General features: G+C 35.4%; 3 protein-coding genes, 1 long non-coding RNA gene and 1 pseudogene across 7 annotated transcripts in view; 3 read left to right on the top strand and 2 right to left on the bottom strand.

The window, feature by feature from the left end:
* The window catches only part of LOC113732445 (uncharacterized), a 4310-nt gene extending 83 nt beyond the window's left edge, over positions 1 to 4227 (bottom strand). Inside the window, exons 1-6 of one of the 2 annotated variants that reach the window (XR_011814011.1) lie at positions 3972 to 4227; positions 3719 to 3806; positions 1017 to 3205; positions 671 to 944; positions 418 to 542; positions 1 to 328 (exon numbers count right to left, since the gene is read on the bottom strand). The exon at positions 1 to 328 is cut by the window's left edge and continues 83 nt beyond it. This is a non-coding gene — a long non-coding RNA (uncharacterized lncRNA). The remainder of the gene's footprint in view (positions 329 to 417; positions 543 to 670; positions 945 to 1016; positions 3206 to 3718; positions 3807 to 3971) is intronic. The other variant, XR_011814012.1, reaches the window with a different exon arrangement.
* A 2510-nt stretch (positions 4228 to 6737) lies between these two features.
* LOC140006360 (uncharacterized) lies at positions 6738 to 10466 on the top strand. The gene is made up of 9 exons (XM_072048173.1): positions 6738 to 6797; positions 7082 to 7170; positions 7224 to 7370; positions 7598 to 7781; positions 8006 to 8919; positions 8996 to 9617; positions 9875 to 9976; positions 10032 to 10195; positions 10280 to 10466. Exons 1-9 carry the CDS (start codon positions 6738 to 6740, stop codon positions 10464 to 10466), a joined length of 2469 nt encoding a protein of 822 aa, XP_071904274.1.
* A 4670-nt stretch (positions 10467 to 15136) lies between these two features.
* Positions 15137 to 26208, top strand: LOC113722723 (uncharacterized). Its single transcript, XM_072048247.1, has 12 exons — positions 15137 to 15270; positions 15560 to 15661; positions 18400 to 18482; positions 18673 to 18748; positions 18904 to 18971; positions 19836 to 19920; positions 21613 to 21719; positions 21791 to 21874; positions 22197 to 22343; positions 24569 to 24677; positions 24826 to 24945; positions 25862 to 26208. The coding sequence occupies exons 2-12, from the start codon at positions 15574 to 15576 to the stop codon at positions 25930 to 25932; spliced, it is 1038 nt and encodes a 345-aa protein (XP_071904348.1). The 5' UTR covers positions 15137 to 15270; positions 15560 to 15573; the 3' UTR covers positions 25933 to 26208.
* Positions 26209 to 27335: 1127 nt separating this feature from the next.
* LOC113722630 (uncharacterized) lies at positions 27336 to 35366 on the bottom strand. 3 transcript variants are annotated; one of them, XR_011814009.1, is made up of 9 exons: positions 34319 to 34973; positions 32730 to 33176; positions 32469 to 32643; positions 31681 to 31978; positions 30790 to 30862; positions 30077 to 30167; positions 28447 to 28526; positions 27978 to 28247; positions 27336 to 27533 (listed from the first exon to the last, which is right to left on the bottom strand). XR_011814009.1 is itself a non-coding variant. In XM_072048246.1 (9 exons), exons 2-9 carry the CDS (start codon positions 34430 to 34432, stop codon positions 28071 to 28073), a joined length of 1455 nt encoding a protein of 484 aa, XP_071904347.1. In that variant the 5' UTR covers positions 34433 to 34513; positions 35164 to 35366; the 3' UTR covers positions 27797 to 28070. The 3 variants fall into 3 exon arrangements, 1 of the variants encoding a protein (XP_071904347.1); XR_011814008.1 differs by lacking the exon at positions 27336 to 27533 and adding an exon at positions 27797 to 27907; XM_072048246.1 differs by lacking the exon at positions 27336 to 27533 and adding an exon at positions 35164 to 35366 and having other exon boundaries at positions 27797 to 28247; positions 34319 to 34513.
* Positions 35367 to 41788: 6422 nt separating this feature from the next.
* Positions 41789 to 46562, top strand: LOC113722700 (ABC transporter B family member 11-like; annotated as a pseudogene).
* The last annotated feature ends 25223 nt before the right edge of the window (positions 46563 to 71785 follow it).

Genomic DNA, 71785 nt, shown 5'->3' with positions numbered 1-71785 from the left:
AACATAAATACAACAAATGCCGTGCATTGCATTGAAGTAGAATCAGCGTAAACCAGATGTGCCATCAAATGGAAAATGCAAACTGCCATGGAAACAACTTCTCTATTCCTTTGCGGTCAAACACCAGCACAACAAAGGAAGTCTTGGATTGTGGAATAAAAAACAATATCTGGCCAGTTTTTAGATCATGATCAATAACAAAACGGTTCCAGTTTTGATCAAAACATCTTCCGGTCATACCAACATGATAATATTTATGACCATTTGTAAGAGTTATAGTCGGCGTACTATCTTCATTTAGCCTTAGATCCACAAATTCTGGCAGATCCTATAAATGTATGAAAAAAAGTTGTGATAAGTAAATACACATGTACAAAAGAAAGAGAGTTAATAAGGTCAGAGAATGCAAAACTATACCAGCTTGTACTTGTACTTTGATAGATAAAATTGATAGGAGCAATTGAATGCAGTCCAGTCATGTTTTAGGAATGGATTAATAGATGAGACAATACGATGGAGAACTGATTCTGAGATTTCATGATCTGTTTATAAAGTAACAAAAGAAACCATATCAGCCATAATAAATACTGTCTAAGAAGAAAAAAAATTATGTATATATACATATAGATACAGTATCCGTAACAAAAAGATTAAGGAAATAAGTGGTTGCCTTTGTTTGAGAGCATTGGTAATGGAAGAGTCCAAGGCATTAAAATGTGAGCCTGTGTCTCAGAGAAAGCTAAAACATCATTGATAATATTTCCTTTTGTGCGCAAGAAAATCATATTATTTTCGTCAATAAGATTGTCTTTGCAGAAGGAATGCCATCCTTGCTCAAAACATCGATCTTTGATGTTGATTTGCCAATGCTGTATACCATGGTAGATTGTAATAGTATAGCCGTTTTGAAGACCAAGTGAATGAAAAATAATAGCAGAGATTTCCTACAAGAGGAAAAAGCTAGTGTGAAATTATCTGTTTTAAAAGAATATATAATAGGGATCTGAACACTTAACCTGCTTTTCTCTGTTTGAGCAAAAGAAAACGTGACACCATGGTCTTCCTTCTGGTATTTGGGGAACCTCTTGATCAGCTATTTCTTTAATGTTTATAGTTAGAAATAAAGGGAAAAAATTAGTTTCATCATAAGCGGAAAAAATTGGAACATGTAATAATGAAAAGCGGCAAAACAGAATCGCATATCTGTGTTTGCAAAAGCCTCTGAACTGATATCAATGATGTTTTGCATCCACCGAGTGACGGAAGTGAAAGAGTGTAGAGATGGTTCACCTGTGTACTACATCACCATTGGATAATCTTCAATGAATTTTCTGCTGATATAGTATATAGCTGTTCCTTCATCTGATGTCTTATCAGTTGCAGCATGAACCTGTTTCTTATCAAATGTGCAAAGGAAAAACTTTATGTTATCTGTTCCAACTGCTTTCCATTTTTTGAAAGGATTTCTAGGCTTATCCATTGGAAAAGTGGTGGTTTATGCTACAAGTGTTAGAAAGAAATGGAAGCATGATTTCATGAATGTTTGAGTTTCATTTATAAGACCATGTTGTTTAATGCATGATGTAAATGAAAAGAAAGCTATCAGAGAGAGTAGTTGAATGAGTTAAATGAGTAATGAACAAAAAGCTTGATATTGCAATAAAGATACAGACCACAAAATGATCTGATACAGAGAGACTGCAATAAACGAGCTTTTTAACAACAACAAAAAAAAAAACAGAATCCAATAAAGTAACTCAGACCATGATAGCTAAAAGGGCAAAAGAAAAGCAGACTTCCCTCCAATTCATCAATTAAACCAAAAACCCAAAAAAAGACAAAAACTTTATCCAACAACTAAAGACACCAAAATTTCTCCGAAAAAAAAAACAGAAATCTAGAGACAGGGAAAAAAAATCCAGAAAAGTAGGACAGTCCATGATAGCAAAAGGGCCAAAAGAAAAGCACGTTCCCTTCCAATGCATGAAGCAAACAAAATCCAAAAAGACAGAAGCTTTATCAAACAGCAACTAAGAACAGCAATAGGGCAAAAAAGAATCAAATTATTATCACAAAGCATGATAGCAAAGAAAAGAAAAGAACAACAAAACTTCTGTAAATACAAAGGGAAAAAAAATTTAATGCACGAGGTAAAAAGTCTCTAAAGGAACAGATCCTTAGATGTAAGAACTGGAACAGGAAAAAGACATGCAAATATCCGGAACAGTCGGAAAAAAACAGAATCCAATAAAGGATCTGATACCATGATAGCTAAAGGGGCAAAAGAAAAGCAGACTTCCCTCCAATTCATCAATTAAACCAAAAACTAAAAAAAGACAGAAACTTTATCAAACAACAACTAAAGACACCAAAATTTCCCCGAAAAAAAAAACAGAAATCTAGAGACAGGGAAAAAAAATCCAGTAAAGTAGGACAGTCCATGATAGCAAAAGGGCCAAAAGAAAAGCACATTCCCCTCCAATGCATGAAGCAAACAAAATCCAAAAAGACAGAAGCTTTATCAAACAGCAACTAAGAACAGCAATAGGGTAAAAAAGAAACAAATTATTATCACAGAGCACGGTAGCAAAAAAAAGAAAAGAACAACAAAACTTCTGCAAATACAAAGGAAAAAAAAATCAAATTTTGTAGAGGAAGGGAAAAAAAATTTAATGCACGAGGTAAACAGTCTCTAAAGGAACAGATCCTTAGGTGTAAGAACTGGAACAGAAAAAAGGCAAACAAACTAATTCGGTCAATCAAGTTAATCAACCAAGAACAATTGAAATATCATAGCAAAAGGACCAAAAGAAAAGCACATTCCCCTCCAATGCATGAAGCAAACAAAATCCAAAAAGATAGAAGCTTTATCAAACAGCAACTAAGAACAGCAATAGGGCAAAAAAGAAACAAATTATTATCACAGAGCATGGTAGCAAAGAAAAGAAAAGAACAACAAAACTTCTCATATTCTCGAGTTTGTAAGGAGGAACAACTGGAGGTTTCATGAGAGCAGAGCAGCATCAAATCCATGTAGAGCAGATAGTGGAATGACCTTGGAACATCCAAAGGGGAGGGGGGAACCGTGAAACGTGGACAGGGGAAAAAAAAAACTAAGAAGGGCGAGATCGCACCTGACTCAAGAGAAAAAACAGAAGGCCTGCGTCCAGAGAGGGAAAAAGGGCAAAGATGGCACCTCCCTGGCCTGTCAGAAAACAGTTCAAGAATCACTTCACAAATCAGTAAAAGAAAAGAGAAAAGCATTGAAAAAGCAAGAGAAGATGGTGGGTTTCAGTGGCAAACATAAGCTATATAATAGACAGCTGCAGTTAATTTGCCAAAATCACTAAGACACAAGGGAAGAGGATGATTCAAAATACCCACAACTGTACAAAACGGAACCCAAGCCTTCTAAAAACACAAAACGGAACATATCTTGCAAGAAGATATTCTAAAACCAAGTAAGATAAGATAAGATACGATAAGACAAAAAATGAAGGAGGAAAAAAACTCAAACCACATAACTGAAAGAGCAAAACAGTGGATCTAGTAGAGGATCTAAAGAACCACATCACCGACAGAGGAACCACATCACCAAAAAGAGCAAGCTCGCAACCTTCCGGAGGGCAAAATAGTAGATGTAGAGGACCTAAATGACCCAAAGCCTAAAAAGAACCCAAAAAAAAAAAAACCTTAAAGGAAGAACAAGAAGACTTACAGCGGAGTAGGAGGAACGGACGGCAGCTGATCTGGACCACCGAAACTCAGAGAACGCGAGAGGCAGAGGCTCGATGGGGCTTGTGTGGCTGAAACGCAGAGAACGCGTGAGGTAGAGGTTCGATGGGGCTTATGCGGCTCGAGAAAGGAAAGAAACAAACAGCAAAGAAAAAAACATCAGTTTCAGGCTAAGGACCAAGCAGAAGGCTAATGAAAAAGTCTGGATCTCACCGGAAAGGAAAAAAAAAACTCACACGGAGGAAGAGCGAACCCCAAAGCCACAGCTTAAGCTCAGTTAAGCTAACTAACGAGCGGCGACCATAACAGCGGTGGGTGCCGCACCTGGGAGGAGTGAAGACTAAACAACAACGAATGGAGAGAAGCCGATAGCGCAGCAGGCTGGTGAACCTGGGCTCAGAATAGGCGGATAAGCAAAAGAGCAGCATTGTCCGACGCATGTGAGAGAGCAGGCAAAAGAAGAAGGAGAGAGAGAAGGCAGCGATAAGAAGAAGCATGTGATAGTACCAGATTGAGAAAATGCGACAGACAACGCAGCAGGAGGCACATGGGATACTGACAGAAAATGAGGCACGCAATGCGCGAAAAACACAACATTGCAACCCACATGCGCGGCACGTGAGAGAACGACGAAAACCTCCAGGTCATCACAGCTCTTCGCACGTTATCTACTTATGTTGATAAGAAGTATAGATAGATAGAGATAGATTAATAGGCCACAAATACTTCCAACTTTATTACACTGCCATTAAAACCAACTTCTGACCGGGTGCAACTTCATCTTTCGATTGGATTATAGTCCACTCCTCTCTCTTGTAGGGGCACTTTCTCTCTCTAAAACAGAGAGCAACTCTTCCCTTTGTGGGAGCTCTCAAAAGTCCCGAAAGTCCCAAAAGTTTCAATCCTTTTTAACTTTCAGACAATCTTCAAGCATTAAACACCCAATTCTAAGTGTATTACTATCGGGTTCCTTTTATAGTAAGTAGGAGCTGAGGAGTCATTACTAAGAGCAGAATTTCGTTGCTTCAGAGGTTGTTGAACAGTACCCAGGAAACTCTATTTGAGATCTTGATGACTCATTCAAGCTATATTACAAGGAGGTACCAGATCTACAGGCTAAGACGAAGTTCCAAGGGAGTGGTTTTATAATAGACAGGTAAACTCATTGCCATTCTCCAATCTTATCTTGTCTGGTAAAGTAGGTGCATTAGTGTTAGGTGCATCTTGTTCTATTTCTTTGTTGCCTACCAATCTAACATTTACCTAAAGATAAGCATATTTTTTCTTTTCCCTTTGTGGGTTCATCGGGTTTTCTTTGAGGTCGGTGTGGGTGTGAGACCTATACTAGCACTACCTCGTTTAAGTCCAATGGCTGAAGACATTGCGGATACTCTGCAAAGTTTTACTCTCTCGAACAAGGAGCTGCAGATCATAGAGATGGGGAGCGAGGAGCTAACTTTAGATATCAAGGAGTGTCAAAGCAGTCTGTTAGAGAAAATAGTGGGAGAGAAGATAGCTAACTGCATGGGTGTAAAGAACTTTGTTACAATAGCATGGGGGTATCCAAGGGATTTGATTGTGGCTGAGTTGGGTCCAAATTTGTTCCAATTTATTTTACCTAAAGAAGATGATAGGGATAGAATAGCTCAGGGAGGTCCGTGTATTTTGGATAACCAATTACTGGTCCTGAACAGATGGTATGAGGGGATTGAAGATGATGAAAAGGCCTTTAATTTAGCACCACTTTGGGTGCAAGTCTGGAATCTTCCAGTTCACTATATCTCAAAGGAAGTGGGTAAGAAGATAGGATCTGTTTTCCATCTGGTAAGAGATGTCATTATACCACAAACGGGGGGAAAGGAGGGAAGGCATCTCAAGCTAGCTGCATTAGTGGATATTACTCAACCTCTGCTGCAAGGGACAACAATCAAAGTGGCAGGGGTAGCAAAATGGGTTCAGTTTAAATATGAGAGATGCCCGGATTTTTGCTATAGGTGTAGCAGAATAGGCCACAGTGAGAGATCTTGTGGAATGGTTGTGTGTGGGAGGGAAGGTAAAAAGGATAATCAATATGGGAATTGGATGAAGGCAGGACATGGAAATGGGATGATGTCTACTCTGAAAAAACATACAGGGGTTTTATTTAATCCCCAAAGGCACCACTGGAGTTATCAGAATGGGGATTGGATAGAGAAGGAATGTGCGGAGACACAAGTTCATGATGGTTCTAGAGGGGTGGAAGAGGAGTTTGAGAGGGAGACAGTCCAAGAATTGGGAGGAAACCAGCAGGATGATCAACCAACTGATCAGAGGAAGGTATTGGTGGCAACAACTTCCAATACAGTATCTGTTTCAAGCATGGAGGGAGTTGAGGAATCTGAAGCTCTAAAATCCAATCCAGGAGGGGAACTAACCTATGCAGGGGCGGTGAAGGGTGGCAACGAACAGGATGGGGGGACTTCGATGATGGTGGATAGCAATCTAGAGCATATACTGAGTGAGAAAGGGGTTCAGCAATTTCAACAGCCAGCTTTGGAGGCGGCAAACAATGCTTTGCTACTTACGCAGGTTGATCATGAAAGTACGACTAGAAAGCAAGAGGGAATACCGAAGCAACTCAAAAGGGCTCAGCAGCCTTTAAGGTCACCTAGCAAAATAAGACAGGCTCTGAAAGGAATAAGTATCAACTTGGGGAATCTTAAAAACCAAGGCAAGAGGAAAATTACAGAAGTGGATGTGGCTATGGAGAACGTTGAGGATGAAGTACATGAGACGAAAAGGAATAAACAAGGGGCTGAGGGGGAAAGGTCCATCCCTAATAGGACCCCAGGACCCAAATGAGAGTGCAGGTGTGGAATTATCAAGGAGTGGGGAACCCCTTGACAATTCCCCAGTTGAGAGAGGTTAATAACCTCTTCTCTCCAAGTTTGGTGTTTTTAAGTGAGACCAAAAATAGAACAAAATACATGGAAAAAGTGAAAAATATTTTAAGATTTGATGAAATGGTTGTAGTGGAAGCAATGAATAAGGCAGGAGGAATGGCTCTACTTTGGAAAGATGAGGTGAAATTATAGAGGTTTTGATGACTGCTTTTACCATAGAAGCTCATGTGGAGGACTCGGAAGTTAACTCTGATTGGTGGTTTGTAGGCATCTATGCGAGTAGTGAGGATCAGATCAGAAAATAACAGTGGAAAGTCATAGAACGTAGAAAGAGATTGTGGGGAGAAAGATTAATGATAGCTGGAGACTTTAATGATATTGTCTCCAATGAAGAAAAATAGGGAGGAAATAGTCGACAGGAAAGCAGCTTTCAAGACTTTAAGCAATTCATTAATGGGAATCAGTTGATGGATATTGGTGTAACAATTGGGAACATGAAGGAGAAATCAAACAAAGACTGGATAGAGGTTTATGTAGCTACTCCTGGTCACAGGTTTATGAGAAAGTTCTGTGTACACATATAGACTCTTACGCGTCTGATCACAGCATTCTTTTGTTTGATACTATGAGGAACCTTGGTAAGAGGAAGAAGAGATTCTACTTTGATAAGAGGTGGTTAAAAAGAGAGGATATAGGGGAGGTAATCAGGACGGCTTGGGAGCAGGAAATTGATGGATCTAGGATGTTCAAATGGTTAGGAAGATCAAGAACTGCCTAGTAGCTCTCCTAAAATGGAGGAATAACTTCCAAGCAAACGCAAGAGCGAAAATTGAGCAGATTAAGAACCAGTTGAGTGACCTGAAGCCATCTATAGGTAGCACCAGAAAGGGAAGCATGGTTTCTCTAAAAAAATAGTTAAATGATACCTACAAAGAGGAAGAGCTTCACTGGCTTCAAAAATCGCGGATACAATGGCTTAGGGAGGGCGACAAGAACACGAAATTTTTCCATGCCTCTGTACAAGGTAGGAGAAGGAGAAATAGACTAAACAAACTTCAGCGAGAGGATGGTACGTGGACTGAGAGTGAGCACGCAGTGAGTAAGGAAATTGCAGAATACTATAGGAATCTGTTGAACAGTAATGACGTTGGGGACTTAACTGAGGTACTGGATGGTATACCCCATACTATCACTGATGAACTCAATGGAAACCTGATGAAACCAGTGTTGAAGAAGAAATAAAATCTGTAATTTTCTCTATGAACCCAGATAAAGCTCCTAGGGTTGATGGTATGTCACCACTTTTTTTCCAAAAATTCTGGACTACTATCAAGAAAGAAGTGGTAAATGCAATCCAAACTTTTTTTCATTCTGGCCATCTCTTGAAGAGTGTTAATCACACCGTGATTACTCTCATCCCCAAAGTGCTTAATCCCACATCTTTGAAGCAGTTTAGACCCATTAGTCTTTGCACTACCATGTACAAAGTCATTGCTAAAATCCTAACAAATAGGCTCAAAGGTGTTTTACATTGCTGCATTTGCAAAAACCAATCTGCATTCATCCCCAGTAGGCAAATTTTAGACAACATCATGGTCTCTCATGAGTATTTGCATTATCTAAATAACAAGAGACAAGGTAAGGATGGGTTCATGGCAGTGAAGTTGGACATGTCTAAAGCCTACAACCGTGTGGAATGGAGTTTTCTTGAGGCCATTATGCAAAAGATGGGTTTTCATTACAGATGGAGAAACTGGATTATGGAGTGTGTAAGATCTGTATCTTACTCTTTCAATATTAATGGGGAAGTTAAAGAGTATGTGATCCCCACAAGCGGTATTAGACAAGGGGACCATCTATCCCCTTATCTGTTTCTTCTTTGCTCTGAGGGATTTTCCAACCTCAATCAGCAGGCTGCAGAAACTAGAAAGATTTCTGGGATGAAAATAAGTAGACATGGTCCTAGTATAACACATCTCTTTTTTGCAGACGACTCTTTGATCTTTTGCAAAGAAAATAAGGGTCAGGCAACTGAATTAATGAGGGTGCTGCAGGTGTATGCTTCGGGGTCTGGTCAATTGATAAATCTGAATAAGTCTTCCATACTATTCAGTAAGAATGTGAGGCTACATCTGAAGCATGAGATTTATCAAGTTGTGGAATATGCAAAGTGTTACTCAAGGCAAGTATCTCGGCTTACCAATGGTGGTATCAAGATCAAAGCAGCAGATTTTTGGTTTTGTCAAATCAAATATACAACAGAGAATGAACAAGTGGAAAAACAGGTTCTCAAGTACAGCAGGTAAGGAAATTATGCTTAAATCAGTAGCCTTAGCCATGCCTATGTGCACCATGTTCTGTTTTAAGCTCCCATCCAGATTATGTAAGGAACTCAATTCATTAATGTCAAACTACTGGTGGGGAGAGGCCAATGGAAAGAATAAGGTACACTGGTGCTCTTGGAGGAAGCTCACTCAGAGTAAGAACATGGGAGGATTAGGCTTCAAAGATTTGATGGCATTTAATGCAGCACTTCTAGGCAAGCAGGTCTGGAGACTGATAACTCAACCTAATCTCCTAGTCAGTCAAGTTATGAAGGCAAAATACTTCCCAAGGACTTCCATATTTAGGTGCAAAGTTCCCAATACTGCATCTTGGATATGGAGAAGCCTTATAGGAGCTAGAGAGTTGATGGAACAAGGAACGAGAAGAAGGATTGGCAATGGAAACAACACCAATATCTGGGAAGATAGCTGGATTCTGAGTAATATAAATGGAAAAGTCACTACCAGGAGACATATGGACAATGGACTTCAGAAAGTTCACGAGCTGATCTGCCAGAAGACATGGAATACGAATTCGGTTTTCAAAAACTTCAATCGACAAGATGCTGAAAGGATCCTCGCTATACCTATAAGCTTATCAGGGAAGGAAGATAGTCATTTCTGGATATACGGGACTGATGGAAACTATTCCGTTAATTCAGGGTATAAGCTACAGGTTAGGCACGATGGAAGCAAGCACAACAGAATCCAGATGGAGGGCTCCACTAGTTAGGAGGATCAAACCCAAAAGCTATGGAAGGACTTGTGGAAATTGAAGGTGAAGCACAAATAGAAAATATTCCTATGGAAATGTCTCAATGATGCACTTCCAGTGAGAGACCTTATATATGGCAGAATCAAAGTTGGGGACCCCATTTGCAACAAATGTGGAGAGGAAAGGGAAACGATAGATCATACTCTTTTGAACTGCAGGGAAGCAAAACTGATATGGAAGTTAGCCCCTATTCAATGGAAAGGAATGATGGAGCAACATGGGAGTTTTTGCAGCTGGTGGACATCAATTTCGGATGCCAGGTATAGACCAGAAGGTTGGCAACATATTTCGTTGTCTGTCCATATTCTATGGTAGATATGGAAAGCTAGGAATGAGATGGAATTTAATGGTAAAAAAAAGCAGCCTTGGAAGACAATCCAGAAGGCGCAACAGGAACGGTTAGAAATGGTGGAATTAGATACAAAGGAATCTTGGATGAGCACAAAGGAAACAGCAGCTCTACATCACACATCCCGCAGGTAGGCTCAGAACATGGGATACTGGAAGTGAGGGTTGGAGTAACATCAGATATGACCAATCACGGCTTAGGGTATTGGAATTAGCTTGACTCAAGGAGATCAAGGACCACACCAAGGATGGGCGCTACGAGCAAGAAGTTCAGGATCAACTCTGGTGGATGAAGCAAATGCACTTAAGCTAGCAATGTGTAAGACAGCCACAACGCAATCCAGGGAAGTGCAATTCCAAGTGCAAAACCCACAAATCCTCAACCATATTCGCACAAACTGAGTAAGTGAGATTAGATTAGCTACTGTTGTGGATGACATTCTTCAACTAAGAGATTTGTTTCATATGTGCTCCTTTTGCCTAGTTAGAAAAAATAAGACTCAACTAAGCTCCAAACTTAGCATTCATGCCTTGGGCATTATTTTTGATGAGGAACATTGGTCTCCTTAGTGGTAAAAGTGCCGCTTGTAAAGTTCAATCGAGCCTTTGCTCGCACTTGTAGATCTTTTGTCAAGCAATATAATCAATTATCGTTTTGGAAAAAAAAAAAAAACAGGGCTCATCTTAGTATTGTCTATGCTTACTTATTCAAAGGTACACAATTTCAAATACATTACAAAAAAATAAAATAAAATAAACTCTAAACTTCTTTCTCCTTCCACATAACACCACCCCCACCACTGCTGGCTGCAACCCACATTTCCCATTTTTCCCCTCTCTCTCTTCCTCCCTCCCACTCTCTCCTTCTTACTCTTTCCCTTCCTCCTTTTCTCTCCTCTCCCTCTCCTCCTCCTTCTTTTTTTCCCACCATCTCCTCTCCTCTCTTTCCTCCTTCTCCTTCCCTGACAACCTTTGGTCAAGCAACTAGAGGCTGCCAGTGAAGGGGGAAGAGGAAGAGGGTTGGATAGGGTGAAAGATTTTTTACATTGACGATGTAGGTAGAAAAACTAGTGTATATGTATCTATACACACACATATGTATATTTATCTCTTCTAGAAGAAAACGTCAAAGACTTCTGGAGGACATTAAAGACTTGACCAATTTGAAAATCTATGAGTAGGGTTTTATTTCAAAACAACCTACATATGGTGGTTTACAATCCATTTGGGTTTTTCTCTAAAACTATTATAGATTTACCCAAAATTTACTAAAAGTGGTCAAATAGGCAGTGAGCAATAATGAATAGGAAAAGGGTTGAGCGATTTGTGTGGTTTTGGAGGGAAGTTGAGTAGGAAGAAGGGTTTAGTAGAGAGAGAAAGGTGACAGGGATGGAGTTGCCACACAGATAAAAAGGCAAATGGTAACAAAAATAGATGGTGATTTGGTCATAAAAGAGGGAGGGGGCGGTTAAAAAAAGAAATAAATTACAGTTGGAGAAGATCTAGTTGCAAAAGAGAAAAAGGAGAGAAAGAGAGAAGAAAAATAGAGGGATTTAGGAGAGGGCGAAATTGGTGAGGAAGGGTATCTAGCCATGAGGAAGGGAAGTGCAGACGGAGAAAGAGTACTAGAAAGAGGAGGATTAGGTTAGGAGATAGAAAGAAGTGGAGAAAGGGGATAAAAGAGCTGGATGTATTGTGAGGTGGCAACATACAATAAGGTTATGGTTGGTGACAGGGAATGGAGAAAACTAAAAAGGACAAAGAAAGAGGTACAAGAAGAGAAATGATGATGGGAACGGAGTAAAGAGGTGTGTAAATAATGGTGGAGCGGGTGTCGATATTTCCATAATACTATGTCATTTTAAGTGTTTCTGTGACTTTTTATTTTATTTTCATTTTTTTTGTGCTCTTTGGGTATTTTTGGTATTTTTTTGGTGTTTTTATATTGCTATTGCTATATATGTATGCTTTGGAACAATCTTTTTAAGAATACTCAAAATTCCAACAATGCCCTAATCCTTGGAAAGGTACATTTATAGACGTGATAAAATTTAAATGTTACATTTGCTTGCTACCTCTAATCTATACTACAATAGAAGACAAGGGGCTTAATACTATCAAATATTGTGACTCTCTAATATTGAAAAGATGCAAAGACAAGAGGGTTAATAATATCAAACAATCTAACTCTCTAACATGGAAAAGATGCAATTTATCTTTAGATCCTTGCCATCATTAACTTTTTGTTTCACTAAATTAATCTCTTTTGATGACCAGAGTTGAATTACAATATGATTATGTGACCTAATATACCATAAAGCTATTCGAAAATAAATTACTACAATGTCATCTATTAGAGTCATTTTTGTTTATAATTTAAAGTGACATAAACTTCACAAGTAATTCATAGTAATATATGACTCTATAAATTTGGATAAAGATTCTTTAATTATTCAAACAACGAAATCAAGATAGATAAGAGAAAACTATTCTTTAGTCGTCTATATTTGAGTAAAAAATTTAATTTGATTTCTAATTTCTTAATTTCTTTGAATCAATCAAAGATTTTAGGAAAATTTGCCAATTTTACCCCTATATTTTTCACTAAAACTAACTTAGTTCTTAATGATTTTTTTTGACCAATTTAGTCCTCCAGATATATTTTTTGTTCCTTTGTAAGTCTTCTCACTCACATGACACCACTTAGTTTATCTTTGTCCCGTGACCTATCGGGGGTATCTTTGAAATGCCGAGTTAGATCATGCAATATAAAGGATTAAAATGAACAAAATAAGTAAAAACTAAAAAAAAAAAAATCCACAAAAGCAAAACATAAAAGGCAGAGCAAGCCACGTCCCTATTACCATTCCGCTATTCCTCCCCTCCTTTCAATTTCCAGACATTCTATGGAAAATCTCAGTCATAAAATTGCAAGATTCAATTCCAAATCCAACCCAAAAAAATAAGCAGGGTTTATTTTAGTGAACTAAGCCCCTTCCACCAATTCACTCAAGTTGCTCTATATAGTAGTAGTAGCACCAGCAACAGCAATTCATATTCCAATGAAAAATCTTGGTGATTTTTGGGTAATTATTCTGATGTGGTTCAGAAGTCCAGTTTCACCATTGCTGGAGCAGTTTTATCATCCTTAGCTTAAGAGGTTTATGTTAAAGAACCATTGCAGTCCAGGACGAAGCTTGCCCTTTTGCTACTTCTCTACTTTTAATTATTTTATTCTATTGTGATTATCATATTGTTGTTGTTGTCAAAGGTTAAATGCGTGCATGAAGAAAGACGTGCTGTAGCATCTTGTAATGGCTTGTTTACAACCATGCTTGCATCAAGTTTCTGCCCCTCTTGCATCAAAATTTTATTGCTTTCTTTTGTATTACTTTTTTGGGGTAATTTAAAGTTAGTGTTTTGCGTGTTGTATTCAATCTGCTCATTAGACAATGATCTCTATTTGAATTCCATGCCCTTTGAAGCAGCTTTTTTTTTTTTTAACCACATCAACTGTATGCTAATCTTTGATCTACAATTGGATTCGATAGTTGTAGCAAATAAAATGCATGCTCACAAGATGTTGAACACTCTTGATCATCGTCATTCATGGAGATGAAATTAAGCTTTTTTTTGCTGCATGGATTCAATAAACACTAAGGCTATGTTTGGGAGTTTAGGATAGAAAAGAGAAGAAGGAAAAACTTAAGTTATGAGAGAAGAGAAGAGAAGGGTTTGTTAAGTTGTTTGGGAGTTTTGAGAATTAGTGGAATGATTTTGGATATGAAAGTCATTAAATATTTGTTCAAGACATTTTTAAGAATAAAATAGGTATTTTAAAAAATTTTCACAAGCTTCCTCCAACTTTATCTCTATTTCTCTCCAATTTGGGAGGAAAAATTTTACCTACTATTCATTCTCCCATTTCCTTTCTTTTCTCTCTTACTAAAAACTCACAAACCAAGGAAAATCAGACTTTCTCTTCTTTCCTTTTCTTTTCTATCCAAATCCTAAACTCCTAAAGGTACCCTAAAATGGAGCAATTGCAGGAACAGCTTCTTTGATTTTTATAGTTTTGTGAGGTTAAAAGTTGTATGTTATGTATTTTAAGTTTCACACAGATATCTTTACCAGTGTGGGGAAATGAGTTGCATGCCTTGTTTGTAGATTTCTAGCAGATCTACCTAGTGTCCTCCTCCCCCCAGGGCAAGGTAGAAGTCATCAGGACAAATATCATGATTGTGCTCCTTGAAAATGCTGTATATACACCATCTACAGCAGTAGCAGCGGACTGAAATCCTCGGCCGCCTAAAAATTGAATACCAAAATATTTTTAAAAGGATACATTTTCTAGTATGTTAATCTTGAGATAACAAAAAAAAACTAACAACATAATCTAATGATTTTTTTAAAATTATCTCTATCTCAATAATAATAAAGTGGGAGCAGGTGGTTTGGTATAAACTATCTGTTGCCACTTTATAGAATTTCTTTTTCATTCTTCAGATAATTTCTCACCGCAAATCGGTTTCAATTCAACCACTAACATCGCACAACCAATGAAATAGGTGTTTATCGTTTAAACATAGCCACTTATAGATAATTGCTTGATTTAATTTTCTGTTTGATTTTTTTTTTTTTTTTTTTTTTGTATTAACTCTTTTAATTTACTACTAGTACATTTTGTTGCCAAATAATGAATCTACATTTATTAGTTCAATTGAAGATTTTTTTTTTTAAAATCACTTGCACACACATCGATTGTTGTGCATCGATCACTAGTAATGATAATTTAGATGTAAAGAGATGGATGACAAATTAGAGATCCTGAGTTCTAATCCCTATGTTTCCCCTTCCTTTCTAAAATCCTACCTCTCTCTTGCTAGAAAAAAAATTTTAAAAAAAATCAATGTAGAGAAATCCGCGGGAGAGAATCCCAACTCAATAGATGGGCCTATGACACGGATTTGTTGCTTGTCTTTGGTTTTTCTGCGAGCCCAATATTCTCCTCACAACTCACATGCAAGCCCGCTTTAATAGAAGCAGAAAAAAGGGAAAAGAAAAAAAAAACGGAGGCTTTTCTATTTCGTCCGAATAAAAGAAAACAAGAACAGAAAAAGAAGAAGAGGAAGAAGAAGAAGAAGAAATCGGAGACCGGCAGACCCACCAACTACCACATTGTCGCCGTCAGATCACCGGCGCGAAGGTAAACCTGCCGGCCTTTTCTTTCTCTTTCACACACAAACATCCCACCTTCCTCAGTAATACAAATGAATTCGGTAGTTTTACCTTCAAAAACCTTAACTTTTCTTTTCTCCTTTTTGTCCCGTCAATTCTTTCTGTTTTTCCGATTAAGTTGAATTTCTGCCACCAAAGGCGATGATAATCTGGAGACTTGCTTCTATTTGTTTATATGAATGGACATGGTTAAAGGGTCTTTTTTTGGGTCGATTTTGTTTTTGTTCCTTTTTTTTTAATTTGCTGTATAATAACAGGATTGGAGCTGAAGATGGGTGTGAAGCAAGCTATAAAGAACTTGGATGCTTTTCCACGAGCCGAAGAGCATTTGTTGCAGAAAACACAATCCGGCGCCCTTGGTATTTCTTTCTTTTTCTTGTTTCTGTTCACCTCTTTATGCTGTAAGAATACAATTTGGAGCTGAGTTATCTTTGTCTGGTGATTAATTTTGGGTTTGAAAAAAGTTCTGATTTTGAGCTGTTTCAGTAATTTGCTTGCCTCTTCCTTCTATGATCATGGAATTCTGTTATTTAGCCGATGCTTTTAATGTGGCTAACTCGAATTGTGTAAACCAGCAATTACCACTCCCTCATGAAGGGGCCCTTTTTTTTTCGCCTTAATAATTTTTAGGAGCTTCCTGGGACTCAATCTTACAACATTGTAGATTTTGAGCTGAATGAGATTCTGTTATTTTGAATTTACAGAAATATCCTGTTATACTAAATTCTTGTGTGGATTGAATATCTTTAAGGAAAGTATGTATCAAGCACTTTGTTTGGCTTAGAAAGGAATGTGTTAGAGAAGTACCATAGTCAGCATAAATAATTTCTCATATAAGATAATTGCTTTATGGTATTTCAGCATTCATATTATTGTGTAAGACTGGCAGAAAGCATGAAAAATGATCTATCTGTAACTAAGTTCTACTGACATGGATTGATCTGTATTAACCATGGCAGTCTTCTCTATCATGGGAAGCACACGTGTCCAAAATGAGAAGCTTAGAGTTTGGTTGTAATTCGTTAAAAAGGATATATCTTGCTGCTGAGTGCTAGTGGTTGGAAGATTATTGAACTGTCTCATGAACTTTGCTTACTGAATGAATTCAGGGACAAGAAATGGAGTTATGAGAATCTCTTTTGATAGCTATTGTGATGACGAAGGATAGGTTTTTAATAGGGACTTTGTGATGGAAAGATGTTCTTGTTTGTCTTGGCACATAATGTCGCGTCAGAAAGAATTTGGTATAGTTAGGGAAGTCTGACCACCCGTTTGGTTGGGAGGTTTTGTACCCCTCAATGGGAATAAGAAGGTAATGACTCCCATTGATAGTGTTTGGTTGACCGCTATGACTTTTTCCATTACCCAATTTTAGGTCTTCCAACACCCAAAACCCATTACTGACCAATTTGGACACTTTCACTTCTCATTAACCAGCTTCTAGAAGAAGATCTAAAATAAACCAAAATTGAAGCGAAAAGAATAGGAGAGAGAAAAAGAACGCATATGTTTCTTCCTCCTCCCTCCTATGTATCACCGCCTTTTCTTCTCCCATCCTCCGTCCTTGCCCCTCTACTTCATCCTTCACCTCTCCCACCCTCCATACAACTGCCACTCCATCTCCTGCTTGCTCTTCTACTTCATCTTTTGCAGCCTCCCTTCCATCCCTCTCATGGCGCTAATTAAGTTTTTTTAATAGAGTTTTGCATAACAAATTTGAAATTGGAATCAATGAGTTGGTTTGTCTATGTAATATGCTGCAATTCAACGGTATGCATACCAGCAGGGAGCAGTGGTGAAGGATATGGGAGGTGATGGTAGTAGTGAGCAAGAGATTAAGAGGAAGAAAAAAAAAGTGAAAAAGAAAAAGTGGTAGAGGGAGATGGATTTGCAGTGGCCAAGAAATCAAGTATAAGGGAGAAAAACAAGGGAAAAGCCACGTTGTGGTAGGAGGTGGTGGTGGAGCTGGCAAGAGACAAAGGGGGAAGGGAGTTACAGAAAGTTTAGGTTTTTTTTTTTTCCATAAAAGTTTTAAAAAGTTCATCACATTCCATAATAACTACCAAACACCAGAGTTCACAAAAAGGAATCTACACAAATCCATTATCATTGAGGGGGTCTTTCATTATGATTATCATTGCCATCCCTTAGCAGCATCCAAACGGGTGCTTAGTTTGTTTGACAGTGCTAATGGATTGTGGGTAGAATACAGTATCTCTGGATACATGTATCGATGGAAGGTTGTAACATTCATATGAAGTTTTGCTAGTAAATGTATCTTACGTCAAGAGATATCAGGTGGGATTTTTAGGATTTTATGTGATAATGATGAGGTTCATTTGACGCTCTTTTTGGAATAATTTGCTTCTGTTTTGCATTGGTGGGGAATGTGACTGCTGAGAGCTTGACTTGGAGTTATTACACCTCAAACATTTAATTTAATTTAGCGAGATGATGGTTTGTTATCAATCTGGACAAATTTAATGGATTGTGGTTTGTTATAACCCAAGCCCATTCTTGAAATGAAGGCCTTCACTGGCTTGTATACTGCAACACCAGCATCAAGTTCTCTGTGTCATTAATCACAACGTCCTGTTCCTTTTGCAAAGTTAGTCATTCAGTTGGTGTTGGTGCTGACATGTAGGCTACTGAGCTTGAAGCAAAGCTTAACAGTTGTTAATTAGTTTAGAAACTCAGTTGGCAACTTATTGTCAATCTGGCTAAAACTGACTGTCTTCATATTTAACTGTCCTATTTCTTTTCTTTTCCCGTATTAGTTGTTTTGAGAAGTCCAGCTTTCTTGGTGCGCGTTTTCCTTTTATTTTAGTACCTAGATTTCATTAAGAAGGGACCAAAAGAAACACAAACTGAATGTGGCCCAAGAATATCCTTGAATTAAATGCCATCAGTGGCTTGTGTCTTATAGAACCAGGGCCGAGTTCTCAATGTTAACTTCCACTTGAATCATGCTTGTTATGTGAAAAAATTTATAAGAGTTGTGCTCTCCATTGATGCTTCTATTTAGTGCGCGACTAACTTGGGGTGGTGGTGGTTGTTGTTGTCGTTGATTTTTTTTTCCTTCCACCTTTATTAACAGTTTCAATCGTTGGACTGGTCATCATGGCAACACTATTTATTCACGAGCTGAGATACTATCTCACTACGAATATTGTTCATGAGGTACAAGTTAATTTTACTGTAGTTGTGGGTTTTTCTTTCTTTACTTTTTAATTAGAAATACTGACCTTTATTGTTAATTATATTATGTTGTTTCTATTGTTTAGGTGTTGTTTCATTACTTATTGACATTCTTGGACTTTAGAAAAATCTGCTGGGTTTATCTTAACTGTGAAACACCATATACTTACAGATGGCTGTTGACTTGAAAAGAGGAGAAACTCTACCAATCCATATCAATATGAGTTTTCCATCTTTACCATGTGATGGTTAGCATTTTTATTCTTTTCTACTACCTATTCTGGTTTATTTTTCACTTTCCATACTTCTTGTCCATGGTTTTCATTTAGTCACAGCCCTTGTGCTGGTTTTCTAGTTCACATTTCTGGTGACTTGTTTAATTTGATTTGTGTCTTTATTTCAGTTCTGAGTGTCGATGCTATTGATCTGTCGGGAAAGCATGAAGTGGATCTTGACACAAATATATGGAAGGTAAAGTTTTTCGCTCTATTTCTGTTATTCAGGGACATCCCTGTTTCTGTGTGCACATGAAGCCTTTACTGATATATAGAGATGGCACTCTTAAGACTTTGTCGATTACAGCTTTAACTAGCTAGCCGCATGAAGTACCTATACATGTTTAACCTTTTTTAGCTGAAGGACTTTCATGAAATTAAGTTTTACTTTCATAAACACATACTTAGGGAAAAAGAAAAAAAAACTTGAGGAATGGTTAATAGCCTTCTTCTTTATTAGTATCTGTTAGCAAAATTCTTATTTTCATTTTTTATATTTTCATCCCTACAGCTTGAAGGAGCTCAATAATCTGTTTGTACATGGTTAGATAATGTGGTGGGTGTGCCAATGTTTATTTTTTCTTTCTTATCTCTATCATCAACCAAGGGAAACAAAAAAGTGAATAGCCAGCTGTAGCTTTTTGATGGAAGTGAAAGGTCCCACAATTGGTAGGGAAGCAAATATTTTTTTTTCCCAGAAACTAGAAGCTTTACAGTTCTAAGTTGTCAAAGCTATTCCACAAAGAACACTAGAATATAGCATAATGTTAGAAGAACTTTTCCTTTGATGACTCCACGTTTTATTCCATTTAAGAGCAGGTCAAGAGCTTGATTTCAGCATCTTAATTAGCAACAGTATGTGATTGAGTGGTTAGTATCACCAATCTCTAGCTTCTAAAATTTGATATAAGCATACATAGTTTTCCTGTTGAAGCATTTCTATGGCATTAATTGTCATAAATCTTGCTTGAGCTAAAAGTGATCATTAATCCTCTCTTTTGGAGGAATGTACTATAAAAAAAATTATAGTATTCTGCTGACAAATTGAGTATTTCTGCAGCTTCGTTTGAATAGAGATGGATATATAATTGGTACAGAGTATTTGTCGGACCTTGTGGAGAAGGAGCATACTGCACATAAACATGGTGAAGTCCTTTCTCCATTGATTTCAATTGACTGTTAGGGACATCTGTGTATACATGGCCTAAATTTGCAACAAGCAACCAAAATTGCACTAGCTTTCCCTGCAAATTGTGTGGCAAGATGTGCATGAAATAAATTCTTTGAATTGTTAGTCTTTAGTTTTATTGGACATAATTATTTGTACTATTATGGTCTTCTTCCTTTTTTGTTTTGTTGGGTTTGTGAGGTAATTGTTGGTAGTAAAACTTTTATACACTGTAGCTAAGCTTTTACAAATAATGCAAGTTACAAGAGCCATGTACTGCCTTATGGACAGAGAATGGCTGATGAAGAAAAATGTGAGTTCCTACAATTTCAAGGTGTATGATAGGAGTTGTTACAACATATAGCTCCTACTGTCTCGAGTGTCTAATTTTGCTTTCAAAGTCTGTTGTAAAGATTAATGCTCAACCTACCCTTCGATATACATGATTTTACATTATATGAAAAACAGAGTTGATAAAGAGTTCAAAAATTCAAATCTGAACTTACTCTAGTACATCCAAAATTATGTTCAGGACATTCTCAGGAGGTCTGACTTGTGTTTTTATCTAGCCACACATTCATTAGAAAGACTGATCAAATTTATTAAGTTATGACTTATTAGGATCTTTATGATTTTCTGAATCAGTATTGCAGGTGTTTAGAGGGCTACAGCCACAGATGGATAAAAGAAAAGTAATGTGTCAGGATGAAATAGGGATAAATCAGATTTGCTGATTAGTGGTTTCCCCATGGGGTAGGATCAGCCATAATTTTTCTTTTCTGTTTTTGTTTTTTTTTGGGGGGGGGGGGGTGTTGGGGTGCTGGTTTGGTAGAATGATGGGATGTTGTGGCAGAGAGAAGTTACCAATTGGTAATCTCTGGGTAGAATGATGAAGAATAATCGCCAAAAATCATCAGTAACCTTTTTGCAGGGAGCAGCTGGATCAGTAGCCTTCTAGACTTTTTATGTCATGGTTGGTTGAAGTTCATGACTTTTCTTATGTTCTAATTCTAAAGTGTGCCAGTGCAAAAGACATTTTAAGGCATGGGAAATTATGCTGGACAAACTTTAATTGGCAAATGGAATTAAGAACTAGTTTCCCACATTGCTGAAGCATTGTTGTTCTTGCTAGAGTCCCTCATCATGTAGTATAAAATTAGTTCTGGTGCTACTTGTAATTGATCTGTATTGTATGTCGCTTCCTAATTTGGTTGGGTTTCTGGGTACTTCATATCCATTTTGATTCAGTGGATTTGGTAAACCATGTGCTCAGGACGTAGGTTAGGACATCTTTCTAGATACGGTCATATTAGACATTCAGCCTTTAGAGTGATGACATTCACTTCTGCCTGGAATTCTTCTTAGGAATGATGGTTTACTGAATTGCCAAAGTTCATTGTATTCTACGTATTTCTTAGATGTTTTTTTGTTCTTGACTTTGTTCAAAGTTGTGATTTCCGCAATTAGTTGATCCTGCCTTGCCTGAATTGCCATTGTGTTCTTGTTCTTGTGTTAATACTGTTGGTTATTTTACGGTCTGTTTTGCATCTTCTTGGATGTCTATTGTAATCAAGAAATTAGAACTTTCATTTTTTGGCCTGGTTGTTCTGTCATGTTTGCTTAACACAAAGTTAAGGCACTTTTTAAATTTTTGACAATTTGTGACTAGGGCATGATGATCAAGACCAGAAAGTCCATCTCCAAGGTTTTGATAAAGAAGCTGAAGATATGATTAAAAGGGTGAAGCAAGCTTTGGCTAATGGAGAAGGCTGTCGGGTAGGTTGTTGCGATGCTCTCTTCAGCTCTCTTTTACTATAAGAAAGTTAACAGTTTCTAATTTCTTGCAGGTCTATGGTGTTTTAGATGTTCAACGGGTTGCTGGGAATTTCCATATTTCGGTTCATGGGCTGAGTATTTTTGTTGCTCAAATGGTCAGTTCTCTTTACAGCCACCCTGTACTTTGATTTTGGTATTATGCAAGCAACAACAGCATATTTGTATAAGATTCTTTAAATTTTTTTTTTGAAGGATATCTTGATATGATGACTTGCAAACTGAAGATTTGGCTGATATACTAGTTCTCTTGTATATTTCAGAAAGGCACCAGATAATAAAGAAATTTCTGCAAATGGTGTAGTCTAGACTTAGCTTTTGCATGTAAAATTTTTCTGGTATTTGGACAAGATCTTTTTCATGTTACATTTGATTCAATTTGAATATTCATACTATTTTGACGTTTCTTCTCTTTCTCAGATTTTCGAAGGATCTAGTCATGTCAATGTCAGTCACATCATTCATGATTTATCCTTTGGGCCAAAATATCCAGGCATTCATAATCCACTTGATGGGACAACTCGGATCTTGCGTGGGACAAGCGGAACCTTCAAGTATTATATAAAGGTTTGAGCTTTGGCCTGCACTAACAAGCTAAATTAATGGTGCTTTATTTTGGTAGAAGGCCTAGTCTTAGATCTAACTAGTCAATAGGAGGTTTTATACTTAGGCATGACCAAGGTGGTGTCTGACAGGACAAAGATGAACCAAGGAGAGAGGTAAGTTTGTACCAGCTGTAGCACCACACATATTCAAGTTATATTCTTCAACTACATTATATAATATGGCCCAGACCTAAATGATCGCCATAAACACCTTATGCACCTTGCTGGGTCACCTAATTTAAAGTGCAAACTTTGCCCTATCTGGAAGCTTCTCTGACACACTTTATGTGTTTTTTCATCTATAGATTTTTTCAATCTATAGATACCAAAGAAAGCATAAAGCTTTTCATTCGCTCTCCTTTTTTTTTCATTTAATTATTTGCAAGAATCTCTCTCTCTCTCTCTCTCTCTGAGATACCACCTTGGTCGCGTCTTGGCTTTAAGTTACAGCTCCTAATGACTGATTAATTACTCGTGGACCTAATATTCTGCATTTTAACCAGCTTTGTACCAAACGTGACAAGTAAATCAAAATTGGTGACTAAGTACTGATCAAGATTATTGCTATATAATTTGATTATCTTGAAGGATATTGGATCGGAGACTAGTTGAACAAGGTTTCTGCACAGTAACTCCAGTAATAATGGTTTTGGTTGATAAGAGGATATCAAGAAGATAAATAATCTTCATAGTATGCAAGCATCATTTTTAGTTTTATTTTTTGTGGCTTGTCAGATTGTGAATGCTCATCAATAGAGCAAAATTATCAACCAAGGCAGTTTAAGAAATTAAGATGGAGCAAAAGAGTCCATATTTGTCATTGACCAAGCATTTAATGTGATTCTTTTTTGTCATCAAAAGCTCTCGTGGCATGAACTCTTCGTCAGCCATGTTCATATTTCATAATGTTCTTTCTCTGTAGCTATAATGTCAATTTTTTCTCAACTTTATGGTGCTAAAAAGGCATAACTTTTCTTTTAGATATGTAAATTACTTGCTAGCAATGCAGAAAGGTTTCCCAACACAAAATGCATAGAAGGATGGGCCAGTTTAAATGAAACTGAATCTTGAAAGGCAGGGCCTTTCCATTTTAGTGGACCTTAGTGAGGAGTTAACAATAATCTCCTCCTAGGATATTGATATGACTAATCTGTGAAAATGGATAAAGTCTTGAAGCTTATAAAGTAAACTACTGGCTGACAAACATGCCAATTTCCTGTTTGGCTGTGGGGTGGCAAAGAGGTGCACTATTCCTGAATCTCTTTGCAAACTTTTTGGTTCTTTTTCTTTTCCGAATTTTCTTTTCTTTTCTAATAGAGATTATATGTACTTATTATACTAAACCATGGAGGTACTTCCTCAGACTTCGGTTTAATTTACCTTAGTTGTTTGAGAATTATCTTCTTTTTGAGAGTACAATGCAGTAGATAATTTAGAAAAGGCCTTGACAAGAGAGATGAAAAAGTCTCATTAACTTGTATATGTAGAAAATGGCCCCAGCAATTGTCATGGACTCTGTTGTACTGGTAACAGCACTTAAAGAAAATATCACTTACAAGTTGCATCAAATTTTATCTTTGGTAATGCATATAACATAATTCAACTTTATTGTACCAGTGTGGGTAGTCTAATTTTACTTCTTGTTTAGTATGGATGTTGGTATCAGAATGTCCATGTGGTTATAGAGTTACTCTTCTATTGTTTACTTATAATTTGTTTATGGAGGATATGATTGATTATTATGATTTATAGGATGTACATAATTCTACAGTGTGAAATGTCAGTGATAGTATACTTGTCATGTTAGTGAACTTTTTTCTCTTTCTAAACTTGATCAAGAAATTTTTATTAAGTTGAAAGCTCTGTTCTATTAATCATGCTATGTTGAAAGCCATTTAATATAATTATTGTACCCCTACATGTTGACATGTATATGAATTTATTAGAAATTCGAAGGAATTAAGTTTGACCTATGGTAGGGTGCAAATGAAGTACCACTTGAATATAAAATTCATATCATTAATGGAGTACAATTAGAAATGCTTTATGAGAAACTTTGCCTGTTGTCTCATTTAATGCATTAGGCTTTTGACGTGTTGATAGAGATGATGTAAGAGCAATTCTTTATGCAATAATAAGATTCTTTATGCAGTTCAAATTGTAATTTTCTTATTTACTCTGATGTAGATTGTTCCAACAGAATATAATTATTTATCAAAAGAAGTTTTACCAACTAATCAATTCTCTGTCACGGAGTATTTCTCACCGATGAACGAGTTTGATAGGACATGGCCAGGTTTGTCCTGATTTTAGTTATTTGCAACATAGTTATCATTATGTATTTATTTATTTATTTTGTTTGATGTTTCTTTGAATGTGTTCAATACCAATTATTATTCTGATCACTGGTGTACTAGTGTAACTAACTTTCTTATTGAACACAGCTGTGTACTTTTTGTATGATTTGTCACCAATTACTGTTACCATCAAAGAAGAACGTCGCAATTTCCTCCACTTTATTACTCGTCTTTGTGCTGTACTGGGTGGGACATTTGCCTTAACAGGTTCATGCTTGTTCCCTTTTTTCTTTTTACTCAGTATTGTTGCTTTATATGGAACGCATTCACTGGATTGGCTTGTAATTGGTACTGTTTCATTTCTTATTAGGATAGGATCTGGTGATGGAACTTTCACTTCATAGATTTTCAGTGTTAGTGTGCAACTGTGTGGTGAAACATGGTGCAGATTTTTATGCTTGATCTGAATACAATTTTAGAATCAAGAAAATTCTGCAGCAAATTTTATGACTGAAATTTGTTTTGGCAGCAAATTCTTGCTCTGTCATTCAATGTGTGGGGTGGGTGGGGAATTGCGGAGAGAGATCCGACCTTGCTTTTTTACTTTATTTTGTTCAACGCTAATTGCCTCTGACCCCGTCTAGATGTATCCATATATAGATCTATGCATGGATAGATAGATTCACTCTGCGGCTCAAGGTTTGAACACTCATTAATCTGCAATTGTAAACAAGATCAAACGGTATCAAATGACTGAAAGAACCTGTAAATAATTGATACATAGCTCAACAGAAAAATATAGATGAAAAAGAAGATGCAAAAAAAGAAACTCAAAAGGAACAAGAACAACAGCAAGCCCCTTAGTTCCAATGATGGACGTTTATGTTCCAATGATCAGCAGTATCATTAGATTGTCAAGTCATAAGATTTAAAGAGTTGCAATATATGTTTTTCTTTGATTACTTAATCATAAAAGAAAATGTGTTAATAAAAGTTTGCTTGGAGACATTGATTCACGAACTTTCGTAACGTTGTTTTCCATTTGTCTACTTTTTACTTCCTTCAGTTGTCGAATATGACCATTTTTTTTTTTGGGTTTAGTGTAGATTCTTATGTGTGGCATGCATGTCAATTTTGTTGAAAATTTTCCTAATATATGTGTTTATAATTTGCAATGTGATAGGAATGCTGGACAGATGGATGTACAGGCTGCTTGAAGCATTTATAAAGCCTAAAAGAAGCCTTTTACGGTGAATTGCAGTTCAAGAGGACCTAAAACTAGTCATGCTGTCAAGCAAATTGTATACTATTGTGACACTAGCAAAAGTGCGTTCGTTGCCTAGTTTATACCATAGATCATGTGCATTATCAGCTCTTGTTATTTATCTTTTGAATTAAGCCATTCCGTAGTCAAATAGTTTATCCACAACAATTTTGCTTTGGTCTAACAGCTTTTTGCTAGCAATGTGATCAAGTTAATCAAAATTTTGTACTTTTGTTGACATAAATGCTTTTGATCTTGACAGTGAATTATCTCCCTGATTGTTTTGTTAACACATTTTAGCCTCACCTCACTGCTACTTTGGCTACTCTTAAAACCTGAATTGTTCTTGAGATGACGCTTGGCCAAGGGTTTTGAGCAGTAGCAGGGCTGAAGAATGTCATGTCCATATTGCAATGCTCATTCCTGTATCTTTAGTTTTGGTATCTTACATCAAGTGACTTCATGTTAAATGTTATATTAGGCTGACCATTTGAGTGAAATGATGGGAGCAAAATGTGCTCTACACCTATTCACAATAGCTGAGGCATCTGGTACCAAGCCTTAATCAATCTTGCTTGACTATGACGGCAATTTCTCTTGGAGCTCCTGCAGACTCGCTGATTATCTAGGTTGCCTAACCAAAAAGGTACGCGAAATGGTTGAAATGTAGATTCTTCTACTCAGTTGCACGTTTTTGTTTGTTGGGCTGGGACTTGAAGGGCATGATTAAGGCTACAAACGAATCGAGTTGATTTGAGTTTTGTTCTAAATGAGTTGAGTTTGTTTCGATTTTGATTAGACTTGAACTCGTGTGTGAGTTCAATGAATTTTCATTTTAAAATTTGAGCTGGAGTTCCAAGTTGAGCTTAGTCAAACTCGAGTTCAAGCTTACTTGAACTCAAATAAAATTTAAAAAATTATATTGTTTAAAATGGATAAAATTGATATTGGATTCTAATAAATGATAAAATTATAAGGGGTATATATGTAAGTTCACTATTAAAAATATATAAATTCAAGTCGGCTCGACAAGCTAATGAACCAAATATCTAACTACTCACTCTACTCAATCACTTTGACAAGTTAACGTGATCTTAATATTGACTTTGAACTTGAGTCGAGTTTTAATTGAGTCGGCTCGTGAGCACTAATGAGCTGAGTTGATTCATTTGCAGCCTGCAAGAGTCCTCTTTTATTAAAAAAAAAAAAGACGAAAATAAATGTGGGTTACAAATATACCATTGGGAGCCTGCTGAATTGGAGTCCCAATAGAATGCACCTTTCTTTGTGACACCACTACATGTTAACTACAACGCTACTATCTAGGCTTCAGGAATTCTGATAACATTGCATGGCAACGGTAGTAGTTAAAAATTGAATGGATATTGCGTAGTTAGCTGAGGAAGGAATATGATCGGGATTATTGCCAAATTTGAGCTTCAGAATTTCCTACGAAAACAGAGTACAGGTAATTCGTTTGCTAGCCAAAAACTGCAGTGTTATTTGCAATCTTCCACGAATTTGGAGATCTTACACAACCAAACCAGAATTTACCATCTGCCTTGAAAAGAGAAGCCATTTTTTTCCCTTGCTGCAACAAATGATTCATCAACAATAACTGTAAAATAAGCTACAGCAACTATCAACTTCAGCTATATTCAATTCATCCAAGAAAAATTTAGCTGTTTTAAAAAAATTTTACTGTAGCAGTGTCTATGAAAAATTTTTACTATAAAACTTTTTTGAAGTATTTGACATGTTGCATGGATGAGATGTTTTTTGAGTTATTGTGTATTACTGTAACATTGTATTTGAAAAACTTGTTTTTGAAAAAATGACCAATCCAAACGGTGGTTCACCAAAATTTGGAGATTTCCAAGCCCAAGCTTGTGAAGTCTCTAACTGGTATTAACTTACTATCGGCTTCAATATCGACGAACTTACGGAACAATGGTGCTGAGCTACCTAGAAAGGAAAGGAAGATCATTTAAGAATGTGTTTTATGTTCCCAGAGTAGCGGTTTCATGCTGCCTACCATTTTCAGCTGGCCTAATAGATAGATTATCTGTCAGTGGATGTTGCGACTGGTGGTTATCATGCTGAGATTGATGATGGTGCTGCCGGTGTCTTAGGTCGTGTTCATGGTGCTACCGGTGCTGCCGGACACATTTGGATGCTGATGAGATGAATGACGTCTGCTTGTTCTCCATCTCAAGTACTCCACAAGCAGTGAATTGGTGCCAATTGCAATTCCAAACCCGGTGAAGGAAGAAAGCAGCACCGATAGAATTGCATTTACATTAAGCTGCAGAAGTAGATTGATTGAACTATATAATAAAATTCATCTTCTTCTACATGTAAGATAGAAAGTACGGGAGCCCTTCTCACCCACCCATATGACAAACAAGAGGCGAGAGATGTTAGTGTGTGACTGTGATGGTAGGGGGATGAGGGTGCCAGCGGCACAGAAGCAAGAGAAAGTAATGAGAGAGAGAGTAATTTACCACAGTATAAAATATATGAGCAAAAAGGATGACGATTGCAAACTGGAATGAGGCATATGCCCACATGTAACTTTTACTAACTGCCAAAAAAAAAAAAAAAAAACTTATCATAAGAAGAATAATCAATTAGGAGCAAGAATAATAGAATAAAAAATCAAACCTAGTAAAAGCATCAGATGAACATATCCAACTTCATGGACAATTTATATGCAGAAAATGCTTTGTAACATGCACATCAACATTTCCAAGTTTAGTATATAAACAATGTCATTCTATTATAAGGCAGGCAAGCAAATAGGAGATTATAAGGTATTCCCTTTACTAGAGTTAAAATATCAAATACTTTTGTGAAAGTTTTACACTTGAAAAGGAAGTATTCATTATAGTTAGGCCAATCAGGTAAAGCTTTCTTTTATGTGGTAGTTTCAACATATTTGTCTAAGCTTATGAAGTACCTGTCCAACTAGCTGCCATAGCAAATCCTGCTATTTCAGCTCTTTCTTACAAGATGTATCACTTTACAGAAAAAATCATAAACAACTTTCCTCCTAGAATTGTAGCAAATTGAAAATTCAAAGAGAATTGTTTGCTCTTAGAAAAATGTCAATATTTGGTTTTCCCCATTTTCTTCTTCAATTCATTTCTCTGTTCACTACAAATTAGGATACATTTTCTTTTTGGTTCTTTTTTGTTTTCTTTCCTTTTGTTTTGTTTTTTTTTTTTGGTCTGTTATGGTTGATATCTTACTTCTCTTATGCTGGAAATTAACTTCTCAGTGTTGTGGACTATCCTTTTGGTAGCCATATTCTGAGCTTCTTCACAAAAAACTTAGATGATTGACTTTGACTTAGAATCTGATTATGCTACCAACCACTGGGACAGTCTCAAAGCTTTTACATCCTGACTCTAGGCACCAAATTAAAGTATCCAACTAACCGGGGGAGAGGGTTGGGTTGGGTGGTAAGGTTGGAGAGGTTGTAAGTGAGAGGTCTTGGGTTCAAGTCCTCTCACTTACAAAAAAAAAAAAAAAAAAAAAAAAAAGTATCCAACTAACTTAAGCTAGTAACCAAGCATAAAATCATTTTTTAACTAGCCTACAAGGACAAGTCTCAACACTCGTCAATTGAGTTAGATGTAAAGCATGTAAGGCAACATTTAGGCCTTCCTAATGTGCTTGGATGAGCTATTGACTAGTTTACTTTTTTCAACTACAATTTTGCAAAAGAGATAGGTGCAACAAAAGTAGAAATGGTTTCTTAACATTTTTGAAAATTTTTCCAGAATCTTTCCTTCATTTTATCCCTTTTTTTTTTGGCTTTGGCTTGATGGTCGCAATACTGTAAATACCTATAGACCCAACGTACCCATACAGCTATCTATATGTTCAAAGATGCTTAAATGATAGGAACTGGTGCTATTAACCTATATTACTGCAAAGAAAATTCCACTTTGTGTATACTGCTTAGTATAGAACATGCATCCATTTCCTTTGCCTATATTGACAGTGTATAAATGCGATGCAAATAACCACTAAAGGCCCTATTTTGGTCCAAAAGATAGAGAAAATAGTACCAAACAAGGAAAGTAAATATAGAAATCGCCAGCAGAAGAAACAGTAAAAAAATCTTACCCATGGTAGAAGCTATCATGGTTGAAATGAAGCCTAGTGCACAAGAAAAAGGTAAAGAAATCGCAAGTGCACGAGGTCCCATGTCAGATACCTGCTTAGAAAAGTGAATTATGATGACAATGTGATGCTTTTGAAGGAAGAATATTGGAGAGATATATTGCAGAAAGAAGCATATGGAATTGCTAAATTTCTCATTCCACTCATTTTTAATGTATAAAATCGTAAAAGACCAGCACATTTTCTGATGTTTCCAAAAGTCAAACCAGAATATATGCCTTGTTTCCTACCACAGGCACCCTATATCTGGATAAAAAAATCTCATCATTGGGTTCTTTTGGATCTTAGGCCCCCATTACAGGCCTTTTTTTTGTTTATGAATTTTTTTTTATTAAACTCAAAAAAGCACATGATTTATAAAGAGTAAAATCTCATCATTGGGTTCTTTTGGGTCTTAGGCCCCCATTACAGGCCTTTTTTTTGTTTATGAATTTTTTTTTATTAAACTCAAAAAAGCACATGATTTATAAAGAGTCTCACTACCAAAAGACAGCTGATACATCAATGAATGCTAATAGAACGGCACTGTCAGCACTCAGGTAAGGGAAATTTACATGAGTAATAGTTCAAATGTATAGAAATGTGGTGCACAACCTTATATGTGTAAACTAGACTGGTTAAAGCAAGGCAATGTCAAGCAGAGAGCAAAGTCATACCAGAAGCTGCTCCAGAAAGCAGAAATATGCTAGCATGCTGATCATGACAAGGATTGGTATGTCTTGCCAGAGCCTATTTGAGGGTGAACAAATAAAATACCAAAATAAGCTCCAGAAAGTTGGGATTTAAAGGCAACAAGAACGTCTCTATATGTATCAGCAAGTTTTACACGCTGCACGTAAGAACAGACTAGAGCCTGAGTCAATTTGGACTAAAATTTTATCACTGTTGTAAGACCACTAGAAGATTATTTACAAGTATATCATTCCATTGCGAAGTTTCCATAAACAACATTGAAGACATCATCATTCCTGACACCATTTTGCTAGATTCTAGGCCAGCAAGATGTGTGTAAGCAGCGAGCAAGTTGAGAGAAGGAATAGACATGCTTTTCTTAAAATTTCACTTAATTGTGATCTTGTTCACTTAATTGTAGCTAAAGGTTCTTCTCTTTCATAATACCAATATTGTGAGCGTCTATGGTTGCTCTTTTGGGTTTCTTTCAATCTTGCAGCTCTTTAATGTAACTCTTTCTCAATAAAACTGAAGCACTGGGAAATTCCACCTCCCCGTTCTTTTCTTCTACTTATGAGTCAAAGGTTCTCCCAATTCACTAATTTCATTTTCTGTTTTACTTCCCATTCTATCTTTTCCTTTTTCATATTTCTGTAAATATCATCCTCTTTGGGTATTTAGTTGCCTTTTGCTCAGAACCTGTTTTCTTCTGTAGCCTTGTGCTTGAGTGTGCATAATCTATTTTCTTCTTTTCTTAGTTGTTTAAAACATGTTCAAGTTACATTGACGTTAACAAAACAGAAAATGATGACAAAGTTAAGTGCATATTTAGAAAAAGGAAGAAAGGTAAGTGCATATTTTAGTTCAAAACTTGCCTGTAACGAGTCACTTCCATCTGCTGCGCACCTACTGGCGGCCTTCTTACGACATCAGCTGGATTCTGTATTTTCAATAATGTTACTGGAAGATTCTGAACATCCTTCTTGCAGACATCACAAGTTTTGTTGCCTTTAATACTAAACCACTTAATTGCACATTCCTTGTGGGCAAGTGCAAGCTCTCCTTTGCAACTGCACTCCATTTTAAATGTTTCACCGCCTTCTCCAAGTTCAACCATACATATCCTGCACACTGCCTCTTCTTCTGGTATATCTTCTGCAGCATCATCACATGCTGCACAGAAGAAAATAATTGTAACTAGAACCAAACTTTTTTGAGAAATTTTAGGGAAACCAAAAAGACAAAAAGAAAAGGAAAGATAGATGGAAGTAGATTAAAATTTCTTGTCTTCCTTAGTTTTGGAAAGACAGATTGCAGTCATTTCATTGTACAGTGTCATTTGAAAATCAACTCAGTCATATGAATATTCCAAAATTCACTATATCATTTTTTCAGTTTTTTAAGGCAACAACATTCATTGAGTTCACTTGGCTGAACAGAGGTACAAACGGCTTCATACATTATAAACAAAAAAAAATATGTGATGGTTATTATTGGATGCAGAGTCAAACAAACTAATCAAAGGGCATAGTCTTGAAACTTCGTGACACAACAGTCACGATACTAATGGAATTCATGAAGAATGCCAAACAATTAGAAATATCTTGTTTCTGAATTCTTAACAAAAACGTCAGCCTATACATAGGGTCTGAATAATATTTACCTGTTTCTATCTCTGTAGCATTGTCTACTACATTATTCTCATCTGTTCTAGGCCGAGGGGTTGCTGATATTACACGAACCAAACATCCTGAAGAATCTGTCCGTCTTAGGCTTTTAACTTTAACATTTACGGGAACTGAGAATGAGCGTTGCATTTGCTGCTCAACCTCATGCTTCTGTCAGAGGTAGACTGACTTAAGCATAGAGTAACAAGCACAGAAAAAGAGTCTAGAACATGAAGTAAATAAGTAAGGAGACTTACAGGTAAATAAGTGTGGCCATTTAAGTTACTTTCCTCTACTTCATAGGTACTTGCATCTGTCATTGGAGTAACTGGCAAAGAATGTGTTGATGTTGTCGATGAAGAGAACAAAATTTTGTTGAGAGAAAATGACCTGGAGGTAGAAGGCCTGTTTGAAGGCTTATCAGAAGGTGGAGTGTCGGGAACTATGAGAACTGTTTTCTCACCATCATGGGAAAGGTTCTTTCCCTTGGAGCTTTTCTGTGGAAGAAGATTTTTCATGGATGACATAAATTTTGCTGAGCTTGGTCTAGGAGGTAACCCATTCCTCGTAGAACTTGGACTAGGAATGTCAATTCGTGCAAAACTAGACAATGTGTTTTCCAAGGACCTCACAGGTACTTGCAAAGAAGAAAGGTTTGGACGTTTTGGATGTTGCATTAAGGTGGCCTCTTGTCCTTCTTCTTTCTGAATTACAAGAACAAGCATATTTTAGAATCCTTGATATTTAAATGACAAATGAAAAATATTATCAATGCAATCAGTAAAAAATTCGACCACAACTTCCTTGGAGTCAAAATATAAATGTTTGGTTAACAATTTAACTGAGAAAATTATGAACTGGTCTTAGCTTCTTTTTTTTTTTTTTTTTAAGTTTTTACATACATGTAGCACTGACAATAACAAGCCTGGTAAATCGATCAGGTCAGACAAGTGCTCAGGGCACTGAATTTTCCTTCAAACTGTTGTGCATCTCTACAGGATTCTGGACTTGTAGGATTTCTCATCACCCGGCCATAAAATAAACCTCGACTAATCACACACTGGCATCAAAGTTCCGTCCAAATTGTACCCTTGAAGTTATATCCATAAAGCAGAAATTTCTCCAACAATTAATTTAAATGTCAATGTGATGTCTGAAATACATACCACGAAGAGAAACAGTATCATACATTTATTTTGTGACACTAATGAATCACACTGTATTTTTTCAACTATAAGCCCGACAACCTCTATGAATGCTGTCTTATCAGCATATAACCTTGAAACTCAAAAGATGTTTCTTCTCATGATCAAGTGAGTTTCTTTTCACTTTTTTACTTTCACATGAAACTTTCTCTGTTTCTCTTCTTCTCAGACACCTTCTTGAGATCCCCCTCTCTTCAGCAGCATTCACCCACTAACCTCATTTCCATTATACTACATGACAATTAGTTTATTTCTTCTGAATTGTTGAAGGAAATTGAACTCACATATAAGATTGAGATTGTACATTGCCTACTCCCAGATATCCAAACAAACAAGCATTCACCTTTGCTATCAAGAACTCCTTTTTTTTTGGGGGGGTGTTTTCTGAGCTTCACATTTCAAACATAGCTCATCAAACAGTCCTAAGATTAACTAGAACATCATATAACCAAGACATAATTAAACACAAAAACCAATTCTTCTGGCAAAAATAAGGAGTATAATTACAGACTTGCCACATTGAAAACAGAGAAACTGCCTTTTTTTTTACCATCCACCAATAAAGAGCAATATATCCATACACGTCACAGATTCAGACAAGAAGAATTTCAAAGAAAAAAAAAGTTGAAATTTCCTTTTACCATTTTAAAATGACGAGGCTGAGACATATCTTCATCTTGCATTGATTGAGGTTCATGAGTTGATTGATTCACCAATTCAGCAACAATCACCCCACTTCCAGATTTCTCATCCATACTGATCAATATCTGAAATTCCCAGTTTTTTCTTTTCTTTTTTTCCTTTATAAACTCAATTCACAATTTTAAGCTGTAATCCTGAAAACCCAGAAAACCCATTTCAGTATAAACGAAACTGGTAATTCCAAAAGCAATTCTCTCATCAAGCTCAAAACTTTGAGCTTGGAAAAGAATACAGAGTGATAGAAACAGTGGGCAGTAGTAGTAGCATCAGGAAAGAGGAGAAATATGAACAGCTTGCTTTTCTTTTCCAGTAGAAAACAAGATGGGATGTCGGAATCTGCGAAGAAAGATGACAAACAAACAAAAAAATTCCAAAAAAAAAAAAAGCAAATTTTGTTTAGAAAGAATTTGAAGAAGTTGGGAAGAAGTTTCAGCTTTGGAAAGCAAACTACATGATAACAAGAAGAAGTTTTTTATCTTCTTGTTTTCATATATTTTCTTTAACGTATCATTAGCACTCTGCAATACTAATTACAGGTACGATTATTAGTATTTAATTAGTAATTTTAGTTAGTTTATGTCTTTCTTAATTAAAATAATCATTGTTGGTGGTATTTATTAAAGATAAACTTTTCATGAAATTTAGTTTTTGCACAATTAACATACATTTGTAATTGTTAGCCCAAAAAATAGCTTACAAAAATTTACCATTTGTTAATCCCAGTTTAAATTTTGAGATTAATTCAATAATATGGATGCTAATAATCAATTAAATATAACAGTACCCGCCAACTAAGTCTGAAGTGTACAGCAGGAGTCTCCTGAGTTCTGACCTTGAAGATTAGATCAGATTCTTTGTTTTTTTCCATTGACGGAAAGAACACACGCACACATTTACAGAACACACACGCAGGAGTAAACGAAATATCGGCCCGAAAGGATTGGATCAGATTCTTTGTGCCTTCTACGAATATGTTTTTTTTCTGTAGGGACATCCACTTGATTTGATTTCTACTTTTATTTTTATTGTTTTTTTTTTTAATTTTTTTTTAAATTTTTTGTCAAGAGAATGTACAATCCTTGTCAATGACCGTCTTTATAGCTGTTGCCCACAAAAGAAGACAGAGAACCATTGTGGTGTCGGTTGTATGAGTTTTTAATTTTCATGAAATGTTCAATATTGTCCAATTATATATATCCTCATACAAATCTATGTAAGTTTATTGATCAAAGAAGAGGTCCATTTCACCAAAAAAACCAACAAATGAGACGAGAATGGAGAGAATAATACATTCAGCTTGTTCTCATCTCTTATTACAAATCCAAGTGTACAGTCTTTGATTACGAGTTTGTAAATTTCTTTATGGGAATAATTCTTATGCACCAATTAAAAAATATTCTTATGCACCATTTGTTTTTTATGCATCTTATGAAATTAAACTCCATTTAAATGGATAAGATGTAAGAGCTATTTAGGTATGACATATACTGCCTAATTGTACATTTGGTACTGTTTCAAAAAAGTAAAACAAGTGAAATTGGTATTGTATTTTACAAATTGTATATACACTAAGTGGGGAGAGAGATGAGTTTAGTAGTTCAGAAAAGGGAATATGAGTGAGAGATTTTAAATTCGAATTTTCCTTATAATGGCACTCCTTTTTCTCTTTGTCCACCCCACATTTGGGATCTTTTTATTTCGTTTTTTTCTCGCATGGATGATAAGGCCTGTGTTTTATTTATTTTGCAACATTATTTCCACTTCTGCTTTGGTTCTTGGAGCATATGCTTATATCCTATTTCTGAATAGATGATGAAAGATCATAAACTACAAGTCAAAGAAAATGTTTATCAAAGTGTCCCCAAATTTTTTCATTTTTATTCTTTTTTTTAATGCTTTTTTGTTCTTGGGAGATTCAACCTTTTGATTTTCTATGTTAGATCACAAAATGACCAAGTATTTACTTACTGAACTTTTAATTTCTTTCCCTGGTGTTTTTATATAATATGATGTCCTCAAAGCTTATATTGTACCAAAATAATAATGTAATTCCCTAAAGAAAGATAATAGGATAGTTCATAATTTGGGGGACTGGCATGTAACAAAAATAATTGGCTGCCTTCCACCGTTGGACTCGTTTGTAGTGGTTGCAAGACTCGCTGCTTTAGCCGAACCAATAAGCCATAAGCGTATTATATACAAATCGTTATTCAAATCCAATAGCACTAATAAAATATGAAAGTTGCTTTGCTTGATCCCGCTTTTAACCTAAAGTGTCCGATTTTGAGCTAAAATAATTGTGGAAACCAAAATGCTTTGATAGAAACTGCTGTAGACTTGGACTACGTGCCATTCAGTCACTATCAACAAATTACATTTGAAGCGATCTTCCTTTTTTTTGGGAAAGATAGAGTGGGGAGATACGCCGTATTAAGAATCATATTAAAGCTATTACAAGCAAGGAAATATTTGTCGACATGAGCTCTTGATAAATCCTTATATTTGTATCTGAAAAATGATGTGAAATATGATTACGACTGAGTTAATTAAATGATAAAAATAAAGAGGAATATGTCTCACTTTATTGCCACCTCCTCTTTTTCTCTCTCTATGAAATGTATTGATGAAAAGAAATGTATTAAAAATTTCGAGGGCAAGATAAAATGCAATTACAATTTTTATTTGTATATTAGACAATCATAATATTTGAAAATTCATTTCCATGTACCGAAGTCTTAGAAAGTTATTTTTGTTTTGTATTGTTTACTAGTAGTACTTATTTTCCTCTCACTTAATGCAGCTGCCAAGGCAACTTTCAATGGGATGGGAAGCCACTGTTTAAGAATATTATATGTGTTGATTACTATGATTGACTTTGAATTTTTTTTTTTTTGAATTCCAAATTAGAGCTTATGTAGGTACAGATTCAGTTTTTCTAATGTGCAGTTTAAATAATACAAAAGCCCAAAATAATTTAGAGACATTGACAAAACAAAAAATAAATAAAGAAAAATGTTGAAGATAGATTGCTGCAAGGCACATTAAAGAAAAAACAAAATTGACTGTTCCATCTTCATGTTAGTTTTTGGATAGAGAAAATCGTTCAAAACGTCCTTCATATTTTGTAAAATAACTTTTTTCATCCTTCACTTTTAAAAGTGTATTTTTACATCCTTTACAAATTTACATTAATCAAATTTAGTCTCTACGTAGGTTTCCGACTAGTTTTTGGTTGGAATTCATCATGTACCTTGCATGTGATCATTTTTTAAGGGTAAAATTGTTAAATTAAAATTTACATAATCCAATCTATAGTCCTTTCATGCTTTGTTGCTTCTTTGATGCCCACGAAAATACTCCAGAACCAAGCAAAAAACAATAGCTTGAGGTGCTCTTTATATCATCAAGGCATCCACCCTAATCACTATCACAATAACCATGCAAATTTAAATTAGCGCTTTTGCTGAATTTGATGCCGTAGTTGAGTGTCCCTTCGATGTATCTTAACACTCTCTTGGCTGCTCCAAGATGTAATTGATTGGGATTGTGCATAAACCTTGATAATAAACTTGAAGCAAACATGATATTCAGCCTTGTAGCTGTAAGATAAAGCAAATTTCCCACTAAATAAACTTCTATACAAAGTAGAATCAACTTTCTTTTCACCATCTTCTTTGACAAGCTTTTCACTTACAACAAATGGTGTGGCCATAGGTTTGCAATCAGTCATGCCAAATTTCACAAGAATATTTTTAGCATATTTCTTTTGACAAATAAAGGCTCCATCATCATATTGATAAATCCCTATAGCAAGAAAATTATGTAGCAGTCCCATATCATTCATTTCATATCTTTTCATCATGTTTTTCTTCAAATCAGCAATCATCTTCTCATTGTTACTGGTGTAAAGCAAATCATCAACATATAAAGCAACAATGAGAATGTTTAACTTACCTTGAGTTTTCACATATAAGGTTCGCTCACTTTTACTCTTCTTCAATCCTTGCTCCATGAAGTAAGAATCAATTTGGTTATGCCAAGCTCTTGGAGCTTGTTTCAATCCATACAATGCTTTCTTCAACTTATATACTTTGTCTTCTCATCCTTCGTTGACAAACCTTAAGATTGTTCAACATACACCTCTTCCTTCAATTCTCCGTTCAGAAAGGCAGATTTGACATCAAGTTGGTAGAGATTCCAACCTTTTTGGGTTGCCACGGCAATGAGAGGTCTAATTGTATCAAATCTTGTAACGGTGCAAATGTTTCATTGTAGTCAGTTCCGGGCTGCTATGAATAGCCATTAGCAACAAGTCTTGCCTTCTTCTTTTGGATTGAACGATCTGGATTCAACTTGATTTTGTAAATCCACTTGACACCAATGATCTCCTTGGATTGAGGCTTTTCAACTAGCTTCCAAGTATCGCTTTTTCTCGATTGCATAAATTTCATCTTCCATTGCCTTTCTCCAATCCTTTTCTGCATATGTTTTTTCAAAATTTTCTAGTTCAAGAATGCAAAAATTGCATCTTGCATAAATATCACTGAAACTCCTCATTTTCTTTGGAGTTGAGTTTGGAGAAATTGAACTTGAACTTGAACTTGTAGATAATGATGAACTGCTTGTTGGTGTTGAATCATCACTATTTTCTTTTTCATTTGTTGAATTTCTTCTTCTTCATGATTCCAAACAACCTACTTCACAATCTTTTTCTCAACCCAATTCCAAGTAGCACTTTTATCAAATATAACATCTCGATTAATAATGGTTTTGTTAGTCTTCAAGTTAAATAATCTATAACCTTTAGACTTGGAGCTATAACCGACAAAAATATAATTTTCACTTACTTCATCAAGCCTGTACCTCTTTTCTTTTGGAATTTGAGCATAGCAAATGCTCCCAAAACCTTCAAGTATTTCACCGATGGCTTCCTTCCACTTCATGCTTCAATTGGAGTTTGATTCAACACAGCCTTTGTAGGACTTTGATTGAGCAAATATATAGCTGTATAAATGGCTTTAGCCCAAAATTTCTTTGGCAAGACTTTGTCATGTAATATAGATTTTGCCATCTCCATCACAGTTTGGTTCTTTCTATTCGAGACTCCATTTTGTTGTGGCGTGTAGCCAATGGTCAGCTACCTCTCCAAACCTGCATCTTCACAAAATTCTCGGAATGCATTTGAGGTGTACTTCTTACCACGATCACTCCTCAACTTCTTGATGTAATAGCCATTTTGTTTTTCAACAAGATTTTTCAACTTCTTAAAAATTGAAAACACCTCAGATTTTTCTTTCATAAAATAGATCTAAGTCATTCTTGAAAAATCATCAATGAAAAGGATGAAATACTTTTACCTCTATGAGAAGTTGTCTTCATGGGCCCATAAATATCCATATGAGTTAGCTCCAAATTCTTCTTGGCGCGCCATGCAAGTTCTTTAGGAAATGGTTGCTGGTGTTGTTTGCCAAGTGCACAACCTTCACAACCTTCATGTTTCTCCTCAATTCTTGGCAAGCCATATGCCATCCCTCTTTGTTGAAGCACTTTGAGCCTATGAAAATTCAAATGACCAAACCTCTTGTGTCACAACCATGAATCTTCATTGACATTTATTTTCAAGGCTTGATTTCCACTATAATTGAATTTGATTGGAAAACTTTAGTTGGCTTGCATTTGGATTTTCATCACAAGTTGTTTACCATCCTTTTCGTCATAGATACAACACTCATAATCATCAAAGTTAAGTGCATAATTATGCTCAAAAAGCTGTCCAAGACTGAATAAATTTTGGTCTAAATCAAGAACAAATAAAACATCACGAATGAACTCCATACCTTACCTGGTTTGGACACCAATTGTTCCCAATCCTTGTGTTTGAACTATGACTCCATTTTCCATCTTCACTTCAGTCTTTATAGATTCATCCAAGTCAACAAAAATGGATCTATCTCTTGTCATATGATTGCTACAACCATTGTCAAGGTACCACATATTGTTCTTGACTTCGGTGGCCATGTGACAAGCATAGAATAAGTTTCCTTCTCCTTGCTTGTCTTCTGAAAATTGTGATTGATGATTGGTCTTGAATCTGCAATTCTCAATATGGCCAAATCTCTTGCAATAGTAGTACTTTGGCTTGTCTTTGTGCCAACGATCTTTTTCAAGGTGATTGGTCTTGCTACAATAGTTGCAAGGTTGTGAATTTTGAGCATTAAGGCCTCTTTGAAGGCTGTTTCTTCCTCTTTCTTTTGAATTTTTGCCTCTGCCTCTTCCACAGCCATATCTACCATCTCTTTGGTAGTTACAGGTTGGCTCTCGTTCATTGGTTTTGGGTGTGAAATTTAGTTTCGATTGGAAAGCACTTTCAACAGATTTTTCAACATTTCTAGCCAACCTTCTCTCATGAACTTTCAAGGATCCCATCAACTCTTGAACACTCATTGAAGAAATATCTTTTGTCTCCTCAATTGTGGACACCATTGGATCAAATTTTGGAGGCAAACTAAAAAGAATCTTTTCAACAATTTTGCTATCACTAATTTCTTCACCAAAGGTTTTCATTTCATTTACAATTGTGGTGATTTTTGTATAGTAATTTTGAATATTTTCATCATCACTCATCGTCAAATTTTAAAGATCTCTTATAAGAGTTTGAAGAGTAACATTCTTTACCTTAAGATTCCCTTGAAACTCCTTTTGTATATTCTCTCATGCTTCCTTGGCATGATCAGCTCCCATAATTTTTGAAAAAATATCTGGACTCATATCTTGCTGGATGTGTGAAAGAGCATTTGCATCCTTCTTCATATGCCCTTTAAGTGCATTTAATTCTTGATTGGTGAGACCTTCTTCACTTTCTGGTTTTGTATAGCCATTCTCTACATATTCGCACAAATCTTGTGATATGAAAATTGTTCTCATTTTCACGAACCAATGATTATAGTGCTCACTGGAAAATATGGGAATTGGAAGACCATCACTAGTATGATTAGCCATCTTGTATAGTTGAAAATTTCTCAAATTTTTCTGGTTTTAGGGTATGAACTAAGGCTGTGAAACTTTAGTTCTGATACCAATTTGTTGGATATTAAGCCAAGAATTAAGAATATTTGGAGACAAGGGTAGCTTTAATTGTTTTTTTTTCTTTTATGTCTTTCACTCTCTTGTATTGGTTTGAAGCTTAGAAGGTCTATTTATAGTTGTAAATGATCATTCTAGATCTAGAGGAAAGAGTTCCAGCCACACTTACCAACAACCTTCTTAATTTCCAACCTTCTAAATACATAGAGAACATTTCAATTATCTAGAGGGCATTCCAACATTCTAGATATATAGATAACATTCCAATTATCTCATTTACTAAGTAATTAATCAAGCTAATTGATTTAACACATTATTCAACGCACATGATCAAAACATTTTATCAGCCACCTCGAAACTAAAGAAGGATTGACAATTTTGGGCACTAATATTTGTGGCTCTTGGAGTGGTATCATTACTAGCATATCCCGCAAGGACATACTTTTTTGGAGTGGCCGGGGATCAGACTGATTAGATTGATGTGCTTCCGAAAGGTGGTTCATATGGAGGTTGGTTGATTTGATGAGTCCGAGAACTCAAGTGGAGTTATTGGTGCAAAGCTCTCTGCTGATGTGGCTACCCTGCCTGCATTAGTTAGAGATGCACTTGTACTGCTCGTTCAATCCACTTCAGCAGCAGTTGCAGGTTTGATTATTGCTTTTCGTGCAAGTTGGCAACTAGCACTTATTATTCTTGCTATGATGATACCACTTGTGACGACCCCACCTCTCCCTGAGGCGTACCAAAGGGTTCGGCGGACCGCCTGCCCAACTCTCGCCAGGACTCACTCACTAGCTCACGCGAATCACGAACATACACATCCATCATGAACTATAAATAACATTCCCAATTCAAGCTTATAATATACATCGATAGGAAACAGGGTACAAGATCTCGATATACTTAAACTAGTTCAAAACGTATACAGTCCAAGTACAAAACAATCTATTCGAGGATTAGCGCGAGTACAAGTCAAAATTCAAAACAAAGTCTAAAGTAACTAGACTACGCTAGCCTTTATACTTCTCACGCTTCGCTCGTACCCCTGTAAGGAAAACAAAACTAATAGGGTGAGCCAAAACTCAGTGAAGTTCCAAATATCAAATTTGCCAACAAATCAAGGAATAACATAGTAATAGTGAAATAGCGAGCCAACAAGTCAAATCAGGGAAATAGTACTTCAACTAGCCAAGTAATATCAGGTTTGCAGTCATATATAAGGATACGGTAATCATATCTCGGCTCCATTCCAGCTTGATCAATGGGTAGTTGACACTCCGTCAACTTTCAAGTAATAACAAGTCCAAAATAAAACTCCACTACACGCCAATCCCCGTCCACCGATCAACCCCTTTTCCGGGCCCGCACGCCACACGATACACGGGTGGTAATACTCGAGTATACCGGATTGCCGAGGAGATAACACTCCACTCGACCTTGCTAGTGACCCAGGGTTTGTTATCTAATCGACCAGGCCCTTGCCGGCTCGACTCGATTAACTAGCCACAGGGTTTCTGGAATTCCAGGCAAGACATATCTCAAGTACATGTAGAGCAAGTCAAGTATAATTACTAGCAAGAACAAGTCATATTAGGGCAAGTGCGGTAAAGTACACCCTCGCCCTATCATTCATTTTCATGTAATCATACAAGTCAAGTAAGGAACACATGTATCAAGTACAATCGGATATTTGAAAGCACTCACCAAAATATAGTGCTTCAAGTATTCACGTTCAATTAGACTCCAGGCTTGGAGTCCAGATCTGCGATAAAAATTCAGTTTAAGAACTTTGAAACACGAGTAGGATTCGAAACTTAAACGTTCCGTTTATTAAGAATCGACCAATTGAAATTCATTTGAAAGACACTCGTGAAACACTTGCTCGCTTTTCAAATCGTAAGGTTTTTGTAGCATAGATACTTGGAAATAACACTTAAGTTGAAAGTACAAGGAAATACAAGTTTACATTTGCCATTATGTCTTTTCCTCAAGGGTACAAGTTCGGCCAAGTCCTAACGTATAACCCTCGATAAACAAAGTAGCAAAGATTCTCGCTAGTTCAAGTGATAATCACTTAACCTTTACTCAAGTTGCAAATATAGTTTTCTAGTCCTCGAGCGTACATTCGGGCAGCATGCCCTTTGTGTTTACCTAATTTTCCAGCCATTTAGGCTTCATTATTTTTCCTCAGCCAAATCCCAAAGTCACACATATCAGAAATTCAAGTCAAAAGCCGTTCCATAGGCTCATAATATCATAAGAATAAGAATCAAAGTAATAACAAGTGCTGAAATACAATCTAGCAAAAGACAGATTCGACGTGTGGTTGCGAAAATAACACATCCGAGGCTACGCTTATCAGATTAAGGCGTAATTTATGCTGTTTCGAAGCTAAGACACAGGGCTACAATGTTCATGAAGATCACTTAGTCCAGTTTCCAATGCAACCTAGTCAAATCCTCAATTTACAGAACCAGAATCCAACTCGTCGGCTATTTAACCACACTGCACTGGAATGGTCATATCTCAGGTTACAAAGATCCGATTAAGGTGTTCTTGGAGGCTTTTAAAATCTAAGTCAGAATACTCAAACTTTCATGTTTTGGAAAAAAGCTAAATCAGTACGGATCCTAGTGAATAAACGTGATAAACTGGATAAACTGACCAAAAGGACTACTGGGAAAAACCTTAAAATAGTAAGGGTATTTTGGTCGTTTCATGACCTACGTTGCTCCGATTGAGCTGAAATTTTGTAGGCACCTATAAAATACCATTCTCTACAACTTTCATGTTTTTACCTAAGGCCAATTCGGCCTCTAACATGCAGTAACAAAACCGGGCAGAAAGGAAGAAAAATTTTCCAGAAATCTGGAATTTTCAGTTTTCAATGCAACCTTCCTCAATTTCTTACTTCTAACACTACCAAAACTCCTTGTATAACCTTAATTACAACATATATGAATCATACATCAAGTTGGCAGCAAGCCCTCAAACCCTAGTTCATAATATCAAAAGGGGAAAACCTTCAAAACATGATAACATCCATGATTCACCACAAAATTGAGTTACTAAGCTTAATTTAAACAAGATTGAAAGTAAAAATTAGAGAGATCATCTTCCTTACCTTGATTAGTGTCCACCAAGTGTATCCCTAGCTTTCCCTTTCCAAAATCTCACCAATACTTCACTAACTAAACACTCAAAGGTGAGATTAATCGGTTTATTTCCTTTGTTTCTTACCTTGTAGCTAGAAATCAAGAGGTAGGATGGTGTTTTCTTCTTGCTCTCTCTCTCACTCTTTGGGTCGGCCAAGCAGCAGAAATAAGGGGAGGAAGATGCAAAATTTGGAGATAAATAGAAAGTCCTTGTCTTGGTCAAGAAACCTTTAGGTGGCGACACCACCTTTCATTTTTTTCTCTTTCTTTCTTGCATTTCTAGCCTTAGAATTCGGTCAAACCTAGCTGAACATGAGAGGATATTTTGCTCAAGTTTCAATAAGCTTGTATGGTAAGAAAGTGGTGGTCAAGTGGTGCGTTTAATCGGTAGTGCGCGGGACCCGCCGGTTCGCGCCGTTTTTCTTAAAAACACACGTATTAGGGTTTTTACTTCCCATTCACTAACCTTATCTCATTGCTACTAATCACATATTATTTCTCACTTAAAAGTCACTTTTAATCTCCAAATTTAATCCTTACTCTATACCGAAAATTCATCCGGCGAAAAATTGTGAAAACCCTAATTTTGCTCCGATCTTGAAACCAAAAGTAAAACCCTACTTTCTAGATTTATTTGCACTTATTGTGGAAAGATTGGGTGGTAGGGTTTTAATAAATAATAATTTCCAAATAAAAGGATATTTTTGAGAAAAATATAAGAAATTTGCGAGTCCTCACACCACTGATAGGATTGAATGGATATATACAAACCAAGTTCATGAAAGGGTTTAGTGTAGATGCAAAGGTGAGTGTTTTGAAAATGATACCGTTAGTTGATATCTGCTTGATATAGAGGAATTCAATGAATTATCCTTCCAAAAAATAACCTTAAACTTGTTTTCCCAAAAAAAAAAAAAATTTCTGGTAAGCATTGGAAAATCACTCAATTATGTAAACTTTAAAATTTTTGCAGATTATGTACGAGGAAGCAAGTCAAGTTGCTAGTGATGCAGTTAGGAGTATAAGAACAGTTGCTTCATTTCGTGTTGAAGAGAAGGTGACAAATATATATGAGAAGAAGTGTGAAGGCCGGATGAGGGCAGGAATTAGGCAAGGGTTGATTAGTGGAATTGGTTTGGGTTCATCATTAGCATTATTCTTTTGTGTTTAATGCCACTGGTTTTTACGTTGGAGCCCATCTTGTAAAGGATGGCAAAATGACATTCTCCGAGTAAGTACAGAAAACACATCCTCGTAGGAAAAATTCAGCAAGTAATACTAAGGAAATGCTTTGTTTGATATTGATTAATGGGCCTCAGAACCTATTATTTATCTTGCATGTTTTCTTTGCTCTAATATTGGCAGCTATGGTAGTTACTCAATCGAATTCAATTCCAATAGATTCAAGCAAAGCCAAGAGTGCTGCGGCTTTAATGTTTTCCATACTAGACAGGAATTCAAAAATTGATGCCAATGATGAGTCTGGCTTGACCTTAGAGACTGTGAAGAGCGAAATTGAGTTACGGCATGTAAGCCTCAAGTATCCAAGGAGGACAAATGTGCATATATTCCAAGACCTCTCCTTATTGATTCACAGTGGCAAGGTAAAATTGGATAACCTACCTATAGTTATCAAAACAAAGTTATTCACCGGTGATTCTTCTTCTTCTTCTTTCTCATATGGTGTGTACTAAATTTAGTTGGCACATTAATGATGTTTTAGACAGTTGCTCTAGTTAGAGAGAGTGGAAACGGGAAATTTGCGGTGATCTCACTGTTGCAAAGATTCAACCATCCTGATTCAAGTCATATTACACCGGATGGGATTAAAATTCAAAAGTTTCAAGTGAAGTGGCTAAGGCAGCAAATGGGGCTTGTGAGTGAAGAACCTGTGTTGTTTAATGATACAGTTCGAGCGCATTGGATGTTGAATCAGAAAGGATAGTTCAAGATGCACTGGATCGAGTGACAGTGAATCAGACAACAGTTTTGGTAGCACATAGGTTGTCAACGATCAAGGAAGCAGACGTGATCACAGTTGTCAAAGATAGAGTGATCGCAGAGAAGGGAACGCACGAAACCCTTGTCAACATCAAGAATGATTTCTATACCGCGTTAGTCGTACTCGACGAGAATGCCCATGCCAACGCTCCCAATGAGACTCCTGGGAATGAATACCTATGATGTTTCCCCCATCAAGAAGGAGGAGAAAGAGCGAAAGAGGTGTTGACTTTTGGCATATTTGCCAAGTCCCACATCGGTGGCTTTAGGAATTGAGGGATTGCTTGAGAGTTATAAAATAACTCTCAAGCCTTCCCAATTAGGTACACCAACACCAACACAAAAATTTTGTATTCTTCCTTCTCCCAAATAATTAAGAGCGGGTCGCTTAGATGGTGTCCGGAGATTAGGTAAAATTGGCCGAACTCCATTATCAATTTTCGGGGTGCATTTTTTCCTTATCTCTTTTATTTATTACACATTTATTTGGTAGTTTCTTTTCAATTATAGTATAGTATTCAATATATTTGTCGGATTTATTTGTAGTGTTTTATACGGTTCATATGGGTGTATTTTCTTATTCGTGTGTATGTACTGTTTATGTATATACGAGTCTGATTGTGATAATACACCGTACACGTAAATTCTGTCATAGGAGACTAGGTTTTAAGTGGGACCACTTGTGACCCCTCTAGCCTTTCCTGAAAATTTATTTGGAATGATAATTCTGTCTAAGGAAATTGTTATAACGATCTTTCTTGGAAATTATTGAATCGGTTTAATTCACTAGTTGTATTTTGAGTGAAAAATTATCCGATTTTCCCAACAAGTGGTATCAGAGCTGAAGGTTCGTCCTTTGGTTTGTTTGTAATTTGTTATATATTGAATACTATCATTTGAGTCTGTAATGGCATCAGACGATTCCATGTCAAGAATTACATCTGGGGCATCGGCTTCTTCGTCCACATGATCGAGAACTCCAATGTCAAGTTTGAAGCAGCGGTGGAGATATTTGACGGTACTGGCTATTTCGGCATGTGGCAAGGCGAGGTCATAGACTCTTTTTTCCAACAGGGTCTTGACATTGCCATCGAAGAAAAGAAATCAGATGATATAGAAGAGATGGAGTGGAGTACTATAAATCGGTTGGCATGCGAAACTATTCGATCGTTTTGTCTAGAGAGCAAAAGTATGCTTTTATGAACGAGACTTCTACATAGAAGTTATTGAGAGCATTGGAGGAGAAATTTCTGAAGAAAAGTGGTCAGAATAAGCTCCTTATGAAGAAAAGATTGTTCCGATTCGATTACCAACCAGATACTACTATGAATGAACACATCACTATATTTAATCAGTTAGTAGCAGACCTGTTAAATTTAGATATGAAATTTGAAAATGAAGATTTGGTTTTGATGTTGTTATCATCCATTCCTGATGAATTTGAACATTTGGAGATTAGGTTACTTCATGGGAAGGAGAATGTGTCTTTAGATACTGTATGTTTTGCTTTATATAGTTATGAATTGAGAAAACATGATAAGATAAAAAATAAATTAGCTATAGCAGATGAAGCATTAGTGGCAAGAGGTCGTCAACAAAGCTAATCAAAGGGGAGAAGAGGAAGGTCCAAATCGAAAAACAGAGTTGCCAAACATAAGTGTGCTTTCTGTCATGAGAAAGGGCACTGGAAGAAAGACTGTCCAAAATTGAAGAAGAAAGGAAAAACTCCGCAAGACGTAAATGTTGCAGAGTGTAAACGTGATGCGGAATCAGATTTCTCTTTGGCTGTATCACTTTCAACATCCCATCGAAATAAGTGAATTTTGGATTCAGGTTGTACCTATCATATGTCTCCCAAACGGAAGTGATTTTTTGAATTTGAAGAACTTGATAGTGGAGTTATTTACATGAGAAATGACAATCCATGTAAAACAGTTGGGATAGGTTCAATCAAGCTGCGTAATCATGATAGATCCATAAGAATCTTGAAGGATGTTCGGTACGTGCCGAATTTGAAAAAGAATCTCATTTCTTTGGGGGGTTTTGGAGTCAAAAGGCCTGATTGTGACGATGCGAGATGGAATTCTTAAAATAATTTCGGGAACACTTGTGATGTTGAAAGATGTGAGGAAAAATAATCTGTATTACTATCAAGGTAGTACAGTTGTTGAGACAGCAGCAGTAGCAACATCTTTCAGTAGCAAGAAGGATGCGGAGGCAACAATGTTGTGGCACATGCGATTGGGACATGCTGGTGAAATTTTTTTGCAAAATCTTGCCAAACAAGGATTGTTGAAAGGTACGAAAGCTTGCAAATTAGAATTTTGTGAGCATTGTGTTCTAGAAAAATAAAGAAAAGTGAAATTTGGCACTGGCATCCATAATACCAAGAGTATTTTCGATTATGTACATTCAGATGTGTAGGGACCTGTCAAGACTCAATCCCTTGGAAGCAGGTACTATTTTGTCACTTTTATTGATGATTTTTTCAGAAGAGTTTGGGTGTTTACTATGAAGAACAAGGATGATGTGCTAAGAATTTTCCTTAAATAGAAAGCTCAGGTTGAAAACCAAACGGGAAGAAAGATCAAGATTCTCTAAACAGACAACGGTGAAGAATACAAGAGTAATCCCTTCCAGGAGATATGCCAAGAGTGTGGCATAGTTCGGCATTTCACATTTAGAAGAACACCGCAGCAGAATGGGGTGTCAGAGCGTATGAACAAGACACTAGTGGAGAAAGTTCGTTGCATGCTGTCTAATGCTGGGTTAGGTAGAAAGTTTTGGGTTGAGGCTGTGACATACGCTCAATATCTTGTCAATCGTTTGCCATCATCTGCAATCGGTGGCAAGACTCCATTAGAAGTATGGTTTGGAAAACCTACAACAGACTATGATTCTTTGCATATTTTTGGTTCTACTGCATATTATCATGTAAATGAATCAAAGTTGGATCCACAAGCAAAGAAATCTCTCTTTATGGACTTTAATGCTGGAGTTAAGGGATGCCGTTTATGGTATCTAGAAGTAAAAAAGACCATTATTAGCAAGGATGTTACCTTTGATGAATCTGCCATGTTGAATAAGGTAATACAAGATGGGACCAGTGGTACTCCGCAACAGGTGGAGTGTACGTCGAAGCAGGTGGAGTATGAGCAAATAATGGTGAGCCCAGTAAAAAGTACCATCAGTGACTCTCCCATGGCAGAAAAGGAGTCAAATGAGGAAGAGGTTTCAACCCAAGAACCTCAATAGCAGCAAGAGTTAATTGCCGTCAATAGGCCAAGACGAGCAATTCAAAAATCTATTCGTTTTGCTGACATGGTGGCCTATACACTTTCAGTTATTGATGATGTTCCATTTACCTTTTCTGAAGCAGTTCGAAGTATAGAAAATGGTAGATGGAAAGATGCTATGGAAGAAGAGATGCAATCTCTTTAGAAGAACAAAACGTAGAAGTTGACGCAACTACCGAAGGGCAAGAAGGCAATTGGATGCAAATGAATATTTACAAAGAAAGAAGAATTTTCTGACAAGAATGATGTTCGCTACAAGGCAAGATTTGTGGTTAAAGGCTACGCTCAGAAGGAGGGAGTTGATTATAATGAGGTATTTTCTCCAATTGTTAAATATTTCTCTATTAGAATTTTGTTGGCTTTGGTAGCACAGTTGAATTTGGAACTAGCTCAATTTAATGTGAAAATCGCGTTCCTTCATAGTGACTTGAAGGAGAAAATCTATATATCTCAATCAGATGGATTCAAAGTTGCTGGTAAAGAAGATTGGATTTGTAAGTTGAGCAAATCGTTGTACGGATTGAAACAATCACCGATGCAATGGTACAAACGATTTGACCATTTCATGATGGCACAAAAATACACAAGAAGCAAATACGATCAATGTGTGTATTTGCGCAAGTTACGAGATAATTCCTACATCTACTTACTCTTGTATGTTAATAATATGCTGATAGCGTCAAAGATCAAGTTGAAATTGACAAAATGAAGGCTCAGTTGAGTAAAGAGTTCGAGATGAAAGATTTGGGAAAAACTAAGAAGATTCTCGACATGAAGATAAGTAGGGATAGTGACAAGGGTTTATTTTACGTATTTTTAGTGTGTTTTATTAGTTAATTTTGGTTTGATTATTTAGTATTATAACTAAAATAACTAAGGTTTTGGTAAAAAACTACATTTTATGTTAAAGTGGCTAAACATTGCATTTTATGGATTTTTATGGTAAAAACTTCATATTTTGTAGGTTTAATGATTCAATTATCAAATGAAGTGTATTGGAAAAATATTTGGATGATTGAAGATGGATTAAAGTGGTGAAAATAAAATATGAAGTGTAAAAAGGAAAAATGCAATTTGAATCAAGAAAAGTCAGGTTTTGACAACTCTGACACGTTTTGGTATTTTGACTATATCTGGAGCTACACAGATCGGATCAAGGTGATCTTGGTACCATTTTGAAGCTAAGAGATATATCTACATTTGGTATGAAGACATCAAAGTCCAGTTCAGCCGTTTTCATAGTCCAAAAGTTGAAATACCGAAATTCAACTCAGCTGTCCAAAGTGGAAAACAGAGCTCTGACCAGTGTTTAGTATTTCGATCATATCTCAGGCTACAAAGCTCAGATTTGGATGATTCTTGAAGCATTGGAAAGCTAACTCAAAGGGCTACAACTTTGGTGTTTTACAAAAAAGCCAGTTCAGCCTTTATGATAGAGAAAATCGCAGCTGAAGTAAGGACAAAGTGAATACGCGAGTACACAAAACGTGACTTGTAACCGCGTTTTGTGTAGGCGCGTTTTCCGGCCGCAATTCTGCAATTTTGCTCAGTCAATTCTCTTGTGCTCTGACTACTTTCCAGCTACAACCTGCAAGAGAATTCGGTGCACATGCTTCAGAAGACAAAAGGGCAGACAAGGTGGCTTATTTTCAAGTCAAAAACAATGGTTTTTGACTATCTTAACAAAAGGAGATTTGGAGAATCATAGCAGAAAGTTTTGACTGGTAAGGGAAGGATTTTTCATCAGCTTATATGCAGAGACATTTGGGAAGATTATGATACGGGAGAAGCTTGGAAGTGCAGAAATGTAGCTTTTCCATTCTCTTAGTATTAGTTTAGCTTAGTATAGAGTAGTATAGTTCATCCATTCTTGTTTATTATCTAGATTAGGATGAAGATGGAGGATGAAGAAGGCAAGGAAGAAAGCTCATGTGACAAGGGTTGTATTCCTTCCAAACTCTTTATTTTTTGTATTTGATTCCAAGTTTAGTTAATATACAAGTTCTGGATTTTATATTTAATATGTGTTTTTAAAGTTTATACCTTGGGTTTGGTTGAACTTCCTATGATTGTTAGTGTTTATTATTTGGCTATTTGATTGCTAGTATTTGAGCAAGTTATTTAGCACTTTGGCTCTTGAAATCATGATTAATCTGGTACCATTAATTCTGATTATCTAAGGTGTTATTTCTGCAATGAAAATTGAGATTTAACATTAGTTCAAGAAGTGCTAAACATAGGGAGTACACTCACGAAAGTAGAGGTGCACCTATGTGGTTTTTAGTGATTCATTTCATGTAATTTCACTGAAGAAATGAACTTGTAGCTAATTTCATAACCATGAGAATAGGTATGGATTAGTTATAAGTATAATTGATTCACTGCGAAAGTAGGATTCAAATGCATAAGGAAATTACACCATAATTAGCCTAGATGTAGTATTCAATGATCCAAATATAATACTTGCATGAGTAGTTAGGGATACCACAACCTAAGGAGCTTTTATTTGTTAATTTCTTGTATAAGTGCAGTAGGTTAAATTTCTTATCATTAATTGATAGTCTAAATAATAGAGAAACTTTAGTAATACCGGTAATTGTTCACTCTTCCTTGTGGGATCGACCCGATATATACCCTAAACTACTAGTTGATCTGTATACTTGCAGTGAACGGGTGTAATTCGGTATTTTTTAGCTTGCATGTATGTAAAATACCCGTCAAGTTTTTGGCGCCGTTGCCGGGGAAGATTTGGCAATATCGGTGTGAAGAGTAACTTTATTAGTTTAGACATTTTATTAGTTATTGTGTGAATGTTATTTTCTGTCATTTTAGTATTTTCTGTGTGTATGCATTTTATCACATATTCTTCTTACTAATTTTGCTCTTAAGTTGTTTAAAAGCAATTTTAGGTGATGAGGAGGATAGATCAATTTGGAGGACAAAGCTTGAGAAATGAAAGATTGGCAATGGATGGTTACCTAGTGCAAAGCTCCTTCAACAGAGGTAACCAAGAAATTACTGAAGGTATGTCTTTTGAAGATGGTTTAAGGTGCTTAAAGGCAAAATTTGATGTTATGATGGACACAATTATGCATGAAATTGAGCAAGGGAGGAATGTTAATACTTTTAATTCTTATCATGTGATTTGTGACTTGTGTGGAGGTTATCATGCTACTAATACATGTATGCAAGCACAAAATGTGGATTATTATTATGAATTAGAGCATTACAATCCCTGTTTTGATCAATATAGTGCTAATTGGATCAATTCTCCTGCTTATGATTGGGATAATCAATGTACTTATAGTAATTCTTCATATTTTTACGATTACCAACCTGAATGTGTCCAATATGAATCAAAACCATCTTGGGAGTTAGCAATAGAAAGAGTAGCTAATGATTTTAAACCATCTTGGGAGTTAGCTTTAGAAAAATTAGCTAATCTGACTTCTGACCGTTTTGATAGGATTGAGGAAAGAATAGATGAATTAACTTCTCACTTTGACAGAATAAATGAGCAATTGAATGCATTGTGTGAGGTTATTTCTTCTAATAAATTGCAAAATGATCCTAGCATGAATGGTAGGAATGTTGTATGTGAAAATGGATTGCATTTTGATGAAAATGATGAATCTCAATTGTGTTTCAATGAGCAAATGTCTATTTCACATGATAATATCTTTGGAACTAACTTTGAACCTCAAGAGGTGAGTTTTAATGACTCATTTTTCACCCCTCTTGAGGAGTGCATTGAAAGTGTAGGTTCTAAGGGTATTGCTGCCCAAGATACTCTCATGGCATTCCCGTTGGTAAGTTCTCAAGTGGTGCATATTCAAGGTAATATTTATGAAACACTTGGGATAGGTAAGTCAATTCCATTTCTCCTATCATTAGATCATGTGACTTTTGCTATAAAGTCACCATTTAATGATCCACCACGACCAAAAATGGTGGATTATTCTTTAACTAAGCCTCCTTGAAAAATGAGGTTCAATAGTCGAGCCAACGACTATAAATAAAAGCGCTTATTGGGAGGCAACCCAATGTTTTGGTTATTTATGTTATTTTGGTGTGATTTTATGTTTAAAGTATGTGTTTGAGTTATTTCGTTATTTTTCATTTATAGGTATTGGAAATGAAAGCAAAAGTGACCAAATGAGGTGAAAAAGGCGAAGTTTGATCAAGGAACTCAACCCCTCGATTTGAGTAATTGTTGTTTTTGATTCGTTACAAGGGGTTAAAATGCATGTTTTGATCATTTTACATGTGCATGCATTGAATATTTTAGCAAACAAATGATCTATGATGCATTTTGAGTAATTAGGGTACCTTTTGTAATTTTGCAAAAGTTGAATTTCTGCTAAAATTCGCAGCAGAAAACGCGTTTCTCAAGAAAACGCGCATCTGAATCGCGTTTTCATTGAATCGCGTTTTCAATTCTGTGCCTATAATGAAGAAAACGCGCCTTCAAAACGCGACAGGAAGTCGCGTTTTCTACAAAGTCGCGTTTTACAGCCTGTTCAGAAACCAAAAACGCGCCTTCAAATACGCGACTTAAAGTCGCGTTTTCTCACGTAGTCGCGTTTTCGATTCTGCAAGATATGTGAAGAAACACGACTTCATAAAACGCGGCTTGATGGCGCGTTTTGATGAGTCGCGTTTTCTGAGCACCTTTTTTTTTTTTTAAAAAAAAAAAAAATGCAGCTTCCTTGATTCTCTTTTTCTTCTTTTCCTCATATATTTTCTTGTACCTTCAGTTGCTTATTGTGTATTTTCTATAGGTACATCACCACCACAAAGGCTTAGGAATTACGGATCGCCGTTATATGTTTATTAAGCCTTTGTTATCACTTTTGTTTCTCATTTTCCATTTTTAGGTTATATCACTAATGGTTACCAAATGGAACTCATGAAGCGATGAAGACAAGCGAACAACATACCTTGAAGCTTCATATTCAATCACAACAATAGGGGAGTATTATTATTATTATTATTATTTTATCTTGATTTTCCTTCTTACACATTGAGGACAATGTGTATGTTAAGTGTGGGGGGAGAATTGAGATTATATACATTGTATGTGATTGAATTATTAGTTGCAAATATTGGACTTGTGTTAAAATTCAAAATTTTTCTAAAATCTTGTCCAAAATTGCAAACTTGCCCCAAAAAGTTTCATATTTTTTCGATTTTATCCAAGGGGTAACAAAGTTCCATACCATTAGTAGTTCAAATTCCTTCTACATTTGAGATAAATATATATGATTTGGAAACTTCTTTTCTCATTTAACTTGGAAATGACTATTATGTGATTATAATTTTTGCATTTGTAGGAAAGTATATCTTTTAAAGTGGAGAAAATTATGCCTATATTTTTTTTGCATATTTGATGAAATTTCTTCTCTTTCTTGGATTTTATAAGTTAAGTGATAAATATGGTCAAGAGGTGCAATACTCTTCTCATGATTATTCTTTTGAGGAATTTATGTTAAAAAAAAAAAAAAGAAAAAAAAGAAAAAAAAAAAGAAAAAAAAAAAGAAAAAAAGAGATTTATTCTACTCCAATGATTCTTGTACTTAGTAACCGGGAGTCTTCATCTACAAATGTCGACTTTCGCGTAAAACGGTACTTGAATTAAGAGTATGGAAAGCAACTTGAGTATGTGAAGTGTTGAGTAACCGGTGATCTTCATCTAAAAATGTCGATTCTCGCGTCAAAAGACACTTTCACAACTTAAGTAATATTTAGCTACGTTATATGAATAAATATCTGTTTAAGTAGAATAAAAAGATGATCATGAGTTTAGAAAGCATTTTATTGACCATATGAGTTACTTACTTGTAAGATTGGGTAAGGATGAAAAAAATTGATTTGAATTTGTTATAATGACGGTATAATTGGCTCTCCTTTACTTGATATTATGAGTACTTGAACTTAATTGAATAATTGCATAATGGTTATTTACTTTGTTTTGAAGAAATGAAGTTGAAATGCTACATATGTTTATTTTCAAATTTTGGATCATTGTTGGTTTGTATTTTTATTGCTTGAGGACAAGCAATGATTCAAGTGTGGGGGTATTTGACAAGGGTTTATTTTACGTATTTTTAGTGTGTTTTATTAGTTAATTTTGGTTTGATTATTTAGTATTATAACTAAAATAACTAAGGTTTTGGTAAAAAACTACATTTTATGTTAAAGTGGCTAAACATTGCATTTTATGGATTTTTATGGTAAAAACTTCATATTTTGTAGGTTTAATGATTCAATTATCAAATGAAGTGTATTGGAAAAATATTTGGATGATTGAAGATGGATTAAAGTGGTGAAAATAAAATATGAAGTGTAAAAAGGAAAAATGCAATTTGAATCAAGAAAAGTCAGGTTTTGACAACTCTGACACGTTTTGGTATTTTGACTATATCTGGAGCTACACAGATCGGATCAAGGTGATCTTGGTACCATTTTGAAGCTAAGAGATATATCTACATTTGGTATGAAGACATCAAAGTCCAGTTCAGCCGTTTTCATAGTCCAAAAGTTGAAATACCGAAATTCAACTCAGCTGTCCAAAGTGGAAAACAGAGCTCTGACCAGTGTTTAGTATTTCGATCATATCTCAGGCTACAAAGCTCAGATTTGGATGATTCTTGAAGCATTGGAAAGCTAACTCAAAGGGCTACAACTTTGGTGTTTTACAAAAAAGCCAGTTCAGCCTTTATGATAGAGAAAATCGCAGCTGAAGTAAGGACAAAGTGAATACGCGAGTACACAAAACGTGACTTGTAACCGCGTTTTGTGTAGGCGCGTTTTCCGGCCGCAATTCTGCAATTTTGCTCAGTCAATTCTCTTGTGCTCTGACTACTTTCCAGCTACAACCTGCAAGAGAATTCGGTGCACATGCTTCAGAAGACAAAAGGGCAGACAAGGTGGCTTATTTTCAAGTCAAAAACAATGGTTTTTGACTATCTTAACAAAAGGAGATTTGGAGAATCATAGCAGAAAGTTTTGACTGGTAAGGGAAGGATTTTTCATCAGCTTATATGCAGAGACATTTGGGAAGATTATGATACGGGAGAAGCTTGGAAGTGCAGAAATGTAGCTTTTCCATTCTCTTAGTATTAGTTTAGCTTAGTATAGAGTAGTATAGTTCATCCATTCTTGTTTATTATCTAGATTAGGATGAAGATGGAGGATGAAGAAGGCAAGGAAGAAAGCTCATGTGACAAGGGTTGTATTCCTTCCAAACTCTTTATTTTTTGTATTTGATTCCAAGTTTAGTTAATATACAAGTTCTGGATTTTATATTTAATATGTGTTTTTAAAGTTTATACCTTGGGTTTGGTTGAACTTCCTATGATTGTTAGTGTTTATTATTTGGCTATTTGATTGCTAGTATTTGAGCAAGTTATTTAGCACTTTGGCTCTTGAAATCATGATTAATCTGGTACCATTAATTCTGATTATCTAAGGTGTTATTTCTGCAATGAAAATTGAGATTTAACATTAGTTCAAGAAGTGCTAAACATAGGGAGTACACTCACGAAAGTAGAGGTGCACCTATGTGGTTTTTAGTGATTCATTTCATGTAATTTCACTGAAGAAATGAACTTGTAGCTAATTTCATAACCATGAGAATAGGTATGGATTAGTTATAAGTATAATTGATTCACTGCGAAAGTAGGATTCAAATGCATAAGGAAATTACACCATAATTAGCCTAGATGTAGTATTCAATGATCCAAATATAATACTTGCATGAGTAGTTAGGGATACCACAACCTAAGGAGCTTTTATTTGTTAATTTCTTGTATAAGTGCAGTAGGTTAAATTTCTTATCATTAATTGATAGTCTAAATAATAGAGAAACTTTAGTAATACCGGTAATTGTTCACTCTTCCTTGTGGGATCGACCCGATATATACCCTAAACTACTAGTTGATCTGTATACTTGCAGTGAACGGGTGTAATTCGGTATTTTTTAGCTTGCATGTATGTAAAATACCCGTCAAGTTTTTGGCGCCGTTGCCGGGGAAGATTTGGCAATATCGGTGTGAAGAGTAACTTTATTAGTTTAGACATTTTATTAGTTATTGTGTGAATGTTATTTTCTGTCATTTTAGTATTTTCTGTGTGTATGCATTTTATCACATATTCTTCTTACTAATTTTGCTCTTAAGTTGTTTAAAAGCAATTTTAGGTGATGAGGAGGATAGATCAATTTGGAGGACAAAGCTTGAGAAATGAAAGATTGGCAATGGATGGTTACCTAGTGCAAAGCTCCTTCAACAGAGGTAACCAAGAAATTACTGAAGGTATGTCTTTTGAAGATGGTTTAAGGTGCTTAAAGGCAAAATTTGATGTTATGATGGACACAATTATGCATGAAATTGAGCAAGGGAGGAATGTTAATACTTTTAATTCTTATCATGTGATTTGTGACTTGTGTGGAGGTTATCATGCTACTAATACATGTATGCAAGCACAAAATGTGGATTATTATTATGAATTAGAGCATTACAATCCCTGTTTTGATCAATATAGTGCTAATTGGATCAATTCTCCTGCTTATGATTGGGATAATCAATGTACTTATAGTAATTCTTCATATTTTTACGATTACCAACCTGAATGTGTCCAATATGAATCAAAACCATCTTGGGAGTTAGCAATAGAAAGAGTAGCTAATGATTTTAAACCATCTTGGGAGTTAGCTTTAGAAAAATTAGCTAATCTGACTTCTGACCGTTTTGATAGGATTGAGGAAAGAATAGATGAATTAACTTCTCACTTTGACAGAATAAATGAGCAATTGAATGCATTGTGTGAGGTTATTTCTTCTAATAAATTGCAAAATGATCCTAGCATGAATGGTAGGAATGTTGTATGTGAAAATGGATTGCATTTTGATGAAAATGATGAATCTCAATTGTGTTTCAATGAGCAAATGTCTATTTCACATGATAATATCTTTGGAACTAACTTTGAACCTCAAGAGGTGAGTTTTAATGACTCATTTTTCACCCCTCTTGAGGAGTGCATTGAAAGTGTAGGTTCTAAGGGTATTGCTGCCCAAGATACTCTCATGGCATTCCCGTTGGTAAGTTCTCAAGTGGTGCATATTCAAGGTAATATTTATGAAACACTTGGGATAGGTAAGTCAATTCCATTTCTCCTATCATTAGATCATGTGACTTTTGCTATAAAGTCACCATTTAATGATCCACCACGACCAAAAATGGTGGATTATTCTTTAACTAAGCCTCCTTGAAAAATGAGGTTCAATAGTCGAGCCAACGACTATAAATAAAAGCGCTTATTGGGAGGCAACCCAATGTTTTGGTTATTTATGTTATTTTGGTGTGATTTTATGTTTAAAGTATGTGTTTGAGTTATTTCGTTATTTTTCATTTATAGGTATTGGAAATGAAAGCAAAAGTGACCAAATGAGGTGAAAAAGGCGAAGTTTGATCAAGGAACTCAACCCCTCGATTTGAGTAATTGTTGTTTTTGATTCGTTACAAGGGGTTAAAATGCATGTTTTGATCATTTTACATGTGCATGCATTGAATATTTTAGCAAACAAATGATCTATGATGCATTTTGAGTAATTAGGGTACCTTTTGTAATTTTGCAAAAGTTGAATTTCTGCTAAAATTCGCAGCAGAAAACGCGTTTCTCAAGAAAACGCGCATCTGAATCGCGTTTTCATTGAATCGCGTTTTCAATTCTGTGCCTATAATGAAGAAAACGCGCCTTCAAAACGCGACAGGAAGTCGCGTTTTCTACAAAGTCGCGTTTTACAGCCTGTTCAGAAACCAAAAACGCGCCTTCAAATACGCGACTTAAAGTCGCGTTTTCTCACGTAGTCGCGTTTTCGATTCTGCAAGATATGTGAAGAAACACGACTTCATAAAACGCGGCTTGATGGCGCGTTTTGATGAGTCGCGTTTTCTGAGCACCTTTTTTTTTTTTTAAAAAAAAAAAAAAAATGCAGCTTCCTTGATTCTCTTTTTCTTCTTTTCCTCATATATTTTCTTGTACCTTCAGTTGCTTATTGTGTATTTTCTATAGGTACATCACCACCACAAAGGCTTAGGAATTACGGATCGCCGTTATATGTTTATTAAGCCTTTGTTATCACTTTTGTTTCTCATTTTCCATTTTTAGGTTATATCACTAATGGTTACCAAATGGAACTCATGAAGCGATGAAGACAAGCGAACAACATACCTTGAAGCTTCATATTCAATCACAACAATAGGGGAGTATTATTATTATTATTATTATTTTATCTTGATTTTCCTTCTTACACATTGAGGACAATGTGTATGTTAAGTGTGGGGGGAGAATTGAGATTATATACATTGTATGTGATTGAATTATTAGTTGCAAATATTGGACTTGTGTTAAAATTCAAAATTTTTCTAAAATCTTGTCCAAAATTGCAAACTTGCCCCAAAAAGTTTCATATTTTTTCGATTTTATCCAAGGGGTAACAAAGTTCCATACCATTAGTAGTTCAAATTCCTTCTACATTTGAGATAAATATATATGATTTGGAAACTTCTTTTCTCATTTAACTTGGAAATGACTATTATGTGATTATAATTTTTGCATTTGTAGGAAAGTATATCTTTTAAAGTGGAGAAAATTATGCCTATATTTTTTTTGCATATTTGATGAAATTTCTTCTCTTTCTTGGATTTTATAAGTTAAGTGATAAATATGGTCAAGAGGTGCAATACTCTTCTCATGATTATTCTTTTGAGGAATTTATGTTAAAAAAAAAAAAAAGAAAAAAAAGAAAAAAAAAAAGAAAAAAAAAAAGAAAAAAAGAGATTTATTCTACTCCAATGATTCTTGTACTTAGTAACCGGGAGTCTTCATCTACAAATGTCGACTTTCGCGTAAAACGGTACTTGAATTAAGAGTATGGAAAGCAACTTGAGTATGTGAAGTGTTGAGTAACCGGTGATCTTCATCTAAAAATGTCGATTCTCGCGTCAAAAGACACTTTCACAACTTAAGTAATATTTAGCTACGTTATATGAATAAATATCTGTTTAAGTAGAATAAAAAGATGATCATGAGTTTAGAAAGCATTTTATTGACCATATGAGTTACTTACTTGTAAGATTGGGTAAGGATGAAAAAAATTGATTTGAATTTGTTATAATGACGGTATAATTGGCTCTCCTTTACTTGATATTATGAGTACTTGAACTTAATTGAATAATTGCATAATGGTTATTTACTTTGTTTTGAAGAAATGAAGTTGAAATGCTACATATGTTTATTTTCAAATTTTGGATCATTGTTGGTTTGTATTTTTATTGCTTGAGGACAAGCAATGATTCAAGTGTGGGGGTATTTGACAAGGGTTTATTTTACGTATTTTTAGTGTGTTTTATTAGTTAATTTTGGTTTGATTATTTAGTATTATAACTAAAATAACTAAGGTTTTGGTAAAAAACTACATTTTATGTTAAAGTGGCTAAACATTGCATTTTATGGATTTTTATGGTAAAAACTTCATATTTTGTAGGTTTAATGATTCAATTATCAAATGAAGTGTATTGGAAAAATATTTGGATGATTGAAGATGGATTAAAGTGGTGAAAATAAAATATGAAGTGTAAAAAGGAAAAATGCAATTTGAATCAAGAAAAGTCAGGTTTTGACAACTCTGACACGTTTTGGTATTTTGACTATATCTGGAGCTACACAGATCGGATCAAGGTGATCTTGGTACCATTTTGAAGCTAAGAGATATATCTACATTTGGTATGAAGACATCAAAGTCCAGTTCAGCCGTTTTCATAGTCCAAAAGTTGAAATACCGAAATTCAACTCAGCTGTCCAAAGTGGAAAACAGAGCTCTGACCAGTGTTTAGTATTTCGATCATATCTCAGGCTACAAAGCTCAGATTTGGATGATTCTTGAAGCATTGGAAAGCTAACTCAAAGGGCTACAACTTTGGTGTTTTACAAAAAAGCCAGTTCAGCCTTTATGATAGAGAAAATCGCAGCTGAAGTAAGGACAAAGTGAATACGCGAGTACACAAAACGTGACTTGTAACCGCGTTTTGTGTAGGCGCGTTTTCCGGCCGCAATTCTGCAATTTTGCTCAGTCAATTCTCTTGTGCTCTGACTACTTTCCAGCTACAACCTGCAAGAGAATTCGGTGCACATGCTTCAGAAGACAAAAGGGCAGACAAGGTGGCTTATTTTCAAGTCAAAAACAATGGTTTTTGACTATCTTAACAAAAGGAGATTTGGAGAATCATAGCAGAAAGTTTTGACTGGTAAGGGAAGGATTTTTCATCAGCTTATATGCAGAGACATTTGGGAAGATTATGATACGGGAGAAGCTTGGAAGTGCAGAAATGTAGCTTTTCCATTCTCTTAGTATTAGTTTAGCTTAGTATAGAGTAGTATAGTTCATCCATTCTTGTTTATTATCTAGATTAGGATGAAGATGGAGGATGAAGAAGGCAAGGAAGAAAGCTCATGTGACAAGGGTTGTATTCCTTCCAAACTCTTTATTTTTTGTATTTGATTCCAAGTTTAGTTAATATACAAGTTCTGGATTTTATATTTAATATGTGTTTTTAAAGTTTATACCTTGGGTTTGGTTGAACTTCCTATGATTGTTAGTGTTTATTATTTGGCTATTTGATTGCTAGTATTTGAGCAAGTTATTTAGCACTTTGGCTCTTGAAATCATGATTAATCTGGTACCATTAATTCTGATTATCTAAGGTGTTATTTCTGCAATGAAAATTGAGATTTAACATTAGTTCAAGAAGTGCTAAACATAGGGAGTACACTCACGAAAGTAGAGGTGCACCTATGTGGTTTTTAGTGATTCATTTCATGTAATTTCACTGAAGAAATGAACTTGTAGCTAATTTCATAACCATGAGAATAGGTATGGATTAGTTATAAGTATAATTGATTCACTGCGAAAGTAGGATTCAAATGCATAAGGAAATTACACCATAATTAGCCTAGATGTAGTATTCAATGATCCAAATATAATACTTGCATGAGTAGTTAGGGATACCACAACCTAAGGAGCTTTTATTTGTTAATTTCTTGTATAAGTGCAGTAGGTTAAATTTCTTATCATTAATTGATAGTCTAAATAATAGAGAAACTTTAGTAATACCGGTAATTGTTCACTCTTCCTTGTGGGATCGACCCGATATATACCCTAAACTACTAGTTGATCTGTATACTTGCAGTGAACGGGTGTAATTCGGTATTTTTTAGCTTGCATGTATGTAAAATACCCGTCAAGTTTTTGGCGCCGTTGCCGGGGAAGATTTGGCAATATCGGTGTGAAGAGTAACTTTATTAGTTTAGACATTTTATTAGTTATTGTGTGAATGTTATTTTCTGTCATTTTAGTATTTTCTGTGTGTATGCATTTTATCACATATTCTTCTTACTAATTTTGCTCTTAAGTTGTTTAAAAGCAATTTTAGGTGATGAGGAGGATAGATCAATTTGGAGGACAAAGCTTGAGAAATGAAAGATTGGCAATGGATGGTTACCTAGTGCAAAGCTCCTTCAACAGAGGTAACCAAGAAATTACTGAAGGTATGTCTTTTGAAGATGGTTTAAGGTGCTTAAAGGCAAAATTTGATGTTATGATGGACACAATTATGCATGAAATTGAGCAAGGGAGGAATGTTAATACTTTTAATTCTTATCATGTGATTTGTGACTTGTGTGGAGGTTATCATGCTACTAATACATGTATGCAAGCACAAAATGTGGATTATTATTATGAATTAGAGCATTACAATCCCTGTTTTGATCAATATAGTGCTAATTGGATCAATTCTCCTGCTTATGATTGGGATAATCAATGTACTTATAGTAATTCTTCATATTTTTACGATTACCAACCTGAATGTGTCCAATATGAATCAAAACCATCTTGGGAGTTAGCAATAGAAAGAGTAGCTAATGATTTTAAACCATCTTGGGAGTTAGCTTTAGAAAAATTAGCTAATCTGACTTCTGACCGTTTTGATAGGATTGAGGAAAGAATAGATGAATTAACTTCTCACTTTGACAGAATAAATGAGCAATTGAATGCATTGTGTGAGGTTATTTCTTCTAATAAATTGCAAAATGATCCTAGCATGAATGGTAGGAATGTTGTATGTGAAAATGGATTGCATTTTGATGAAAATGATGAATCTCAATTGTGTTTCAATGAGCAAATGTCTATTTCACATGATAATATCTTTGGAACTAACTTTGAACCTCAAGAGGTGAGTTTTAATGACTCATTTTTCACCCCTCTTGAGGAGTGCATTGAAAGTGTAGGTTCTAAGGGTATTGCTGCCCAAGATACTCTCATGGCATTCCCGTTGGTAAGTTCTCAAGTGGTGCATATTCAAGGTAATATTTATGAAACACTTGGGATAGGTAAGTCAATTCCATTTCTCCTATCATTAGATCATGTGACTTTTGCTATAAAGTCACCATTTAATGATCCACCACGACCAAAAATGGTGGATTATTCTTTAACTAAGCCTCCTTGAAAAATGAGGTTCAATAGTCGAGCCAACGACTATAAATAAAAGCGCTTATTGGGAGGCAACCCAATGTTTTGGTTATTTATGTTATTTTGGTGTGATTTTATGTTTAAAGTATGTGTTTGAGTTATTTCGTTATTTTTCATTTATAGGTATTGGAAATGAAAGCAAAAGTGACCAAATGAGGTGAAAAAGGCGAAGTTTGATCAAGGAACTCAACCCCTCGATTTGAGTAATTGTTGTTTTTGATTCGTTACAAGGGGTTAAAATGCATGTTTTGATCATTTTACATGTGCATGCATTGAATATTTTAGCAAACAAATGATCTATGATGCATTTTGAGTAATTAGGGTACCTTTTGTAATTTTGCAAAAGTTGAATTTCTGCTAAAATTCGCAGCAGAAAACGCGTTTCTCAAGAAAACGCGCATCTGAATCGCGTTTTCATTGAATCGCGTTTTCAATTCTGTGCCTATAATGAAGAAAACGCGCCTTCAAAACGCGACAGGAAGTCGCGTTTTCTACAAAGTCGCGTTTTACAGCCTGTTCAGAAACCAAAAACGCGCCTTCAAATACGCGACTTAAAGTCGCGTTTTCTCACGTAGTCGCGTTTTCGATTCTGCAAGATATGTGAAGAAACACGACTTCATAAAACGCGGCTTGATGGCGCGTTTTGATGAGTCGCGTTTTCTGAGCACCTTTTTTTTTTTAAAAAAAAAAAAAAAATGCAGCTTCCTTGATTCTCTTTTTCTTCTTTTCCTCATATATTTTCTTGTACCTTCAGTTGCTTATTGTGTATTTTCTATAGGTACATCACCACCACAAAGGCTTAGGAATTACGGATCGCCGTTATATGTTTATTAAGCCTTTGTTATCACTTTTGTTTCTCATTTTCCATTTTTAGGTTATATCACTAATGGTTACCAAATGGAACTCATGAAGCGATGAAGACAAGCGAACAACATACCTTGAAGCTTCATATTCAATCACAACAATAGGGGAGTATTATTATTATTATTATTATTTTATCTTGATTTTCCTTCTTACACATTGAGGACAATGTGTATGTTAAGTGTGGGGGGAGAATTGAGATTATATACATTGTATGTGATTGAATTATTAGTTGCAAATATTGGACTTGTGTTAAAATTCAAAATTTTTCTAAAATCTTGTCCAAAATTGCAAACTTGCCCCAAAAAGTTTCATATTTTTTCGATTTTATCCAAGGGGTAACAAAGTTCCATACCATTAGTAGTTCAAATTCCTTCTACATTTGAGATAAATATATATGATTTGGAAACTTCTTTTCTCATTTAACTTGGAAATGACTATTATGTGATTATAATTTTTGCATTTGTAGGAAAGTATATCTTTTAAAGTGGAGAAAATTATGCCTATATTTTTTTTGCATATTTGATGAAATTTCTTCTCTTTCTTGGATTTTATAAGTTAAGTGATAAATATGGTCAAGAGGTGCAATACTCTTCTCATGATTATTCTTTTGAGGAATTTATGTTAAAAAAAAAAAAAAGAAAAAAAAGAAAAAAAAAAAGAAAAAAAAAAAGAAAAAAAGAGATTTATTCTACTCCAATGATTCTTGTACTTAGTAACCGGGAGTCTTCATCTACAAATGTCGACTTTCGCGTAAAACGGTACTTGAATTAAGAGTATGGAAAGCAACTTGAGTATGTGAAGTGTTGAGTAACCGGTGATCTTCATCTAAAAATGTCGATTCTCGCGTCAAAAGACACTTTCACAACTTAAGTAATATTTAGCTACGTTATATGAATAAATATCTGTTTAAGTAGAATAAAAAGATGATCATGAGTTTAGAAAGCATTTTATTGACCATATGAGTTACTTACTTGTAAGATTGGGTAAGGATGAAAAAAATTGATTTGAATTTGTTATAATGACGGTATAATTGGCTCTCCTTTACTTGATATTATGAGTACTTGAACTTAATTGAATAATTGCATAATGGTTATTTACTTTGTTTTGAAGAAATGAAGTTGAAATGCTACATATGTTTATTTTCAAATTTTGGATCATTGTTGGTTTGTATTTTTATTGCTTGAGGACAAGCAATGATTCAAGTGTGGGGGTATTTGACAAGGGTTTATTTTACGTATTTTTAGTGTGTTTTATTAGTTAATTTTGGTTTGATTATTTAGTATTATAACTAAAATAACTAAGGTTTTGGTAAAAAACTACATTTTATGTTAAAGTGGCTAAACATTGCATTTTATGGATTTTTATGGTAAAAACTTCATATTTTGTAGGTTTAATGATTCAATTATCAAATGAAGTGTATTGGAAAAATATTTGGATGATTGAAGATGGATTAAAGTGGTGAAAATAAAATATGAAGTGTAAAAAGGAAAAATGCAATTTGAATCAAGAAAAGTCAGGTTTTGACAACTCTGACACGTTTTGGTATTTTGACTATATCTGGAGCTACACAGATCGGATCAAGGTGATCTTGGTACCATTTTGAAGCTAAGAGATATATCTACATTTGGTATGAAGACATCAAAGTCCAGTTCAGCCGTTTTCATAGTCCAAAAGTTGAAATACCGAAATTCAACTCAGCTGTCCAAAGTGGAAAACAGAGCTCTGACCAGTGTTTAGTATTTCGATCATATCTCAGGCTACAAAGCTCAGATTTGGATGATTCTTGAAGCATTGGAAAGCTAACTCAAAGGGCTACAACTTTGGTGTTTTACAAAAAAGCCAGTTCAGCCTTTATGATAGAGAAAATCGCAGCTGAAGTAAGGACAAAGTGAATACGCGAGTACACAAAACGTGACTTGTAACCGCGTTTTGTGTAGGCGCGTTTTCCGGCCGCAATTCTGCAATTTTGCTCAGTCAATTCTCTTGTGCTCTGACTACTTTCCAGCTACAACCTGCAAGAGAATTCGGTGCACATGCTTCAGAAGACAAAAGGGCAGACAAGGTGGCTTATTTTCAAGTCAAAAACAATGGTTTTTGACTATCTTAACAAAAGGAGATTTGGAGAATCATAGCAGAAAGTTTTGACTGGTAAGGGAAGGATTTTTCATCAGCTTATATGCAGAGACATTTGGGAAGATTATGATACGGGAGAAGCTTGGAAGTGCAGAAATGTAGCTTTTCCATTCTCTTAGTATTAGTTTAGCTTAGTATAGAGTAGTATAGTTCATCCATTCTTGTTTATTATCTAGATTAGGATGAAGATGGAGGATGAAGAAGGCAAGGAAGAAAGCTCATGTGACAAGGGTTGTATTCCTTCCAAACTCTTTATTTTTTGTATTTGATTCCAAGTTTAGTTAATATACAAGTTCTGGATTTTATATTTAATATGTGTTTTTAAAGTTTATACCTTGGGTTTGGTTGAACTTCCTATGATTGTTAGTGTTTATTATTTGGCTATTTGATTGCTAGTATTTGAGCAAGTTATTTAGCACTTTGGCTCTTGAAATCATGATTAATCTGGTACCATTAATTCTGATTATCTAAGGTGTTATTTCTGCAATGAAAATTGAGATTTAACATTAGTTCAAGAAGTGCTAAACATAGGGAGTACACTCACGAAAGTAGAGGTGCACCTATGTGGTTTTTAGTGATTCATTTCATGTAATTTCACTGAAGAAATGAACTTGTAGCTAATTTCATAACCATGAGAATAGGTATGGATTAGTTATAAGTATAATTGATTCACTGCGAAAGTAGGATTCAAATGCATAAGGAAATTACACCATAATTAGCCTAGATGTAGTATTCAATGATCCAAATATAATACTTGCATGAGTAGTTAGGGATACCACAACCTAAGGAGCTTTTATTTGTTAATTTCTTGTATAAGTGCAGTAGGTTAAATTTCTTATCATTAATTGATAGTCTAAATAATAGAGAAACTTTAGTAATACCGGTAATTGTTCACTCTTCCTTGTGGGATCGACCCGATATATACCCTAAACTACTAGTTGATCTGTATACTTGCAGTGAACGGGTGTAATTCGGTATTTTTTAGCTTGCATGTATGTAAAATACCCGTCAAGTTTTTGGCGCCGTTGCCGGGGAAGATTTGGCAATATCGGTGTGAAGAGTAACTTTATTAGTTTAGACATTTTATTAGTTATTGTGTGAATGTTATTTTCTGTCATTTTAGTATTTTCTGTGTGTATGCATTTTATCACATATTCTTCTTACTAATTTTGCTCTTAAGTTGTTTAAAAGCAATTTTAGGTGATGAGGAGGATAGATCAATTTGGAGGACAAAGCTTGAGAAATGAAAGATTGGCAATGGATGGTTACCTAGTGCAAAGCTCCTTCAACAGAGGTAACCAAGAAATTACTGAAGGTATGTCTTTTGAAGATGGTTTAAGGTGCTTAAAGGCAAAATTTGATGTTATGATGGACACAATTATGCATGAAATTGAGCAAGGGAGGAATGTTAATACTTTTAATTCTTATCATGTGATTTGTGACTTGTGTGGAGGTTATCATGCTACTAATACATGTATGCAAGCACAAAATGTGGATTATTATTATGAATTAGAGCATTACAATCCCTGTTTTGATCAATATAGTGCTAATTGGATCAATTCTCCTGCTTATGATTGGGATAATCAATGTACTTATAGTAATTCTTCATATTTTTACGATTACCAACCTGAATGTGTCCAATATGAATCAAAACCATCTTGGGAGTTAGCAATAGAAAGAGTAGCTAATGATTTTAAACCATCTTGGGAGTTAGCTTTAGAAAAATTAGCTAATCTGACTTCTGACCGTTTTGATAGGATTGAGGAAAGAATAGATGAATTAACTTCTCACTTTGACAGAATAAATGAGCAATTGAATGCATTGTGTGAGGTTATTTCTTCTAATAAATTGCAAAATGATCCTAGCATGAATGGTAGGAATGTTGTATGTGAAAATGGATTGCATTTTGATGAAAATGATGAATCTCAATTGTGTTTCAATGAGCAAATGTCTATTTCACATGATAATATCTTTGGAACTAACTTTGAACCTCAAGAGGTGAGTTTTAATGACTCATTTTTCACCCCTCTTGAGGAGTGCATTGAAAGTGTAGGTTCTAAGGGTATTGCTGCCCAAGATACTCTCATGGCATTCCCGTTGGTAAGTTCTCAAGTGGTGCATATTCAAGGTAATATTTATGAAACACTTGGGATAGGTAAGTCAATTCCATTTCTCCTATCATTAGATCATGTGACTTTTGCTATAAAGTCACCATTTAATGATCCACCACGACCAAAAATGGTGGATTATTCTTTAACTAAGCCTCCTTGAAAAATGAGGTTCAATAGTCGAGCCAACGACTATAAATAAAAGCGCTTATTGGGAGGCAACCCAATGTTTTGGTTATTTATGTTATTTTGGTGTGATTTTATGTTTAAAGTATGTGTTTGAGTTATTTCGTTATTTTTCATTTATAGGTATTGGAAATGAAAGCAAAAGTGACCAAATGAGGTGAAAAAGGCGAAGTTTGATCAAGGAACTCAACCCCTCGATTTGAGTAATTGTTGTTTTTGATTCGTTACAAGGGGTTAAAATGCATGTTTTGATCATTTTACATGTGCATGCATTGAATATTTTAGCAAACAAATGATCTATGATGCATTTTGAGTAATTAGGGTACCTTTTGTAATTTTGCAAAAGTTGAATTTCTGCTAAAATTCGCAGCAGAAAACGCGTTTCTCAAGAAAACGCGCATCTGAATCGCGTTTTCATTGAATCGCGTTTTCAATTCTGTGCCTATAATGAAGAAAACGCGCCTTCAAAACGCGACAGGAAGTCGCGTTTTCTACAAAGTCGCGTTTTACAGCCTGTTCAGAAACCAAAAACGCGCCTTCAAATACGCGACTTAAAGTCGCGTTTTCTCACGTAGTCGCGTTTTCGATTCTGCAAGATATGTGAAGAAACACGACTTCATAAAACGCGGCTTGATGGCGCGTTTTGATGAGTCGCGTTTTCTGAGCACCTTTTTTTTTTTTTAAAAAAAAAAAAAAAATGCAGCTTCCTTGATTCTCTTTTTCTTCTTTTCCTCATATATTTTCTTGTACCTTCAGTTGCTTATTGTGTATTTTCTATAGGTACATCACCACCACAAAGGCTTAGGAATTACGGATCGCCGTTATATGTTTATTAAGCCTTTGTTATCACTTTTGTTTCTCATTTTCCATTTTTAGGTTATATCACTAATGGTTACCAAATGGAACTCATGAAGCGATGAAGACAAGCGAACAACATACCTTGAAGCTTCATATTCAATCACAACAATAGGGGAGTATTATTATTATTATTATTATTTTATCTTGATTTTCCTTCTTACACATTGAGGACAATGTGTATGTTAAGTGTGGGGGGAGAATTGAGATTATATACATTGTATGTGATTGAATTATTAGTTGCAAATATTGGACTTGTGTTAAAATTCAAAATTTTTCTAAAATCTTGTCCAAAATTGCAAACTTGCCCCAAAAAGTTTCATATTTTTTCGATTTTATCCAAGGGGTAACAAAGTTCCATACCATTAGTAGTTCAAATTCCTTCTACATTTGAGATAAATATATATGATTTGGAAACTTCTTTTCTCATTTAACTTGGAAATGACTATTATGTGATTATAATTTTTGCATTTGTAGGAAAGTATATCTTTTAAAGTGGAGAAAATTATGCCTATATTTTTTTTGCATATTTGATGAAATTTCTTCTCTTTCTTGGATTTTATAAGTTAAGTGATAAATATGGTCAAGAGGTGCAATACTCTTCTCATGATTATTCTTTTGAGGAATTTATGTTAAAAAAAAAAAAAAGAAAAAAAAGAAAAAAAAAAAGAAAAAAAAAAAGAAAAAAAGAGATTTATTCTACTCCAATGATTCTTGTACTTAGTAACCGGGAGTCTTCATCTACAAATGTCGACTTTCGCGTAAAACGGTACTTGAATTAAGAGTATGGAAAGCAACTTGAGTATGTGAAGTGTTGAGTAACCGGTGATCTTCATCTAAAAATGTCGATTCTCGCGTCAAAAGACACTTTCACAACTTAAGTAATATTTAGCTACGTTATATGAATAAATATCTGTTTAAGTAGAATAAAAAGATGATCATGAGTTTAGAAAGCATTTTATTGACCATATGAGTTACTTACTTGTAAGATTGGGTAAGGATGAAAAAAATTGATTTGAATTTGTTATAATGACGGTATAATTGGCTCTCCTTTACTTGATATTATGAGTACTTGAACTTAATTGAATAATTGCATAATGGTTATTTACTTTGTTTTGAAGAAATGAAGTTGAAATGC

Source organism: Coffea arabica, chromosome 5e (genome assembly GCF_036785885.1).
Source record: "Coffea arabica cultivar ET-39 chromosome 5e, Coffea Arabica ET-39 HiFi, whole genome shotgun sequence".
NCBI lineage: Eukaryota > Viridiplantae > Streptophyta > Magnoliopsida > Gentianales > Rubiaceae > Coffea > Coffea arabica.
This window is presented reverse-complemented; position numbering and strand designations above follow the sequence as displayed.

Excerpts from the sequence above, each read along its gene's own strand:
- LOC140006360 (XM_072048173.1), top strand. The coding sequence starts at position 6,738 with ATGGTTGTAGTGGAAGCAATGAATAAGGCAGGAGGAATGGCTCTACTT. Across the intron at positions 7,171-7,223 it reads GTAGCTACTCCTGGTCACAG|CATTCTTTTGTTTGATACTA; the intron begins GTTTATGAGAAA and ends GTCTGATCACAG. Across the intron at positions 10,196-10,279 it reads CTACATCACACATCCCGCAG|CTTGACTCAAGGAGATCAAG; the intron begins GTAGGCTCAGAA and ends TATTGGAATTAG.
- LOC113722723 (XM_072048247.1), top strand. The coding sequence starts at position 15,574 with ATGGGTGTGAAGCAAGCTATAAAGAACTTGGATGCTTTTCCACGAGCC. Across the intron at positions 19,921-21,612 it reads GCATACTGCACATAAACATG|GGCATGATGATCAAGACCAG; the intron begins GTGAAGTCCTTT and ends ATTTGTGACTAG. Across the intron at positions 21,720-21,790 it reads CTAATGGAGAAGGCTGTCGG|GTCTATGGTGTTTTAGATGT; the intron begins GTAGGTTGTTGC and ends AATTTCTTGCAG.
- LOC113722630 (XM_072048246.1), bottom strand. The coding sequence starts at position 34,432 with ATGGATGAGAAATCTGGAAGTGGGGTGATTGTTGCTGAATTGGTGAAT. Across the intron at positions 32,644-32,729 it reads ATGGCCACACTTATTTACCT|AAGCATGAGGTTGAGCAGCA; the intron begins GTAAGTCTCCTT and ends TACCTCTGACAG. Across the intron at positions 30,168-30,789 it reads GCTTTCTGGAGCAGCTTCTG|GTATCTGACATGGGACCTCG; the intron begins GTATGACTTTGC and ends TTTTCTAAGCAG.